This window comes from Miscanthus floridulus, chromosome 10 (genome assembly GCF_019320115.1).
Source record: "Miscanthus floridulus cultivar M001 chromosome 10, ASM1932011v1, whole genome shotgun sequence".
In the NCBI taxonomy this organism is placed as follows: domain Eukaryota; kingdom Viridiplantae; phylum Streptophyta; class Magnoliopsida; order Poales; family Poaceae; genus Miscanthus; species Miscanthus floridulus.
Genome location: NC_089589.1, coordinates 75,283,584 through 75,355,672, shown reverse-complemented (window position 1 = coordinate 75,355,672; position 72,089 = coordinate 75,283,584). Strand labels below are relative to the sequence as shown.

General features: G+C 43.6%; 1 protein-coding gene and 2 pseudogenes across 1 annotated transcript; 2 read left to right on the top strand and 1 right to left on the bottom strand.

Annotated features, from left to right (window-relative positions):
- Positions 1–27,366: 27,366 nt before the first annotated feature.
- Positions 27,367–31,508, bottom strand: LOC136488879 (probable 2-oxoglutarate-dependent dioxygenase SLC1). Its single transcript, XM_066485665.1, has 4 exons — positions 31,149–31,508; positions 30,813–31,060; positions 28,572–28,902; positions 27,367–27,739 (listed from the first exon to the last, which is right to left on the bottom strand). Exons 1-4 carry the CDS (start codon positions 31,506–31,508, stop codon positions 27,491–27,493), a joined length of 1,188 nt encoding a protein of 395 aa, XP_066341762.1. The 3' UTR covers positions 27,367–27,490.
- A 12,350-nt stretch (positions 31,509–43,858) lies between these two features.
- Positions 43,859–48,634, top strand: LOC136484904 (subtilisin-like protease SBT3.7; annotated as a pseudogene).
- Positions 48,635–63,379: 14,745 nt separating this feature from the next.
- Positions 63,380–65,553, top strand: LOC136488878 (cycloartenol-C-24-methyltransferase-like; annotated as a pseudogene).
- Positions 65,554–72,089: the final 6,536 nt, after the last annotated feature.

Genomic DNA, 72,089 nt, shown 5'->3' with positions numbered 1-72,089 from the left:
GACAAGGACACTTCTCTTGTAACCAACTAGGACTAGATACGTGCCCTTACTCTCTCCCCTGTATAAAGAGAGGTACGGTGCAACCCCTTGTAACCCTAACAATCATACAATCAATCCAACGCAAAAGGCTACACGTCAACTAGATGTAAATGCTATTACTCGACAAGAGGGCCCGAACTAGTATAAATCATTCATCTCTTTGCATTTACTGTCGAGTTCTGCATATGCCGAAGCCCTTCGAACATTGTCCCGGGTAACCCCGTGATGAGTTGTCGGACATTAGACACCAACATCTGCGAGCTATGTCACTTGAGATCCCACACTCACAGTGACCTTACCCCTCGCAAGAGTAGAGATTAACAAATTGATCATCATGTTCATGTATCAAATTAATTTGGGTCCTTAGTCATATTTATACAACTATAAATCATGTTAATACCCTCACAAGTTTTAAGTAGTCAATCATCCCGGTGATGCTCCTACACTTGCGAGAGTGAGTTCCCTTCTGACACTCGACTTCTAAATGCAACTAAGCAGATAAGCAATTAAAGCTCCCATCCCATTGGTTAAGTGAAGGCTCTAATTACTTAGTGAGTAGCTCTAAGTTAGTGAAGCAATATTAAGTTGTTAATCATATTCAAATGATATGCATTCTCATAATGAGACAAGTAATAGGTATCCAAAGTAGGGTTCATAGTAGTGGGGTGCCTACCTGTTGGAAGAGCGAGGTTCTCATAGTTTGGAACATCACTTGGCGTCTCTCCGATATTGAGTACCTATATGTATGCATGTCATCGTATGAATACAAAAAATATGGTGCTCATGTGTGCTATAATATGCTTAGACATGTGTATGATTAACTACTAAGTACATGGTACTAGGTGTGTGTAACATAGCATTACTATTCTATCGATATGCACTGACGGACACTCCGTCATGGCTCATGGATGCTCCGTCAGGTTTGGGACCTAGACATCTTTGGTGTTTAGTCCTCATCGGATGGTCCGTGACAGTCAATGGACACTCCGGTAAGAACTAGGAGCTCTCAGGTTTATTTAGAGACCAAGCTCTATAATTCGGCGGACACTCCGGTGGTGAGTGCGGACACTCCGCCAAAATTTATTATGTGAGACACAAAAGATAAACTTAGGTGTATGAATGTAATGAGATGGTACACAAAACATGTCTCACAAACATCACATGCTCAAAGCAAGCTAACAAAACAAGTTTCATGACTTTAGAAGACCTAGAGAATAAGTTGTCTATTTATTAGACTAAAAATGCATTATTCTAGCCAAAATTAAGATATTTATTTTGGTGCCAAACTCATGTCTAGATGATAGAGAATATTCTAAAGAACACAACAAAACTTGTTTCACAATTTTTGGAGTTCAACTGCATCTTCTATGAATTTTACAAGTTTGGGCTGTGCTGCTGTGATATAGCGGACATTCCACGAATGGTGGACAGTCCGCCAGGGATGAATGCGTGTGCTGCAGCATTTTGGTAGGACAAACACTAGCGTCGATGGATAGTCCACGAGAATGACGGACCATCCGGTAAAACGACGGATAGCTCGGGTGTAAAAACGTTAGAGATGATTCCCGGGACATCCGGGCTCTAAATCGAGTGCGGTTTGTTTCTATGGCTTTCTAGTGATGCAGGAAAGCTTCCTACAAGTGATGGATGTGCTATGCACGTGCTGTGGGGAGCTCGAGCTTGTCCATGGTCGTGATGGCGATGGATGGAGCAAGAACTTAATGGAAATGGTCAAGGGGCTTGGGGAAGATGAAGTTAGGCTTTGGGGACGTGCTCACCACATCAAAGGGGACCTCCATGCACAGCAGCTTGGCCTGGAGTTGCTCGAGGACAGAGATCAACCTTGGGGCTCCTCCATGGCTTGAGCTTGAAGAAGATGAATCTTGGGGCTGCTTCCTTCATCTCTGGCATGGTTGACGGCGTTGGGGAGCAGCAGCTCATCGCCAGCGTGCTCCAGCAGCAGGGGGGCATCCTCCTTCCTCCTCCTCCCTTCCTTCTTCTTCCTCTCCTTCTCCTCCTTTTTCTCCTCTCTCTCTTCTCTGTAAACTAAAGCGTGTGAATGAATGAGAGAGGGGGATGGTGCTGGTGGCATGGGGGTGTTTTGTGAGAGAGTGAGGGCTGTGTGGGCTCAAGTGGTGTGTGTGAGCGAGAACACAGCAGTTTGCATGGGACAGGTGTTGCCCGATTTTGACAAACAGTCCGCTACGAGTGACGGATGATCTGCTAGTGCCTGACTATGTCTGATAGACTGACTGGAGGTGCAAGGGTTTTGACGGACACTCCGCTGTGATGGCGGACACTCCATCAGCGCACGGGTTGTCCAATATTATCCTAAGACTATGAGATGTCTTGACGGATGGACCGGTGGTCATGTCGGACGATCCGCCAAAACACGCAATGCTCGGTTTTGGGTTGGCCTAGCGTTGATGGTAGTTGTCATACATCATAAACCGTCAATATAACATGCATAAGGGTATAAATATAATCACCAATATAGACTTAGGGGTTTAAACTAATAAATTCCATGAGTTTTGGTGAATCTGTGTTAGAAAACCACCAAGGGGGACCTAATCGTCAAAGAAAATCACGGAATCCCACCGTGGTACCTACGTGGGAAGACTCTAGAAGCGTTCATAAGGCGAACCACCAAAGCAGGTCATGACCCACTACTAGGTGGGGCCGCCTAGCCCCTATGGGCCCCACCTATCAGCCTCCTTCATATGTCGGTTGTCCACCGCCTTAGGGATTGCATCTCTGCCGTTGCTTAAGTCGGTTTGATCCAAGGGCTCACATTTGATACTCAGGGCTATATATATTAGCCTCACCCCCCTGGAGGCAAGCCCCATTTGATCCTAAGAGCTGAGAAGCTAGAAACACTAATTCTTATGTCCACTAGGATCAAGCCTAGCAACCAAGAGAAGATTAGTCCTCCATAGGATCTAGTCTTGCTCTAGAGATAGAGAGAGAGTGTGAAGGAAGAGTTTGGAGGAGTCCCATCCTGTCGGTGCTCTCTCTACGGCTTGTACCTGGCGGAATCAAGTTCTTCTTGAGCTTGCTTTAGAGATTTCTTTGGTAATCGACTTCTAATTCAAGTAAGCATCTTGTTCATATTGTTCTTCAGGTTTGCGACTCTCTTTTGAGTACTTTAATCCTTGTAGATCCTAGGTTAAAGTAGTATTCATAGTGTAAGCGTGGTGCTTAGACTCGGTTACTCGTAGATGTACCCTATTTTCTAGATTGGTGGTAGCTCGCGAGGGTGACTCTTAGAGCCTCGTTGAATCCTCTATAGTCCATCTCCTGTTAGTAGGACTAGCAGGACAGTATTGCTATAGAAAACATACTCTGCCTTTGTTTTCTCTAATATTTTCCCCAGAATTGAACAATAGAAGACAAATCTTGCTGAAGTTAGAACTAGAAGACCTTAGCAGTCTCCTCTACGCTCCTATTATCTAGCTTTGATTGTGAGTTTGGGATAAGTTAGATTTGGTTATTCTCACACACGTTTCCTCAAGTTTGATATAAAACTGGGTACTCCCGATTAAGTGCTACATCGAGTATAATATCTATGCGCTTGTGGATTATTCTGTGTGCATTAATTTATACCAACAAGCATTTCGGGCGCCATTGCCGGGGAAACGGTTGCTGAGTTAACTTTGAACCTAGCTTATCCTTGTATTATACTTTTATCTTTTCTTTTATCCTTTTTGCCATGGATCTAGAATCCACCCCTATTTACCAATATGGTGCACCCACAAGCGCAAGTCTATAGCCAAAAGAGTCTTTAAAGACCACCTAACCCCTGGCTATGAGCTGCACCGGCGTTTAGTTAATATGGTTCAGGATCAACCCTTTTCGAGCAAATATGATGAAAACCCCTATTCTCACCTAAATGAGTTTGAGCAGACCTATGCGTGCCTATGCATAGCAGGCATGTCAGACAAAACCTTACGATGGAAGCTTTTTCCCTTCTCTTTGACGGGAAAAGCTAAACGTTGGTACAATCTCACCATAGGGAGTAGACAAGGAGATTGGGAAGCCCTATGCTCTAGCTCTTGCTTGCAATTCTTTCCCATCTCTAGGGTAGTCAAACTTTGTTTAGGGGTTCTATCTTTTAAACAAAAGAAAAAAGAATCTCTAGGCACGGCATGGGAACGCTTTAATACTCTTATTAATACTGGCCCTAACCTTGCCATCTAAGACCCTATTCTTCTTCAACACTTTTATATGGGTCTTAATAGGGAAACCTCAACGCTTCTTAACATGGCCTCAGGAGGCTCGTTCTTGCATGTCTCCGCAAATGCCACGAGAAGCATTCTTACAAAAATCTTAGAGAACATCCCTGAGGAAGAAGAAGACAAACCATTAGAGGAAGAATCCCATATAGCTAAACCCAAATCTTTACCAGACCCATCACCATCTTCAGCTATCTCAAATCCTGAACCACCAGAAAAGGAGGGAACTCCAATTTCGGATTTTATGCTTGAATTCGAGGAGGAACTTTTTGATGAATATGGAAATACCTCAAATTACCACACCATGAGGAGACCCCAGAAGTCTAGGAAATGATCATCCAATAAAGAACCTATAGATCCTTTTGAGGAAGCTTTCCTTAAAAAGAATACGAAAGAGCTAGTGTCTATTATAAGCAATGAATGGTTAGAAGAATCAGAGCTTTCCTCTGATGTGATTCGTTTAGATTCACCTGCTATATCCATTTGTTGCCAACTTAATAAAGCTCCTTTCGATGCTCTTTACAATCCAGTTGTGGGTATTGACATCATGTCAACATCTTTTGCTCTTGAATTATTGGAACACATGCCATTAACCCCCACAACAAAGTTATTGAAAGGACTTTTAGGACACATTCTACCGAGTTTGGGAATTTTGTATGTCCTCCCTATCCATGTCAACAAAACTAGAGTTCATTTGAGCTTTTATATCTTTGATATTATGGAGTTCAACCTATTGATAGTGAAAGGTCCAAATGGTTAGAGGGGGGTGAATAGCTTATTAAAAATTTCTACAACAACACTTAGCAAATATGTTAGACAATTAAATGGCAAAGCTAGTGTTGCGCTAGCCCACTAAAAGAACAAGCCACCTACCACAATTCTAGTGACTATGATCACTAAGCACACAATTTGCTAAGTCACTATACTAAGTTAGTGAGCTCTCAAAGGATAACTAAAGAGCCTCACTAACCCCTAGATTTGACACAAGCTAGCTCTCAAAACTAGTTACACTAAAGAGCTTAGCTTACACACTAGGAATGTAAAACAAGAGAGGATGGCGATGATTATACCGACATGTCGAGGCATGAGCCAATCACAAGATGGAGCCAATCAATCATAAGATAACCAATGAAATCCTTGAGCAAGGTGACACAAGATTTTTCACCGAGGTTCACTTGCTTGCTAGCAAGCTAGTCCCCATTGTGGCAATACACTCACTTGGAGGTTCATGCGCTAATTGACATCACACGCCAAACCCTCAATCGGGTGCCGCACAACCAACACAAGATGAGGATCACACAAGCCACTAGCAACACGCTAGAGTACCTTTTAGCTCTCCACCGGGGAAAGGTCAAGAACCCCTCAAAATCACCATGATCGGAGCCAGAGCCAATCACCAACCTCCGCTCAATGATCCTCGCTGCTCCAAGCCATCTAGATGGCGGCAACCACCAAGAGTAACAAGCCAAACCCGCAGCAAAACACAAACACCAAGTGCCTCTAGATGCAAACACTCAAGCAATACACTTGGATTCACTCCCAATCTCACAAAGATGATGAATCAATGCACTTGAACATCTTCACCATCATTCACTTGCCTAGGCCTCAATTCACCAATATCCATATTCTTCATGGCATTTGAAAGTTGAATGCCTCTAACATCTTCCAAGTTCTCATTTTAATCTTATGAACCCTTGGTTTCATCAAATTCAACATCATGAACTTCCTCAAGAGTACCACTATCTAAATTCCAAAGTCTATATGCTTTGCTAGTGGTTGAGTATCCAAGCAAGAATCCTTCATCACATTTCTTGTCAAACTTGCCCAATCTAGTGCCTTTCTTCAAGATATAGCATTTGCAACAAAAGACCCGAAAATATGCAATGTTGGGCTTTCTACCATTCAAGAGCTCATATGGTGTCTTCTCTTTCAATGGGTGACAATATAAGCGGTTGCTACAATAGCAAGCCGTGTTGATAGCTTGGGCCCAAAAAGATTGACTCACATTGTAATAACTAAGCATAGACCTTACTATATCAATGAGTGTTCTATTCTTCCTCTCAACAAGGCCATTTGATTATGGTGTGGCCAAGAATTGATGTCTAATTCCAAACTCATCACACAACTCATCAATTCTATTGTTCTTGAACTCACTACCATTGTCACTTCTAACTCTCTTAATGGTTGTTTCAAACTCATTGTGTATGCCCTTGGCAAATAATTTGAATGTTGCAAACACATCACTCTTGTCCACTAGAATGAATGCCCATGTGTATCTAGTGTAATCATCCACTATCATAAAGCCATATTTGTTACCACCAATGCTAGTGTATTGTGTTGGCTCAAATAAGTCCACGCGCAATAACTCAAATGCTTTACTAGTGCTCATCAAGCTTTTCTTAGAATGGGTGTTTCCAACTTGTTTTTTGGCTTGACAAGAGCTACAAAGCTTATCCTTCTCAAATACAACATCTTTCAAGCCTCTAACTAAGTCATGCTTAACCAATCTATTCAATTGTTTCATTCCAACCTGACCAAGCCTTCTATGCCATAACCAACCCATACTAGACTTAGTGAATAAGCATGTTGACAATTGAGCTCCACAAGCATTGAAATCAACCAAGTATAGATTCTCATATCTATAACCTTTGAAGATCAAGTTAGAGCCATCTACACTTATGATCTCAACATCATCTGCTCCAAATATGCATTTAGTCCAAGATCACACAATTGAGTCACGGATAGCAAATTGAAGTTCAAGCTCTCTACTAGCAACACATTGGATATGCTCATGTCATTCTATATTGCAATCTTACCAAGCCCTTTGACTTTGCCTTTGCCATTGTCACCAAATATGGTACTATCATAACCATCATTGCCATTGGTGTTGATTGAGTTGAACATTCGTGCATCACCAGTCATGTGTTGAGTGCACCCACTATCAAGAGCCCAATGCCTCCCTCTAGCTTTGTAATTAACCTACAAAAGAAGATCAATTCTTTTTAGGTACCCAAACTTGCTAGGGTCCTTGAAGGTTAGTGACCAAGCTCTTTGGCACCCAAATGGCTTTCTTCTTTGAGCCCATCCATGGTGCACCAATGAACTTAGCCTTCACACCATTTGTACCCTTAGTAAGCACATAGAAAGAATTAATCTTGATTGAGGATACATTAGCATTCTTGCTCTTGTTTTTGCACTGATGCTCTTAGTGACCAACTTGCTTGCGACTAGTGCAAAACTGACCATTGTTCTTCACAAAACTAGTCTTGTGAGGAGCAAAGGTCACCTTGCCTTTCTTAGAGGTATAGCCCAATCCCTCTTTTTAGAGAGTTGCTCTTTGGCTACCCAAGCACATAAGCAAGCGGTCCATAGCACCATAGACCTTAGCCAAGGTGTGAGTGAGCTCATTGACCTCCTTCTTGAGGGTCTCATTCCCAACCATTAGTGAGGTATCACAAGTGAAACCATCACTACTAGATGAGGTGGGAGTGGAAGTGCTTCAAGAAGGGTTAGTGGAAGAAACAATGATAGGCTTATAGAATGATTGATCAATTATATCACAAGTTAAGCCTACATCACATGTTACAACATGCTCCTTCTCATTTTGCTCAGTAAGTAGAGAGGAATGATTTTTCTCAAGCTTCTTGTGGGCCTTGCAAAGCTTCTCATTGGCTTCCTCTAGCCTCTCATGAGATACATTGAGCTCATCAAAGGCTTGCTTAAGGGCTTTTAGTTCCTTACGCAAGCTTTTGCATTCCCTTCTTTTAATGTCAAAGTGTTCTTTAGCATCATCTAACATGTCAAGTAGTTCATCCTTAGTTGGTTCATTATCATCACTATCACTTTCATTTTCATTTTCATGATCATGTTTCTCATCACTTCCATCATCACAAGTTTGTACCTTAGTGGCCTTAGCCATGAAACATGATGGAGTGTCGAAGAGAGAAGGCTTCTCATTGACAGCAATGCTTGCAAGTGCCTTCTTCTTGGTGATCTTATCATCATCACTATCATCATCATCACTTGAGGAAGCATCACTATCCTAAGTGACCACATATGAACCACCCTTCTTCTTCTTCTTGAAGGTCATCTTGTCCTTCTTCTCTTTCTTTTCCTTCTTGTCCTTCTTATTGTTCTTCTTGTTGTCATCAACATTGTCGCTATTGTATGGACATTGAGCAACAAGATGATCCTTGCTTCCACAATTGAAGCACCTTCTTGACTCTTCCTTGTTCTTGGATGAAGACTTCTTTCTTCTAGCATGGTAGCCCTTCTTCACCATAAACTTGCCAAATCTCTTGACAAAGGGAGCCATCTTCTCATCATCATCATCATCATCCCATGAGCCATCATCTTCACTAGATGTATCTTGCTTTGCCTTGCCCTTGGATGATGTGGCCTTGAATGCCACACCCTTCTTCTTCTCATCTTTCTTCTCCTTCTTTTCTTCCTTCTCATCATCATCTCTATAAGCATCATCGGTCATGATATCTCCCAAGATTTGGTTTGGTGTCATGGTGTCCAAACCGGTCCTCACTAGCAAGGTGACCAAATGCCAAATCTTGTGGGTAAGCATCTCAAGAACTTATGAGAGAAGTCCTTGTCCTCCAACTTCTCACCAAGTGCTTTGAGATCATTTATAAGCACTTCTATCCTATGGAACATATCTAGCACATTTTCTTCTTCCTTCATCTTGAAGCTAGCAAACTTCTAAGATCTGGCAAAGTGGATTCTTTTGGTCAACCATGTATGAAGACACGAAGGATTTCATTAGGAGGTGGGGAGCATGTTAGAGGCATAGGAATATCAATTCAAGAGATGCCATGCCACTCACCACCAACCTCCAGATTTAGCTCTTTGATGTATGGGGAATTGATTACATGGGACCTATTCCAAAGTCAAAGCACTGTGAATACATCTTGGTGGTAGTTGACTATGTCTCCAAGTGGGTTGAGGCCATGCCATCCAGAACTGCTGATGCAAAACACTCCAAGAGGATGTTCAAACCGATAATATTTCCAAGATTTGGAGTTCCTAGGATGGTGATTAGTGATGGAGGAACTCACTTCACTGACAAGAATTTTCACAACTACTTGTCAAAGCATGGGATCCATCACAATGTTGCTACTCCATATCACCCTCAGACAAATGGCCAAGCAGAAACATCAAATAAACAAATCAAGAACATTCTACAGAAGATGGTCAACGAGATGGGGTTTGCATGGAAAGATCGATTACCTGATGCATTACGGGCTTATAGAACGGCCTATAAAACACCACTTGGAATGTCACCATACCAACTTGTCTATGGAAAGACTTGCCATCTACCTATTGAGCTAGAATTCAAAGCTCACTGGGTCATCAAGCGATGGAACATGGACATTGAAGCCGCAAGAACTAAGAGGAAGATGCAACTCTTAGAACTTGATGAATGGCATGAAAAAGCATATCACAACTCCAAGATTTACAAGGGGAGAACAAAAAGATGGCATGACAAGAGGATCAAGAGGAAGGTGTTCAGGCCTGGAGATAAGGTATTACTTTTAATTCTAGGGTCAAATTATTTGGGCACAGAAAACTTTGGAGTAAATGGGAAGGACCATTCAAGGTGATAAGCACTTCGTCGCATGGAGCGGTAACACTTCAAAATGATGAAGGTACGTTATTCAAGGTAAATGGCCACCGTCTTAAGATCTTTCTAGAACCTAAAAAACCACAGGACGATTTGGATGAGGTTGATTTTCTTATTTTACCATAATTTACACCACTGCCATCCTCCGTAATGTTTCGTAACGCAAAAATATACTTTTTGGGATTAGATAAGGGTAAGAAACCGTTGAGAGAAAGAATCTCGCGAGAGGGGACTAGGTGGGGCCTCCCGGCCCCACCACTAGGCCACCTAGCCCACATGTCGGTCTCCTCGCCCTCGGTCGACTCTCTCGTGCTTCCGTGATATTTCCTTACCACAATCCTATAGATTTTTGACGCAATATATTTTTCCTTGTTACGAGACCCCATATGGATAGATCTTGTCCCCTTCCGCAAGTTTCCCCCCTATATAAACGAGCCTCTACCTCCTCTAGAGCCATCCCATCAAAGCCTTCCCTCTTCTATAGCAGCGAAGCTCTCCTCCTCTCTAGTTCCCATGGCCGACAAGCAGATCAACCCTTCGGGACCAACCCAAGGAAGCCACCTCCTATAGATGAGTCTCTAGCCATTATTCCTATAGGAGAACCTCTTCCTCTAGCTACTGTTCCTCCCAAGCATGTAGCTCTGGTTCCTCCAAGAAGAAGCTATGAGCAGTCCTACTTCACCCAAGTTCGTCAACCTGCGCTCCCTCCGTTACAGGAGAGCCTGCTCCCAAAGGACAAGCCGCAGCAGATGAAGGGCCTGACGATCGAAGTACAGAAGGACATCAACCTCCTTCCCTCGAGGCCTAATGAGACTCTGATGAGTGTGAAGACCAACCTAATGAGACTCTGATGAGTGTGAAGACCAACAAGTTTAGGGAGGTCACATGTGCCAAGTACACTACGACCACACCATGAGTAGCTTTTGATGGCATTTGAGCAGCACCATGGCAAATCAAGATCATTCCACTGAAGGAGATGCCAAAGAGGTCTACTCTAGCTCCACTCGAGAGGGAAGAGAAGCATCAGAGGATGATAGTGGCAGCCTTGAAAAGAGAGTTGATCTCCTCACTCAAGCCATCACAACCCTCCAAGAAAAGACCCATCTCCTCACTAGGACTATCGAGGCTATGCATAATAGGATGGAACTAGAACATCTTCAGTGGAAGAATATAAAAAGCAAATCTCTATCCTTTCCCGCTATATTGGGGATAAGAAGCAAAATTGAGTGATAGGTCGATTAATAAGGCACAAGTGTTAGGTCAAGTGTGATTGTGTTTAATGTTTAGGTTTGTTGTTTAGCTTGGATGGGTAGAATATTGAAGTTTGTGTTAGGTCAGTTAAAGTGTGTGCTTAATATGTTCTTGTGTAATAAAGTGCCTTATATATATTAATAAAGTCTTCTTATTATTATACGCTCGCTATTTTTTGGATATGTGTTTGTCTCCATATGTTGTGCATAAAGGTATACAGGAAAACAAGTGTGGGGGAGACACACCCGACAACAAGACGAGATCCAATCACAAAAATCATGAAATTCAGGAAGCAATGGACCAAGAACAACGCTCACCAAAGTTGGACTGAGACGGGCCTGAGAGTGGGCCACCTGGCCAACCACAGTGTCACCTCGCCTTGCGCTTCATTCACGATCAGGTATGAGCCCAATACACCCTATTTTTATATGTTTCGCTTTCCATTTCAAGCCAAATTGAAAATCCTTTAATAAACAACTTTAAAACATGAGGAAAGATTATTTCAGTCATGACTTAAGGGGAGGCTCACATAATACTTTTCCTAGAAGTCATGTTACTATTGGGAACTTATTATTAGGGACCCCATGTTACTTAAGTTGTTGTGGAATAAGATATAGTAGAATAATGAGAGCTTGATTCTTGACGTCTCGTTATTTGAGAATTTTATTTCAAAAAGTTAAAATGAATAGCTACACCTCTCCTTTGTGTTAAGCAATGCCCTACTAGAGCCATATATAGACTAGAGAAACCTTCTACATATACGACTTGTCATTATATTGAGTATGGTCAAACTTTGTGACCCTTGTTGAGAAACTTATCATGCTCTCAAGATCAAGATCATGTACACTCCACATATATGTGCTGCTCATACACTAGGAGTACACAAAACATGTTTTCCATCCACCCAAAAATATTCTACTCCTACACTGGGAATAGACACAAAAATAAGTTTGATAGGATAAATGCTCCAAGTTCTTATAAATGTCTCTTTTGAAAAGTTTCAATTGTAGAAGAAAGGCATGTTTCTATGCAAAAGTTATTTAGAAAAAAAAAGTATTGGAAAAATTGGACAAGTGTCCAAGATATATAAAACATTGGGTACTCAGATGCCGGCCTAAAAAAAGAGAGAGAAAGAGAGATGAAGTCTTTTCCAAGTTTCAATCAAGAGAGATATATTTCAAGGAGCATAGTAGAATTACGTTAGCCACCATATATATCCACACACATGCACATCTTGGTCTAATAGTATGACATCTTTCACCTTGGATTCTTGTTTTAAATTTACAATATATGCAATGCGAGTATGTTTTCACATTCATCCCTACCTAAGCTCCACATAAGCTGTTAGAAGTAGGCAAAAAGAAGGCAATGTTATCAATGCCTTGGTGAGGATCCAAAAATACTACATATACAGAGTGATTTGAGAGTACTACAAAAGCATAAGGTAAGCTATGTTTTGTTTTCAAAAATCTTAAAATGTTTCTCCAATTGACTTGACTAAAGAAATATGGTGATCTGTTTCAAGTTGTTCCATTCTTCAACCGCCCAAAGTTTTATGGTAGACACTTCAAATCCTGCAGTACATACATGACTGGGAATGGTTTAATGTTGATGTCATGTCCTAAGGTTATGTCTTGAGTAATCCATCCTTTTATCGAGGATGAGTAAAAGCCTAAGTATGGGGGAGTTGTTGATGGTAGTTATTAAACATCATAAACCGTCAATATAACATGCATAAGGGTATAAATATAATCACCAATATAGACTTAGGGGTTTAAACTGACAAATTCCATGAGTTTTGGTGAATCTTTGTTTTCAGCAGATTTTATTAGAAAAATACCAAGGAGGACCTAATCGTCAAAGGAAATCACGGAATCCCGCCGTGATACCTACGTGGGAAGACTCTAGAAGGGTCCAGAAGGCGAACCACCGAAGCAGGGCATGACCCACTGCCAATTGGGGCCTCCTAGCCTATGGGTGGGGCCGCTAGGCCCCTATGGGCCCCACCTATCAGCCTCCTTCGTATATCGGTTGTCCACCACCTTAGGGATTGCATCTCCGCCATTGCTTAAGTCGGTTTGATCCAAAGTCTCACATTTGATGCTCAGGGCTGTATATATCAGCCTCACCCCCTAGAGGCAAGCGTCATTTGATCCTGAGAGCTGAGAAGCCAGAAACCCTAATTCTTAAGTCTACCAGATCAAGGCTAGCAATCAAGAGGAGATTAGTCCTTCATAGGATCTAGTCTTGTTCTAGAGATAGAGAGATAGAGTGTGAAGGAAGAGTTTGGAGGAGTCTTAGCCTATCGTTGCTCTCTCTATGGCTTGTACCTGGCGGAATCAAGTTCTTCTTGAGCTTGCTTTTGAGATTTCTCTGGTAATCGACTTCTAATTCAAGTAAGCATCTTGTTCATATTGTTCTTCAGGTTTGTGACTCTCTTTTGAGTACTTTAATCCTTATAGCTCCTGGGTTAAAGTAGTATTCGTAGTGTAAGCATGGTGCTTAGACTCGATTACTCGTAGATGTACCCTATTTTTTGGATCGGTGGTAGCTCACGAGGGTGACTTTTATAGCCTTGTTGAATCCTCTGTAGTCCACCTCCCATTAGTAGGACTAGCAGGACAATATTGCTATAGGAAACATACTCTGCCTGTGTTTTATCTAGTATTATCCCCAGAATTAAACAATAGAAAACAAAGCTTATCGAAGTTAGAATTAGAAGACCTTAGAAGTCTCTTCTATGCTCCTATTATCTAGCTTTGATTATGAGTTTAGGATAAGTTAGATTTGGTTATTCTCACACACGTTTTCTCTAGTTCGATATAAAATTGGGAACTCCCGGTGAAGTGCTACATCGGTATAATATCCATGCGCTTGTGGATTATTCTGTGTGCATTAATTTATACCAACACCTAGGCACAAGTTAGATTTTAATTTGGATTAAGGATGCACATTTGGATGGTCAAAATGGCTACCTATACTGTAATGATTTTTGGGCCGTTACAATAGTTGTCATTGTTGGAGGCTACATGATTGATGGCTGGATGTTTCGTATTTTTGTGAGAATTTCTAGGATTTTTAAATCATCTCATGTAGGATTAATGTGGAGCCTCTAATTAGTAATAATAAGATTTTTAGAAAATAGAATAGATCAAATGGCTGTCATTATTATAGGCTACATGATTGATGGCGGGATGTTTCTAATTTTTGTGAGAATTTCTTGGATTTATCTATTTTTCTAGATTATCTCATGCAGGATTAATGTGGAGCCTCCACTGGGGCTTCTAATTAGTAGTAGTAAGATTTAGAGGCTACAAAATTGATGGCCGAATGTTTCTAATTTTTGTGAGAATTTCTAGGATTTATCTATTTTTCTACATCATCTCATGTAGGACTAATGTGGAGCCACCATCTCATGTAGCATTAATGTGGAGTCTTCATTAGAGCCTCTAATTAGTAATAGTAAGATTTAGAGGCTATAGGATTGATGGCTGGATGTTTCTAATTTTTGTGAGAATTTCTAGGATTTATCTATTTTTCTAGATCCTCTCATGTAGGATTAACATGGAGCCTCCATTGGGGCCTCTAACTATTAATAGTAAGATAAGATGATTTGAAAAATAATGCTGTGATGCCGAGGTCTTGATTCCTCATCCCAACCGCTCGATCATCAGCAGTTCATCGTAATACTTCACTATATTATGGATTGAAAACTCGAAAAGTACAAATCCTGAAAGATGGAAAATTTGAGAAAGCTTAGCACACTCATTGTGGCGGCAATCATTACAATATATAATCGCAAACACTAGAGCGAAACTTCTTAACCAGCTGTATGGGAAGACCTTTAGTCATGATATATCCATGAGTTGATCTTATGAGTGGAGGTGACATAGAGAATGCGAACATGGCCAAGTGACACATTTTCCCGCATGAATAACACTACGCCAGATTTGCACATCACTGCCGGCATCATCACTGCCGGATTTATGAGAACCGGCAGTGATGTACCTTCACTGCCGGTTATGAGCTTGAAAATAAAAAAATGATTGGGGCTAGGCCAAAACTGGCAGTGAAGGACCACATCACTACCGGTTTGTGGCTTGAACCGGCAGTGTTTTGGCAGCCACTCATCACTGCTGGTTTAAGCCAAGAGCCAATATTGATTGGGCTCTATCACTATCGGTTCTAGCCAAGAACCGATGGCGATAAGCCTACGACACAAAAAGGCTGCAGCTGTCCTCTCCTTCCTCCTCTCTTCCATCCGAGAACAGAGGCGCGTGTTTGGACCCTTCCCTCCATTGTTGCGGCTGCTCTTCACCATGAAGCTAGTGCTTGGATTTTGAAGAATGGCTTGATCTTTTTGCTTTAAGGTTAGTAACAAACATCCACTCCTTTGATTTTGTTGCTTAATTAGCTTCATTTTGATGGCTACATTGCTTGATTCTCATTCTAGTTCTTTCTCCATTCTAGAGAGCACTTTTCCAATTGGACATTTGTGCAAGGCTCAAATTGTGGTGAATCTATCATCCAAAAGGTTGGTGTCTATGAACACATTTAAATTCCTAGCTAATTATTCCATGGTGGTTAAGATAATCATTGTTAGTATGTGATGCTATAATTAGTTCTTAGAAGTAGAGTAGAATTGTTGTTCTTAAATATTGTGCAATAATTGTTTTTACTACGATTTTCAATATACAGGGCCGGGGCTACCAATTTCATTTTTTCAATAATTAGTGTACAATAATGTTTTCCAAAAATGGTACTTTCGAGCTACAATTGTTGTTCATGAAGCTCGATTTCTTATTAATTCTTTGTAATCACTGTCTTAGTATTTTTTTGTGCAGAGATGGATCGAGAGTGGATGCATTTGTCCTGAATGGACAAGCGGTGCATGCATGGCGTCAGCTAGTTTATCACCGATGCCAAAGCCCATGCTGGGAATGGGAACCCTGTCTTCTGCCCATGCAAAGATTGCAAGAATCATAGGAACTTTCCTCAAATTGAGTCTATATGATCGCGCATGATTACCAGGGGGTTCATGCCAAACTATACGATATGGACTATGCATGGCGAGGTTGGTGTGAATGTTCTGCAGAGAAATGATGATGATGTGGACATGCCTGACGTAGCCATCCACGATGCTGACGAGGAATCCAGTGTCAACACGGAACCTATGGCCATAGTTAATAATGTGTTTAGGAACATGCTAGCAGACGACACCGAGGATAACGATGGCATTTCTCAGCTGCTACGTAATATAGAGACCAGATGTCTTAGTGAAAGATAGCTGAGTAAGCTAGAGAAAATGAGACAAGATGGCAAAACACCATTGTATAGGAATTGTCCAATGAGCAAACTAGAAGCCGACATCATGCTGTTAGAGTTCAAATCGACAAACGGATTGAGCGATAAAGGCTTCGATCAGTTGTTAGGTATAATAAGAAAAATGCTCCTAGAAAAAAATGAGTTGCCAGAAAAGACATACATGGCCAAGCAAATGATCTGCCCCATCGGCCTCGAGGTTGAAAAAATCCATGCGTGTTCCAATGATTGCATATTGTACCGTGGAGAAAAATACAAAGACTTGGACAAGTGCCCCAAGTGTGAAGCTCCATGGTACAAGGAAGGGCCATCAGATGAGGGTACCAAGACCAGAGGAGGTCACGTAAAGGTCATTTGGTATTTCCCTATAGCTCCCCGGGTGCATAGGTTGTTTGCATGTGCAAAGTCAGCCAAGCTGTTGCGCTAGCATGGCGAAGAGCGTAAGAAAGATACAATGATGAGACACCCCACCGATGGGCATGACTAGAGGACTGTCAATACTATGTTCTATAAGGACATTGGTGGAGAGGTAAGGCACCTTTGGTTTGCTTTGAGCACAGATGGGATGAATCCTTTCGACCAAGTTAGAAGCAATCATAGCACCTGGCCAGTGACGCTCTATATATACAACCTTCCACCTTGGGTCTATATGAAGCGGTCGTACATCTAGATGCCACTACTGATCCAAGGGCCAAGACAACCTAGGAATGACATCGATGTGTTTCTGGAACCAGTGATCGATGAACTAGTGGAGATGTTTGAAAAGGGTGTGCCGGATGTTTGGGACGAGTACAAAAAGGAACATGTCACGATCAAGGGCGTACTTATCGCTACAATCACCGACCAGCCAGGTCGAGGTTCGTTGTCCGAAGAGAAGACAAAAGGCCATACTAGATGTGTCGAGTGCTTGGATGACACTGATGCGGTAAATCTACCAAATAACTCAAAGATAGTTTATATGGGACACTGTAGGTTCCTACCTAAGGATCACCCTTACCGTAGGAACAAAAAAGATTTCAACGGTACTATTGAGAAATGCTTAGCTCCAAAATATTGAGACGGGCCTGCGATACTTGTCCTTGAGAAGGGGGACAATGTAGTAGTAGCGCCTAATGGGAGCATTTGGAAGAAAAAATCGGTTTTCTAGAAACTACCTTACTGGTCATTTCTGAGTGTACACCACTGTCTTGATCCCATGCACATCACTAAAAACGTGTGCGCTAACACTCTTAACACCTTGATGGACACCGGGGGGACATCAAAGGATTCACTAGCCACACGCCTGGACATGCAACACTTGGGAATCAGGAAGGAGCTGCATCCCATGGAGCTAGAGAATGGCCAGTTCAAACTTCTGGTTGCATCATGGACATTGAAGAAGGAAGAAAAGTGTGCGCTTATTTCTTTCTTCAATGAACTCAAAGTCTCGATGGGCTACTGTGCGAACCCGAAGAGGCTATTGAACATGAGAGAACTCAAGTTCAACTATGGCCCTATGAAGGCCCATGACTGTCATGTCATTATGACTCAGCTACTCCCTGTTGCCCTGCATGGTATCCTCCCCCCAAAGGTCCGTGCCCCAATCATAAAACTTTGCTCGTTCTTCAACGTGATCTCAAAAAAGGTCATTGATGTGTCCATGCTAGAGCAGCTACAGCGGGACATAGCCGAAACTCTCGTTAGGCTTGAGATGCATTTCTCGCCGACTTACTTTGATATCTCATTGCATCTGCTCATTCATCTTGTTGACCAAATTAGAGCCCTTGGCCCAATGTACCTGCATCAGATGTTCCCTTCCGAAAGATTGATGAAAGTTTTTAGGAGGTATGTTAGGAACAGATTCAGGCCAGAAGGGGGCATGGTTGAAGGATGGTCAATGGAGGAGGCCATTGAGTTCTGCACATATTATCTGGACATCAAAAGGGTCAGAGTTCTAGAATCTCATCACAAGGGAAGACTACGTGGCAAAGGAACGATTGGGGAGAAATTTGTTACAATAGACAACCCTGTAGAGGTAGAGGGCTTGGGCATTGTCCAGAGTAGAGGGCTCGAGCATTGTCCGGAGTAGCATCGCTACTGCCACGACATTTTGGCTAGCGCGATTGAAGATAGGGGGTTGCCCGCCCCCTTCGTCATTTTTGATGCGATGGTTGACGTCACGAGCCCTCCGCCAGGCTGCTCCGCCATCACCGTGACCCCGCTACTCTTGCTCGAGAGTGTCTCAGAGCTGCTGTAGAAGGAGTTGGTCTTGTTTGACCATGGCCTAAAGCTCACGGAGCTGCTCTAGGTCTAGGCATCGAAGTTCCTCGTGGGGCGGGGAGCGATTGCCTGCCCCTTCGTCCTCATCGCTCACGCTCGGCACCTCGAGCTCGACGTTGAAGCACTCACGAGTGGGATCGTAAGTGTCTTCATCATCGGAGTCGGAGTAGCCGAAGCAGTAGTCGCTTGCGGCCATGAAGTGGCGCATGGCTTTAGGGTTGCGAAGCCCGAAGAAGTCCGCTCCGACCCATGCCTCGTCCTCCTTCGAGGAGTCAGCATGGGTGTGGGTCGGGGTTGTGGCGATGAGGTCTAGGGCAAAACGTTGGTGGCGTCCTAGGGGCTCTGCATGAGCGGAAGCGTAGGCGGCGGTGGCATTGCCCAACCTGAAGGGGTACGAGGGTGGTGTCATCGCCGGGCTCCGCTCCGTCAGAGTCGACTCCTCAAGAGGTGGCGGGGCAGAGCTTGATGATGGGGCGTTGCTACGCGCCACCGGCGTCTTTCCCTTGCCCAGGCTTAAGCTAGACAGGTCCCTAGCTAGGGACTCTGTACCAACAACCAGGTATGGGATACTGGCGGAGTGCGGTGCATCGCCCTGAGCTCGCGTGGTGTTGGGGTGGTCCTACCCACGTCATGCCTGGCGAGCGTGACGAGAGCAGTGGCCTAGGCGCCGCCTGCGCCTGGGCTGCTGGTGCGAGATGTCGTCATCGGTCGATGGGGCTCTGGGTGGGAGGAGTACCATATCGTACTCATATCCTAGAGACATGAACTCTAGGCTCCCGAACCAGATCACCGTGCCGAGATGCAGTGGTCGCACGGGGTTTGCCATCCAAAACTTGTTGGGATGGCTAAGCTAACACGCAATATCTCCCCTACCTGGCACGCCAACTGTTGGTGTTTTGGTCCGGTGGGTCCTCAACCGACAAGTGAAAGTGTACTGCATGCCCCTAATCCCAGATGGTGATGCAAAGAGACACAAGTTTTATACTGGTTCAGGCAATAGGTGCCCTACATCTAGTCTGAGAGAGTGATCTTGTATTCCTTGCACCAAGGTGCTTGTAGTAGGGGCTTACGAGCTGAGCGAGAGAGGGAGCTAGTCCCAGGTCTCTGCGTAGAGTGGCGTGGGTTGCTCGAGATGTTGATCTCTTGCAGTGAGGGAGCGTGTGTGTTACAGAGCGTTGTGCATTGCTTGCACGTGTGTGTCTGATCCCCCTAGAAGTGACCCTGGTTACTCCCTTTTATAGTCGAAGGGAGGCATAGGGGTGGTACATGTATTTACTATGTGGCATTTTGTGAGCAGAGGCGGTATGTCCGAGCCCTGCAGCTCGTCGTTGTGGTGGCATGGTTGTTGGAGTGGCCTTGTCCTCGGTGCACTAGAGCAACGCGCTGGTCATGCCTGATCCTATGCGACGTGGGAGCTCCTATGGTGGCATGCGCGCCTTCTTCTATTGGAGGCATGCTGGTCACTATATGTTTGACCGGCGCGGAGAGCCGAGGCTGGGTAGATGCGACGGCTTGGGTGCGCTGATTCCGAGGCTACAGGAGCTTGGCGCAGGGCATGGTGCGTACTGCGGATGACGTGCCGGTCCTAGAGTGCTGGCAACATAGAGAGCCGAGGCCCAGTCGATGTAGAGGCTAAACCATTGTGGGGGGCTCGGCGGGCGCGAGTCCCGAGGCTACAGGAGCCCAGAAGCGGATAGCCAAGGCTCGGAGGGAGCAGTTGGTTTTGTACATCGATTCCGAGGCTACAGGGACCCAGACTTGACTTTCCATGTCGTGCTGTCCTTGGAGCAGGGGTTAGGCAGCACAGTGCAGCACGGGTGTCAGCCGTGGGCACAGTGCCGAGCATAGTGGCCGGTAACCCCTGCCCTGTCCTATCCTGGATGGCATGGCATCGATGTGACTCCCGTCTCATCGGCCACTCCGCTGTATCGTGCCACCGTTCGGCTGACGTCGCGGGAGTGGTTTGGTCATGTTAGTTGGATGTGACGTCCCGTCAGAGAAGTCAATCAAGGCGGTGGTGGTGGGGTTGATGCCGAGCTGGCCTCGAGCGAGTCAGTAACTGGGTGCTCATCCGAGGCCTCATGGCATGGGGCCTCGGGCGAGTCAGAGAATCGGTACCTCGTTCGAGGCCTTGCGGCGCGAGGCCTCGGGCAAGTCAGAGAACTAGTACCTCGTCCGAGGCCTTGTGGCGCGGGGCCTCGGGCGAGTCAGAAAACCGGTATCTCGTTCGAGGCCTCGTGGTTTCGTTCTAGGCCGACCCCGCTCCGGGTGAGCCCGGATATTGTTCGAGGTGGGCCAGGTGGTCCAGCCAGGCCTCAGATAAGGTGGGGGTTTGCCGGTGGTTGTCTTCTTAGCTTCAATATTTACAAGGTCTAAGCGATTTTTTTGGTTCTTGCTTAGGGGACCCCTTTTTATGGTACCCGACACTAATCAATTGAGAGGGTCATAGCTTACTTGGTGTCTCTAGCAGGAGCCTCCATCGGTCGAGGAGCCAGAGGGTTCAAGTAGCAGGAAGGCCAGATCCAAGCGAGGCGTGTCAAAGATTCCTATTGGTAGGAATGCACACTAACACATTACTGAGTTCGATGAATTTGGGGATCCACTCTCACCACCTATAGCTTTGACCAAATACAAGACTATCCTCAGGTTACTTGTTAGGGACTTCATCCCGATTAAGTATAGGAAGTGGATTGGGAAAGATGATGACCGGTGGAGGGTTCTCGAAAGTGAGAAGGATTACATATGGGATGTCAAGATCCCAGAGTATTTCACTTTCCTAGCCGAGTATGACAGGGAGTTAGTCAAGAAAAAGCAAAAGAAATCATGGGGACATGCTTCAAGAATTTCAAGGGTACATTGTACAAGAATTTTGTCCTCCAAAATAAAGAGCCAGATTTCGATGGTGGACATTTTAGCAAGCAGAAGGACTTCTGGTAGGATTTCAAGGAATACAGGTTATCCAAGGAGTACTAAGAACTGAGCAGGACGAATAAGGAGAATTCGCAGAAAGCGATGAATCCTCATCATCTCGGCTCTCGTGGCTATGCCAAAAAGATGCCAGAATTTGAAGCAGAACTTCAAAAGATGAATCGCCTTGCTGAGGAAGGCGTTTAGGTTGAGACCACCGATTGGGAGCCCAGATCGGTATTATACTATATGGGGAGAAATATACGGCATGCCGAGGATGGGAGCCTTAGCTCCTCAAATCAACCCATGAGTGAACTCATCCAGAGGATCTCCCAAGTAACTGAGGAGGTGAGCCAAGGGACTCGCACTTCTAATAGGGAGAAAGACGTGCTCACCCAAGCACTCGAAACCAAGGAGCACCCTAGTCACACTAGAGGAACTGGTGTTGTTCCTTGGAAACTAGTATTCCCCCAAGAATCTAACACTTACCAGAGCTGCTCGAGGGGTAGAGCGGAACATGAGGCAGAGTATTTGAGGAGACTAAAAGAGATGGAAGACAGAATGGAAGCACGGATTGAGGTGACCGTTGAAGAGCGAGTCGAGCAAATTTTGTTGTCCAAGGGGTCAGTAGTACCACAAAACCCTACTCTTACTGCCTTTGGCCCACAGTTTAGGGGTCGCAGCAGCTGTGGATCGACCCTACTCGACGAAGAAGAGGCGAATGTGCCTCATCCAGTGGACAACTTCACTGAACCCGTCAATGTCAGGTTGTACATCCGTCAGGAATGGACAAAGGACAAGGTGGCACACGGCCAGGCCTGGCCTTCGGGAGACAGGACAATTAATGGCTGCCCAATTCCACTGGGGTATGCTCGTGTCACCAGTGACAGAATACTTGATAAGAAGTATAACAAGATACCCATTGAGTACCCCGTAGCAGAAGACAGGCCGAAACTTGGTCAAAACAAGGGCTCTCAAGTGGCCTAGTGCAAGCACTTCATTAAGCTTGACCATCAATTGTCCTCTGATGATGAGGACGACTGCGAGTCTTCGCCCACCCGTGATGATCACTGACCATCTCCCAACAGAGATCACTCCCCTCCTCATCCGGAGCCATCACCCCTGAGAAGACAGAGGTCTCCTTCTATTCCTCCTTGTCCGACTCCATCTTCATCAGCCCCGAGAAAAGAGACTCCTCCTCCTCCATCTTCATCAACACCGGGAAAACAGAATTCTCGTCGTCATCCTCCTCCACCTCATCCCAAAACAAGATTAAGGACATCCTTGCAGTCATAGAAAAGGTCCTTGGATTCGGTCGCTAATGCTCCCAAAGTGGACCAATAGAAAATAAAAAGGCCATTCAGTGGCAGCGTTACCACCTTGATGAAAGAAAAATTTACAACACACATCTCGAAGGAAGATTGTGTTAGTTTCTTCAATCTCTGTGCCTCACTGCCTTTGTTTTTTTGAAGTCTGAATTCGAAAGGCAAACATAGAATAAATACACTACAACAAGAGACAAAGAAATACATAATAAAGATTTAAGGAACATACAGAAGTACATCGAAGACAACCCAGGATTAACATGGAAGAGGCCGTGACCATGTATTATGATGTACAAGGGACGACAACACCGGTAATGAAGTATGAAAGGGACAATCTTTGGTTCCCGATCATGAGTATAAAAATCTGACAACATATATGCGCCAGTTACATGAATATTATATGGCTCAAGCAACAGAGATGGACGACTTTGGTTTTGAGGTTATTATCCGTTCGCCACATGTTTTCCATTATCCTGAAGAAGAGAAGTTCAATGTCGAGTGGGAGTGCTTGTTCCAGCTATACCAGAAACGCTCTCTCGATGTTCAAATATTGACGCTGTGGACTATGTAAGTACCCTACATGCACGATGTTACAATTAACTACTCTCTTGAGACATAAATTGTTAACTTTTGAGCACTTCCCATGATTTTATGTAGGTGTATAGCAAAATTTTGCATTCTAAAAAGCAAATGGGATTACATAGGCTTCTTGGACCCCATGCGAGTCAATGAGAGGACATGTCTAGGCCTCTATGGATGTGATGTGGAAGACCTGAAACAGAGATTGATTGCTATTTTGGACGAATTCACGATGAAGAAGAAAACCCACATACTTCTAGCCTACAACTGCGAGTATGTGTTCTCGGCTTTTAATTTTATGCTTCTTTTTTTGTTAAGATTATTTGATAATTAGGATTCTGTGATTGTAGCAACCATTTCGTCTTCATTTGTGTTAATCTTGCTAAAAATCTGCTTAAGGTGTGGGACTCAAAGAAAAAACCATTTCATCATCTGGATGCACTGGTGGCAGTGCTGAATTAGTAAGCGATCCTAATAACATATTATTTTCTAATCATACATACCGCTTTCTAATGTTTCTCCCTTTAATGTTGCTCAGTGTCCGAAGAAGACATATCGGTGGGACGTCGGTCCCATTCAAGGTTATCGAAATGGAGGGGAAGTACCTATCACAGCCGGCGGGAAACAATGAATGCGGGTTTTATGTAATGTGGGCAATGGTTCGCTACATCGGCGGGAAATCGGAACAAGCCAATAAGTTGGTGTGTATAATCGCCATTTCATTTATGTCTGTTAATAATTCAACAAAATGATTTACTATTCCTCTTTGGATATCATCTTTTTTGAATGACAGCGCAAGAAATATAAGCACGAAAGGCTGCTAGACATGGAGATCGTCGCACTACAATCGGAGCTAGCAAAATTCATCTTAGCCGAGGTATTGGAAAAAGATGGAGTATTTTCCATTGCACAATCCGTGAAGTACAAGGACCAGTATGGCCTAGAGCGGCTCGCCAGATTATTGTAAGAAGTCCGAGAAGCATTGCACAATCTGTGAAGTCCGAGAACATTTCTTTTTTGTTTTGAGTTATCGAGATCTTGATAACAACATTTGAACTATAACAGTGACATTTGTAATGTTTAATATTAATGGACCTGTCCTCTATGTAGCGTATATAAAGCGAAACCCAATTCCACAAAAAAATATAAATTAAAATAAATTATAAAACAATAAAATACATGCCCGGTTAGCAACAAACTGGCAGTGTTGTCGTAACCATCACTGCCGGTTAGAAACAAACCGACAGTGTTGGCTTGCTCAACACTGCCGGCTTAAACTATGAACCGACACTGATGGTTATGACAACACTGCCGGTTTGATCCATGAACCGACACTGATATTTAAGACAACACTGTCGGTTTTATCTATGAACCGACAGTGTAGGCTTGTTCAACACTGCTGGCTTGAGCCAAGAACCGACACTCTTAAAGCAACTGTCACTGTCGGTTGGCACTACAAACCGGTAGTGTTGTTCAACTGGACACTGTCGGGTGGAGCCAGGAACCGACACTGTTTCCTGTGGATCAGTGTCGGTTTTTAAGGACCGGTAGTGATGTCAACCCCCCATCACTGCCGGTATGCCACCGTCGGTTCAAAATCCGGCAGTGAAGTGGGTTTTTGAACCGGCAGTGATATCCAGATCTAGGGTAGTGTAAGAAAAATAATCTAAGATTGATGGTACCTTATAGTGGTAGACAGGGTTGGATGCCATATAGAGTACGCTCGCATTGTGAGAGCAGACAACAGTGGCACAACGAAGACGCTAATGAAAAACTAGTGGCAGCTAGTTGTAACCAACATCACTCAAAGACCACAACCAACCATGATAATTGGACTGATAATCAAAGTGAATAATTCTAAGGATAACAAAAAGTCAACAAGGCATGTAAAGAGGCGGTTAAAATCTATCAGGTAACTGAGAAACTCCGGAGATACATCTAAAATCTAGCAGATCAATTCACTATGGGTCTGTCGCATAATATGGTAGATGATGCATTGATGGAGATGGGCTTGAGACACATATGAAGTCATTCCATAGTGGTAACTTGTCCTATGTGATCAGAGATCCCGTGAAGTATGATGGTGAAACAAGGCAGTGGTTGACTATGATGGAGAATAAGGTCCATATACCGTTTGAGATGCATGTCTCTCCTATGCTGAATGACAGTTGATATATACCTTAATGTGATTCAAGTGGCTTAGTTTAAAGAGAAGAGATGTCCTACAAAACATCTTCGAAGGAACACAACTATATGAGTTCGGTTGCTAGTCATAGTCTATGAGATGTGAGTAATCTCTAGATACTCATGAAAGACCTAAGAGTTTGACTTATATGCTTCAACCAGAGGGGATTCTTTTGGCAGTTTAACATCGGTAAAGAACCATAGGTTCAACTTATTTTGCATAAAACTGTAAATTTAAGGCATAGTCCATTGTTCAGTTGTGAAGAAATATAACCTTTGTTCTAGGTGGATATTCAACGTAACAGTCTCGACTGAAACACTGGTATATTAAACACAGGAGAAACTAAGTAGATTTCTTCTGTGTTTTGAAATTTGGTGGGGACTATTGGATTTAATTGGAATTCACAAATTTCATTTTGCAATTAAATCAAAAGAAATTTCAAGTCTAGGATTAATGTTAGGTGAAATTCATGATGTGTTAGTAGTCATTAGAGGGATGATTTATGGGGGGTTAGTGGTTGATTTTGATTTGTCATTACTAATAACAAATATGGGTTTCATGGTTATTACGAATCATGTTGATTATTGGGTTACTAGTAATTGAAAATTGATTTGTTAGTTACTTGTAACATAAAAAAAACTCCACCAACGGTGGCTAGATAGCCGCCGGGATTTTCGGCTTACGATAGAGACCTCTCACGCAGGTCGAGGAAACCCCCAAACTCCGTACCCCGCTCGCACACAGGGGCCCGTAGCCATGTGAGTGGGCCGATGCCTATAAACCTATGCTTTGGGAATGCGGGACAGGCGAGGGGTTTTTTTCAACTCTGGCGCTGCAAATTCGCCCCCGTGGGGGTTCGAACTCAGGCCATGAGGGTGCCAACCGGAGTGCTTGACCAGCCGGTCTTGTATCCTTTGGCTAGTTACTAGTAACATACATGGTGTTCATTACCATTATCAACTACTATGCATGTTTCTTGGTGTCCCTAGAAGGCTACTTAAGGCGGCGCTCTCCTCCTGTCCATGAGCGAATGACAAACAAACCATGCCTCACCACTTCGCTGCTATGTTGCTCTCTGCCAAATCTGTCCCAGTTCCTGTGCGCAAAGGAATAGGGAGGGCACGAGTTCACTTGCTGAGATGAAGACCGATAGTCAGGTTTTTGGTGAGTTTCTTCCATGCGACTGCTCATTCTTTGTTCTTCTTCCTACTACTTTCGACCAAGGTGGTGATCGGCACTGCAACCTTACTATACGGCATCGAGCGGAACGACTACATAGACAAACGCTTTGTCAACTAGCGTCGGCAGCTGGGTATGCTACTGTTGCAACCCATTGTGTATTTTCTATAATTGAAATTAAGATCAGTATCATGTTCGTTAATTTGGTTGCGCTTATATCACATGTGCACATATATGATGTCACCAATATGTTGTTAATATTATTGTGGATTAAACTGGTACTAAAATTGCCAAAATTCCTAACCATAGGCCTGTTGGGATATGATATATTTCTATCCCACCATTTGTATCCCACAAACCAAACACCACCGTAGTGTACTCTCACTTGTCAGTGTGCGCGCGCCCAGGCATTCTCAGTACTCACAATATAATATATATATATAATGCTAGAACACAGTTACCAAGTTTGGTGATTACTCACAGCTTACCTAGTAGTGCTTCTGGAATAATATATACTACTTCGTTTATTAATTAAGCAAGTTAACCAAGTTTGGGAGGTGCTTTTAGTTAACACCCAAGCTTAGCTTGCCAGCTTCCTTGACTGCAGGAAGGTCTTATGCTTGCCCTCGGCAGATGCTAGGAAGTTGAGGAATGTGGCGTAGTCGGTATCCATGTACCGCCGTGGGTTTCCTTCGTCGACCAGCTCCGGCGCTGGCCCAATCACCCGCTCCGCAGGGACGCTGTGGAAGGACGCCGCCGAGATGCGTGCCTGCGCCGAGTTCACCCGCACCCGGTGCAGCTTGCTCTTGTACAGTCCGTTGCTGTAGATCTGCGTGCATCCAATCAGGGCATCATCAGTCTCAGTAAAATTCGATGACAGGAAACTTTCGTGTTTCCTGAAAAAAACATAGAATAGATGCAAGTGTCTGTATTGCCTGCCTCTTCACCAACTTTTAACAATATAATACAAAGCTAGAGGATATCTTCTTCCGTTAGGTTTGCAATTTCTTATTATTATAGGTTCCATTTTACTATGATAGGCTTGATATAATACAAAGCTAGAGGATATCCAACAAGGCTGCCTTACTAAGTTACTATATTTGTTGGACAACTTGGGTCGGCCATGTAATGGGAGAAGATAACAATTTCTAGTGAATCTGCGCCGACAAGATTTTTCCGGACTGATGTATGCAGCACTGAGACCACTTACACATCCAAAGGTTAGCCTAAGCTTTTGACAATTGTGTGGTGTGCACACATTGAAAACTTTTTGTTATTGTTGTTAAACTGAACCTATTAGAAAATTGAAGTTGGAAGATGATGCGACCCACCTAATCCTTGGATAAGTTGAAGTGGATGATGCATACCTGCCGGACAGCTCACTGTTTCAACTTGTAATTTATGTACAAGTGCTCCATCAGCATTTTGTCTCAACACTAACTGAACAGTGTACTACGTAAAACATCTAGTTTAATTTTTTGACCACTTAGTACCTGACTTGCTCCACATATAATTTCTTATACTTCAGTTCTGCATTTGTCTAGATCGTATTAGATCTGAGAGTCCTGTTTATTATTCTAGCTTATATCGGTCTCTACTGGTGAAAATTCAAAGTTAATAAAGCAATGCAACCTAGGTAATAATACTATGCATATGCAAACCTCGAGGTGGTCGCCGACGTTGACGATGATGGACCCTGGGACGGCATCGACGGTGAGCCAGTGGCCGTGGTGCAAGATCTGGAGACCCTGGACTTGGTCCTGCAGCAGGAGCGTGAAGAGGCAGTAGTCAGAGTGCGGCGGCAGCCCGAGCGTGAGCTCTGGCTGCGGGCACGCCGGGTAGCAGTTGAGCATAATCTGCGAGTACCCCGCCTCCAACTCCTGTAGCAGACTCTGACTGTGACGGCAGGGGATGCCCAGAGCCTCTAGTGCTGCCTCCATGAGCTCCATGAACAACTGATGGTTCGCCATGGCGTACCTGGCTGCCACTTCCCTGCATGCACGCATGAGCATGATCCATCATTGCGTACAAATATATTAATCATCCACGAAATATCAATATCATGCACAAGATCTCCTTCATTGATACGATGAAGCCATGGAGTATTTGTTTATTAAGGAGAGTACGTAGATCATTGAAATAGGAGAAAAGACCTAAATCAAAGTTGTACTCCAACTTTGGTTTAGGTCTATTCTCCATTACTGCAGGTCCTTTGAAAAATAATTTTAAAACATGAAAACTCTAAATCAAAGATCCAGGCACTAAATAATTTCAAATGAAAAGATTGCCAACTATAATGAATCAGATCTTTTCGATTATTATAACTTTAGTTTAGGTTGTTTCACCATCCGAGATGGCGTTTGAAAAAAAATGTAAAAAAACAAATTTCAAATTATGATTGAAAACAAAATTTTCAGTCCCTAAATGATTTTAAATAAAAAAAATATGTCAACAACAAAACAGTAGATATCTTCGAGTACTACCATCTCTTGGGATCTCTTTTTAGTGCCTGTTTAGTTTCCAAAATTTTGCAAAATTTTTCAAAATTTCCTGTCACATCGAATCTTTGGACGCATGCATGAAGCATTAAATATAAATAAAAAATAAAACTAATTACACAGTTTAGACGAAATTCACGAGATTAATCTTTTAAGCCTAATTAGACTATGATTGGACACTAATTGCCAAATAACAACGAAAGTGCTACAGTACCATTTTCCAAAAAAATTCGCCAACTAAACAAGGCAGACCAAATTGTCAACCATCTCTTGGGATCTCTTTTTAGAGGCGTCTGGATAGCCCAATCGCTTCTAGAAATGCCTCCATTTATAGAGGCGGCTAAAAAATTTTAGGTTTTGTTTAGCTTTTCAACCGTCTTTTAATATACAGGACATTTCTAGAGGTAGCTGGGCTTTCTAACTGCCACCAAAAATTATTTTTTGGTGGTTTTTTATAGAGCCACCTATACAAACAAAAGAGAAAATATTTCTAAAAAAATATTTCTGTAGTAGTGACAGACTTAATTAATGATACTAGTGTGATAATCTAGGGTTTGTTTAGATTGGCTAGCCTAATTGTTAGCCGCAACTACAAGTCAAATTAGCTAGCTAAAACTAACTAACTAGCTAACTATTAGCTCTTGTGTGTATGTATCTTCTGCAAATATATGCGTACATCATTGTTTATTGCTTGTTGTTAGTTGGGCATGGTTGTGCCAACTAATGGGATAACAATTAGCAGTACTCGGCTAACATTTAGCATACCTGTGTAGCTTTTGGATAATTGGATCACGTAAGGCAAATTCTTGGTAATCAACAATATGCTCTCGTATGCAAAGATCCCATTAGAATAGAAATAGTGGCCGATAAAAAATTGTACTGTAAATCTTTTTTTATATATCAGAGATTGCATTAAACAAGGTGGTCCTGTAACTGTAAATAGTAGTTGAAGTATGGACATACTAGGTACCATCAAATTCCTATATATAGCATTCGTGATGCATGGCTGAACATTTCTACGATTTTATTTGTTTCCATGAGACTGACCCGACATCTGGCATATTTATTTGTAACTGTATAGATGTGTCAATATATATTTTTTTGTAATTTTAGTAAGGTTATACACGTTAATAAATCTACTTACATTATAAAATGGATTGCTGGAACTATCATAGATTAATATGTGGCGCTGTGCTCTTGGATGTTTTTTGTAAACTTAATAGTAAGGTTACAAATGTTACCAAAAGGGCTTACACTATAAAATGGATTACCGGAACTATGACAGATTAATTTGTGGTGCTGTGCTCTTGGATGTGCTGAAGTCATGATTGACGTGTAGATCATTAACCTTATTAATAAGTAAACCAAAATACTTAATAATCTATCTTCATATTAGGAATATACCTGAGATCTGCGGGCTCGTCAGGCCACGAAGCCACGACGGCGTGTAGCGGCTGGCAGCCTAGCTTCAGGAAGTCGCGCCAGAAGAGCACGGCATCTTTGGCCTGGTTGAAGCTGGTGCCGTACCTCACCGGCGCCCGCACGTCCGGCGACATGTACCGCGCCCGCCGCGCCAACGGAAGCTCGAAGAACCGCCGCGCCACGTCCAGCAACCCGTCGATCAGCTCGCGCGCCACGCCATGGTTCACCACCTGTACACGCGCGCGCATGCATGCGCTTAGGTACAGTCTGCATGCATGGAAACAAACAAGATGGCAGGCCTGTGCAGTGTGTACTGACGTGAAAGAATCCAGAGTCGCGGCACGCGGCGTCGAGCGTCTCCAGCTCGGAAGCATGGTGGGCAGGATCGCGCAAGCGCGCCAGGTCGACGACGGGGAGTTTCACCGTGCCGAGCCCGTCGCCGGGGCGGTCGGGGTCCGGCAGGACGTACCTGGCTGGTAGCTTGGTAAAGCCACGGTTTCTGAGGTGCCCCACGCTTTTAATCAGACAGTACGAGCCTTCCTCTTCAGTCCCGCGGTTAACGGCACCACCTGTGTCTCCATGCGCCAACTCCAACTTCGTCGGTAACGCTGCTACCGCCTTCGCAGCTTCTCTCTCGGCGGCATGCTGCAATTGACGATCTTCAACTATAGCTGCCATGGTGAGGAGACGAGAGGAGAAAACAGAGTGGACTCCGGATTGGTGTCTACTCTAAAGCTTTACATATGGTGTCTTATTGTCACTCATCAATATGAAAGTGCTTTGTAGCACAGGGACAACTACTGTATTATATATTGCTGACTTAAACGACCCAGAGGTCCATTAACTCACTCAGAGTTTTAGTTAGGTCCATCAACTCCAAAAGTTGATTTCCAGGTCCATAAAAGTCTATACCCCTCACTACGGGAGACGCGCTCTTTGCCGAGTGCTCGGAGCTTTGCCGAGTGTCGAAACACGGACACTCGGCAAAGAGATAGTTTGCCGAGTGCCGCACTCGGCAAAGCCGGCACTCGGCAAACGCCGTCTTTGCCGAGTGTCAAACACTCGGCAAACGTCCTCTTTGCTGAGTGTCAGGCACTCGGCAAAGAACAACCCTCAGCAAAATACTGCAGGCGACGCCGGTGGCCCCTCCGTCATCCTTTGCCGAGTGCTGGCCGTTAGCACTCGGCAAACGTGCTGTCTTTGCCAAGTGCTGCAAGCCTGGCACTCGGCAAAGAGGTTCATTTGCCGAGTGCCAATTGCGACACTCGGCAAAGTATTTTTTTTATTATTTTTGTTTTTAAATTTTTTCTGTGGCATTTATACAGTACCTAGAAGCACATGTTCCAATTTGGAACTTTTCTATGACTTTTTGGTATATTTTTTTAATTTTTTATGTTTACTTGAATTTTTCTCGAAAAAGTAAATTTGAACTGCAGGTGCATGAAATATTAGAATTTAGCGATTCAAAAAATGGTATTCATGTTTTTTAGTGTATTTTGAGGCCGTGTGCAGGGACATTCGTGAAATTTTGAACATCTGTTTCACGAAATATGACCACCAACTTGTTAAAAAAGTGTTTTTTAATTATATAAAATGCAAACGAAGTCCGAAAATCACGAAACTTGTCGAGGTGTCGTGTCGTCGCATGTAGAGGTTGTGGTAAAAAATTTAGAAGTTTCCGAGCAAGTTGTGACATACGATGTCTAAAACCCAGACATCTCCACATGTCGCACGTACGATGCCTTCGTGTCGTATGTGGATGTGTGGGCCTTCGTGCCGTACGTGGATGTGTGGGCCTTCGTGCGGTATATATGTTGTCGGCCATCGTGCCGGCTTTTTTCTTGTAGGTTTTGGAAACCTCCCTGTATAGGGGAGGTTCTGCCGAAATTTTTAATTTATAGTATTATAATTCTTCTTTTGCAGAGCAGGACCCGTCGGAGGGGACCCGGAGTACGTAGGCGACCCCAATCGTCTTCATCGGCGCTACGATCCTGCCTGCATAGCGTCGCTTCGCCACTGCCCCACTAGCCTGACTCCACCGCCACCCTAGGTATGAATAACCTCTCGTCCTTATCGTTGTCGTAGATCGGTGTAACCTAGTTAGGCGTCTCCCGTTCGAAACAGATACGGTTGGAGGTATACAGATCTTCGCATATCTAAGACCCTATCTGTTTCAGATTGTCCACTTTTTTGGACAGCCCGCGGATGCGTAGATGGGGTAGTTTTCATGTTTTGCTTCGATCCGAGACAGTTTCGGCACCACCTTCCTGTTGTTCTTCGGATACACACTCTCCCTTCCAGGACGTGTATCGGGAGAACAATGGGGAGGTGCTGCCGAAATTATGTCTCAGATCGGAGTAGAGCATGTAAACTAACCTCATCTACACATTCACGGGTGAGATTAGGACCTATCCTCACCCATTAGACAGTAGGCACGTCGTTCAGATGCAATTGGTGGTTATATTACTCGCTCATGTATATGCTAGAGGATGGATAACCATGAGTGGATGTACACGGGCCGCCTAAGTCAGGCTGAAATCACCCCTGAATGGATGGACAAGACCGAGGGTTTCTTGAACCAAGCATTTGGCAAGGCAGCTAATGGAGCGAGAGACACATTCTGTCCCTGTAGTGAATGCGGAAACAGGAAAAGAAAAACAAGGAAGATCATGGAGGAACATCTTTGCAAGTATGGATTTACGCCAAACTATATCCGGTGGGTGTTCCATGGTGAAGCCCATCGTACTAGAGAGGAGGTGGTGAGACCACGCTTGGAGGCGTTTGATGCTGATGGCGGGGTAGCAGGATGGTTAGGTGACTTTCACGAAGCAACGTTCGCTGAAAGACCTACGGAGGAGGAGGAGGAGAAGGAGGATGAGGAGGAGGAGCCAGAGCCAACCGGAAAGGCGTTCTACCAAATGTTGTCTTCGGCACAGAAGCTCCTACACGAGAAGGCAACGATTTGTCAACTGGATGCCATTGGACGCCTAATGGGGTTGAAGTCCCAGTACAACATTAGTCGAGGCTGCTTCGATGGTATGTTGGCAGTTATTGGTGGGCTGCTTCCGGAGGGTCATATTCTGCCGAGCAGCTTCTATGAGTCACACAGACTCCTTCGTGCACTTAAGATGCCGTATGAGCAGATACATTGTTGTCCGAAGGGGTGCGTCCTATTTAGAAAAGATCACAAGGATGCAAAGTACTGTCCAAAGTATAAATCCTCTAGGTATGTGGAGGTAGACAAAGGTGATGGCCAGAAGGAGCAGCTTGAGATCCCCATAAAAGTCCTACGGCACCTTCCGATCATACCGAGGCTCCAACGGCTATTCATGATCGAGGAGTCTGCGAAACAGATGACATGGCACAAGAATGGCATTCGATACAATCCTGACAAGATAGTACATCCAGCTGATGGTGAAGCATGGAAAAACTTTAATCGCAAGTATCGTGACAAAGATCTTGAGGCCCGTAATGTACGTGTTGCGCTGGCAATGGATGGGTTCAATCCTTATGGAATGATGTCGGCCCCATACACTTGTTGGCCCGTGTTCGCTATCCCCCTCAATCTCCCCCCCCCCCCCCCCCTGGGTCCTCCTTCAATGGCAAAACATATTCTTGGCGTTGATAATTCCTGGACACTCGGGAAACAAAATGGGTGTATACATGGAGCCTGTTTATGATGAATTGATCAGTGCTTGGAATGAAGGGGTATGGACTTACGACCGAGCTACAAAGAAAAACTTCAAAATGTATGTTTGGTACCAGTACTCCATGCATGGCTTCCTGGCGTATGGGATATTCAGCGCCTGGTGTGTCCACGGGAAGTTCCCATGCCCGGTATGCAAGACAACACTGGAGTTCATTTGGTTGAAGAAGGGTGGCAAGTTTTCGTTGTTCGACAAGCATCGACAGTTCCTCCCTCTTAACCATACATTCAGACAAGACACCAAGAACTTCACGAAAGGTGTCAAGGTGACCGACCCTGAACCTCAGAAGATGACTGGTGCCCAGGTTCATGCTCAGATAGATGCACGCGTCTGCTGTAGTGCCTTCGTTTGGTCCTTAATTTGAACTTTCAGATTCGTAAACTTTTTAAATGGTTTACTGCAGGTTACCTCTCCGTTTGGCCCTTAGAGACTTGCTATTCCCTGTTCTATAATCTGATTTAGAGAATTTGGTGCAAAACAGATCTCCAACGGTATCTATCTCATTGTCCAAAGATAGCCACTGACTATTACTCAATTTTTGCTGGTGCGTGACGGCACTCAAGTGCGGGGCGTCTGGCGTACCACTTGTCAGCCTCGCCGAGTTAACACTTGAATCTGACCGAGACTTCTACGAGACGTCAGCCTGGTGGATGGCTTCAACAGTCGGCTGGTTTATTTGCAGTGTTCCAGCCAACGATGTGTTTCACAACGTTCATGGTGCGCGTTCACGACGCACTGCAGGTTGTTGGAGCCCTATCACGGGCTTGCTACAAAACTTGTGTCAACGACTGTGGCGAGGACCAAGGCCGCGATGTCGAGCAAAATGATGGCCATGGAGGCGATGGTAGGCTTTGGTGTGTCCGAGTGGACCGAGTGTCTTGCCTAGGGGCCTTCTGCTGGCCAAGGGTGGCGAGCTCTATTTTGTCACCGAATCCGTTCGCCAGAGACCGGCGGCTGCTCTCCCTCCGTGTGTGCCCGTGAGCAGGCGACGGACGAAGGACTGCCGATCGGATCTTTGATGAAAAAAACGTGATGATATGGTACTTTCAAAAATATAGACAGGAGAATTTAGATAAGCTGTTGTGGTACTGGTACCTACTTTTTAAGTGGCTTTTCTATTTTAGATAATAGATAAATCATGTAATTTGGAATATCTTTTTACATAAGCTCTTGGAGTTGCTCTTATTAGATCTAACGTTGCATGCAGAGTCCGCAGCCAACATTGCATGAAATTTGCCAAGCTCATGCTTATCCACTGACCACATTGCCCTCTCCTTTCCAATCCCTCAAGCCTGGTATCTATGGATCTGCTCTATCTCGGCTCCAGTGGTCTCCACCACCATTTACTGGTCACCGAGCTCCTACTCTCACTGTCAATCCTCGCCTTGTGCCTCAACTCTGTCCTAGAAATGAGTTCTACCGAGTATGACTCTACATCCACTGCTTTTGCACTAGTTGGACACAGAAACCATGTCAGAGCTCCCAGTCCGTCATACTACAGCTGTCATCGTCGAGCTTTGAGCTCACGTGGGCCGTCATTACCACCTTTGTGCCATCATGCTCGAATGAGTGCGCGGTTAAGTCTGCCACGGTCCCCTCATTGTCCCCATGCGCACGCATTCGGGGCAAGCCTATGCCGAACCCACAATTTTTTTGCCACTATCTTCTACCTTCTGCCACTATCAACCACCAAATAGCACGCTCATGGTCGTCTCGTTGTTGGCTTCCATCGGACAGATTAAAACCACCCTTGGGTGCATGGGTGAGTGGCGAAGCTCTCACGGTCCCATTCATTGTAGCCGACTAGTGCTCCTATGTCATGCAGGTTGTTGGCTCCACATGCCATCTTAAATCCGTAGGCCAAACTAAAGGGTATTGGATCCGCTGTGAAGTACTTCAAAAGCTTAACAACCCGGAATGAGGACCATACGAAGGGCTATGGACTTGCATTGAATCACTTAAAAAGTTTATGGACTCAGAAATCACCTTTTAGAGTTGATGCACCTAACTGAAATCCGGTATAAGTTAATGGACCTATAGTGCATTTAACTCTATATTGACACTAGGCGTGGGGACAGAATAGAAGTTATCTTGAACTACAAAATCTTTATATTGTTCTTATTAACTTACCAAACAATTTATACATACTTTCATCTATTACGTTATATTACCACTACCACAAAACACACAATCCTTAATTATGGCTCCATCACTGCCAGCCGTGTAGGAGGCAGAGTGATCTTGCTCCACTGTTGAAGGGTAAATCTAAGATCCAACAATGGTTAGAGATCTAGTAGACCCAACAGTGGTTAGTCACAAAGGAATGCAATTGGTTTTGCATAAAGGCATTTTATACAAGAATGTAAATATGAACCCTACACTAAGCATTGACAAGCATACCATGGTTTAAAGTAAATGTAAACAACTTGCGATTGGATCTCGAACTTCCACGAGTCCTTGTTTCAAATCTAGTCTGTATCAAGAAGCACAAAAATTATAGCATTCGATAAAAGAAACTCTGTGGAGGGCTAAATATTAACTCCACCAAATACAAGGGATATCGCCCATACGACATGTCGGTACATAAGGGATACCTCAATGTCTCAACCTTTCTGAAGTTCTGCTAAGGATGCCCACGAATGGTTGAAAGGAACCAAGGTGCTAACTTCTCAGCTACATCGTGTCACCTCACGCCGAATCCACGGGAAAATCATTCACAACTAAGTACTTGGCTTGCCACACCCATATATGACATGTGTTTTGTACAATTATGTTCATATCATGCTACAATGGATACACGGTCTTTAACTGGTTAGCAAGCTACACCATTCTGGATCTTACCCATCTTGCCATGGTCCTGCCCCTCGCCGACCATTCACATCATGTTCACCATCTTGATTAGATTTTATATCATAACTTCATATATGTTGCTTTAGTGGACAAGCATGCCCTATGTCGCGCAAGAAATGAGAAACCCATCACCATCTCGACTTCTACCGTCTGCCAAACAGCATTAATTATTCGAATAACAAAACTAAACAACCATTGTTTGAGTGGTGCGGGTATATCATTCAAGGAATGAAAGCTCAAATACGTAAACATAGGATTCCTAGTCATGATGTAATGTAGCAATGCATATCTTAACCGTAAGCATATTATGCAATCTACAAAAGGTTAGAAATGCTTAGGTGCCTGCCTTGGGACTGTTCTGGTTGCTACTCGTCCGGCACTTCTACGGCAGAGGCCTCCTCTGTCGCGACCTCCTCAATTGCTTCATCACGTATTGGATGCATGGTGTGACATGAGCACAATGCATCGAATTAAATGACATGATATGCTTGCAATGATATATAACATATGGGCTATAATAAAATATGACATGTGTGTATAGTGTAAGAACAATGGTTTTATTGTTGTGTTGGCAGACAGTCCGGGAGAACACTGGTAGGTCCATGGTGGTAATGGCTTGCTAGAGCATCTCTTAAAATTCTAAGTCTATGATCTTGCGGATGGTCCATGGTTCTGGCGAAGGGTTGTCAGGCCCAGTTTTCCAAAGAAGACCAAGTACTCATCATATGTGTGCCCAAGAAATCCACATGTACAACAATGCTATTAAATATTGTATACATAGCTATATTAACACTTACATCATAGTATCGCGAAACGGTAGCTAATCTTCACTTCAGGCTCCATTCTTCACAGGGACGGTTGACTGGGGCCTCCATATGCCAAGCACTCCTGATGGTATTCTAGAAACTCCTCAGGATCTTTATTAATCTTCTGAGCAACTGCTTCTAAAGTCTAGGGGTTTGAGGGGAATAGCAAGGGTGAGCACATGTCGCACTCAGCAAGTACAGGCGGAAATAAATGACATGAAAGGCTTTGAACAAAGGATAAGCTGACTTGGTTGAGCTACGGTAAGCATTTTTTGTTGGTCAAATTTTATTAGCACCTGATTACTACAAATGAGTAAATGATCCCATACCATTAATTAAGAGTGAGGAACATCATAATATAAACATCATCCGAGGTAGCCACCTCGATCTGAGAAACCATTATCTTTTGTCCAGCTAATCCATTTCTAATCATGTGAGGGTCCAGGTCGCTCGTATCCGTGAGCACGGTTGATATATCAGTTCTACACTTTGCAGAGGTTGCACACTTTACCCATCGAGACGTGTTCCCCATATGCCTGAGGTGACCAACCTCATAACACTTCCAAGGTGAGCAGGCAGAGTTTCACTATGAGGCCTTTACAAAGAATCACCTAACGAGTGATAATCACCTAAGGTTCCACTGGAGCCGAAGCAACCAGAGGACCCCCTAGGACCATGCCACATCTCGGAACATCCCTCAGTGGAGCTACTTGATTAACACTGCACTAGAATCCTCTAATTACTCAGCGAAGACTAGAGCCATATAGCTCTCGAGGTTGCACTGTTATCCTGGGTGTTCGCTCCACGAACCGGTCCTTAAAATACCCGGGCATAAAACACAAGCCACCAACCAAACTTACCATAAGAGTCATCACCTGCATAACCACCAAGACATTGCCATGTGGTCGAGTCCCTAAGTTCCACGTTGCAAAAAATCCAACATTTTACCATAGTTCCATATCAATTAAGTGTCATCATTAACATTTCATCATCAGGTGACATTGATATAAAAGTGAAGCTGCTAAGCAATTGCAACGCATTATACAACCCAGGTAACAAGGAAGATATGGAATTCTAGGATATCCTTAGGGTACTCATATTTAGAGACATGCATGCATAAGGTATGATTAAATGTGAATAGGTAAAGAACATGGTCAAAGGAGCCTGCACTTGCCTTTTTCACCTAGACTCTAGCTGCTCAGAAGTCTTCGGCTTCTATCTTCTGGTCTTCAGCTTTTCCTTCACTTGTTTGTTCTCAGCGCTCACGAACCGCTTCTCTTCTACTCGTAGCAAGCAAGCAACGCAAACAGACATGACTAAGAACAACACAACAATCAAAGGAGAAGCTTTGAACAGATCGTACTTAATAACGCGGCTCGTTGCTATGAACACGAAAGCGCAAGAATGACGGAGAACGGAGCTATCGTTGTAACGAAAAGATCATCAAAGACATACTATATGCTTGATTCATTTTATTTATCCAAAAGAAGGTGAAGGATATCCCAGAGGAACATCCTATAATTGAATTAATCCACTTATACTTTAATTAGAAAAGATGAGATTAAATCTTAGTCATATTTTATATATAAATGTTTCATACAGATTATCTCATTTAAACTTTTATAATTTAGAAAACAAAGAACATGTGAGAGCACTAATCGAATCGTTATATGTTTTGAGGTTGATCTAAGCCGGTCATAATTGAAAATGCATTAATGTTGATATTAATCATATTAACATTGATTTATGAAACATGGAATTATAAACCTAAGTTGTTTTTAATTCAAAAAGGCATTGAATAAACATTAATCAAATTAATAGGATTAATTTGATAAACAGGTGACATGGTAAACGTTGCCGCTAGCATATAGCTTACATCGGCACGATCACAATGCAACAAGAACGGAGCTACAACCCTAGGTTGCTTTTAATTAAAAAAGCATTAAATAAACATTAATCAAATTAATATTTAAATTGATAAATTCGTGACATGATAAACGGTAGCACTACTGTGTAGAGCGCAACGGTATGAAACTAACCCAACAAGAACTACTCTAATCGGAGATTAAACGATCGATGGCAAAACCGTAATTAACTGCATCTTCTACCTTGGTCTTCTTCCACCTCAGGAACGGAGCCATGGGGGGACCAGACATCACGCAGGAGGGAGGGCCTGGCCTGGGCTCGGTAGGCCGGCCAGGCGGCGGGGCGTGCCAGGCCGTGGCGGCATGGGACCCACGCGGGGCCGGGCTGAGCCTGCACGTGCACAGGAGCCAGTGCACAGGCGGCCACGAGCACCTATGGTGCATCGCACGACACGCGCAGCAGGGCCATGGGACGGGCGGCGGGTGGGTCCGCAGGGCTGGGCTGCAGGTCCCTGGCGACTGCAGTGGCGCTCGAGGCACGGTAGGGGATGGTGAATGGCCGGAGAACACGAAGAAGAGGGTTGGCCATGGAGCTGCTCACCGGAAAAGAGAAAGAAGGTTAGGAAAACGGGTCAAACGTTGATGGATTTACGCAACCAAGTATACCACGGCGTAGAGAATGATGAGGGCTACCTCGTGGTGGGGGTGGTTGATGGCGGAACCTGACGGTTTGGCCAGAAGAGCTCGCCGGAGAGTTCGTTGGTGTGGCGGCTCGGGATAGGGTTTTGATCTAGAACGAGCACGTCGAGGAGAACACCGGCATGTATATAGCTGTAGGGTTTGAGGTCAGGATAAACAAGATATTTATTAATTTCAGGATTTTTAGAAAATCATTTTCAGTTAAAAAACAATTCTAGAAAAAGCTGAAATCGTTTTAAATCCCTAAAAAATATTTCTAAAACTCCAAAAATTGAAGGAAAACTCGTAGAGATAGATTGGAGAGGTGATGAATCCAAATAAAATATTTGGAGCCTATGAGAAAGGATTTTAGAGCATCCAGAAATTGGATTTTGCTCTTGGGAAAATGAGAAAAAGGTTTCGGGAAAGTTCAGCAGGAAGGATCAAATGACGACTAAACGTATTTTGAAAACTTACCATACACAAAATCATCGAAACCAAGCAATAGACAAGCACCACATCAATAAAAACCCATCAAATTAATTCAGAAATATTTTTAAAAACACCATTTTCTTTAATAAAGATATACAAAAACTTAAACTAATGTTGACAATTTTATCCAAATACTATAATCCTTTGTTTTATTTAGTGTTTTCTATTCACAACCCAAAATTAAATTTTTGGGGTGTGATAAAGGTCCACCAATACACCGGTTGGTCCAAGAAATTCTACCCGAACATGGTGTTGTCAGAAGTGAATATTTGAATTTTTACCAGTCAATCCGGTGTTCTCACGGATGGTCCACAGGAACATCGACCGTAGAGGCAAAGTGTTTGAACACTGTGACTGTTCTTGCAGAGGGTTCGGCATGCAGGCCGAACGTCCACGGGAACAAACTCTATGCAGTTTAAGATCTCGAAGTTGAAATCTTTACGTATGGTTTGTGCATGCATGGCTAACCTAATTTTGTGGGATGTTTCTAGCTAGGGTTCTATGGTCACTATCTAGCTAGTTGAATCTATCTACATTGCATCAAAACATCAAAATGTGCATAGGGGATGTTTTCTAGGTGAAGAACACTAGTTCTTGGTTTCTGATGAAAATGATGATTGAGTTTGAATCCAACATACCAAGGGAGTCAGGGGGGTGTTATTGAGCTCCTCAACAAGATGGAGAAGCTGGTTCACCTCCCTACTTCCCTTGCTCCACGTTTTCTTGATTTCTCCTCCTTGCTCCTAAGTTCTAGGGAGAGAGAACTCTTTTCTCTTTAGTCCCCAACCCTTGTGGCCATCATCTTCACTTAATCTCCGTGGTCTTCTTGTTGGTGATGATCTTCTCCTTTCCCTTGCTCCTTCTACCTTGCCCGTCCTTGCTCTAGGTGTAATAGAGAGAGTGGAAAGAACTAGAGAGAGAGAGAGAGAGAGAGAGAGTGGAGTGTGCTGGTGTTTGCCCTCTCCACGAAATGGAGACAACCGTTATGACAGGTTGGGCCATAAGAGCTGTTGTGGTGACAACTCAACTCTGTGCATGAAGTGTTCTGGTGAACGGTCCAGGTGATCACCGAAAGGTCCGAGTGAAAAACTCTAAGTCTGCGTTATTGCTCTCAAGGATCCTGCGGTGGTGCGGTGGAAGGTCCGCGGGAACAAACAGTGCCCAAAAAATGCAGTTTTATGCACAACTTGTTTTCTAAATACAGATTGAAATGCATGAATGACGATGTCACGATCGGGCCGTGACACAATCATCACAGGATGATCCAGTGGGCCCAATATTGCTCATCACAGATTACCGAGGCATCTGACAGTTGCCAACCATTGTCATTTGAGCCACAGCGACTGGTTCTCACTACTCTAGACATCCTAGTGAGTGCACACTTTCATTATCCATTGGCTGAAACTTCTTTGTGGCACGGCACCGTTTTCACATGATAATTCAGTGGCTTCGTCTACGCATCGACAGACGATCTGGTAATATTGTGCTTCCTTGACTTTTTCACTTGTGGATGATCCGGTACCCTTTGACTCTCTTCTTGTTTCTGCCCGTTACTTTGCTGTTTCTTCTCAGGACTTTGGACCTGTTAAATACTGACATCCCTAGGAGCTAAATGCTAGGGCAGAGATGGGATGATGAAACCAATAGATCTGCCAAAATCCATTGGTGGCACAGGACATCACCAAAAGGTCTGGATCGGTCCAATTGCTTTTCTAAATGAACATGTCTAATACATGTTTGCATACATGTTAGTCCAATTAATCATGTACGTCGAATAATAATCAAAAGCACAGATGACATGCATTGGAGCCCCGTTGGCTACTGATATGTGCACAAGATCGCAGTTTACGCTTTTTTCATTCCTAGCATGGATGTAATCAAATATTATTAGAAAAGCAACGAGAGCATGCATTTTTTTATCCCTTGATGAATTAGCCATGTTTCCTCTCCGAAAACAAGAAATTGAACTCGTCTTGATACTTTGAATGATTCATCGTGGTGACCAATGATGATTGTCGTCATTAGGAAGCAAAGAAAAAGTCTAACCGCAATCTAATAAAAGAAAAACGTCAAATAATCAGTAGAAGTAGAACTTCGGCGGAAAAAGAAGGAAAGGCAAATAAAGTGGTTGGTACGTAGCCTCGTAGTAGGGGATATAAAAATCCTAAATGCTCTTGCACCTGCAGAATAAGATAGCAGTCATTGGCAAGTTGGTGGATGGTCGTCCTAGCACGTAACTTGTCAATTATATAGGAAGTAATATATGTTATGTTATGCAGCCGCGGTCTGTAGTCTTTGCTAGTGGAAAAACAAATCTACTAATCAAAAACTAATTAAGGAAACTGTGATGCAGAAGCAGTGTCTGAAACCGTCTCCAATGGCAACCGATGGCTCAAACATGAGAAGCGCACATGGGTAATTAGGACTAGGAAATGGTGAAGATGCCTAATTCGGATTACGCTTGTTGCCTGCGTCAACACGGACGAGAGAATGAATCATCGTGGAAGCCCATTCATGTCTTTTTGGACTCTTGATAACAGAGACTTCATGCATGCACATCGTTTATCGATCTATAAATACCGGATCACTAATGGGTAAGCTAGGGCACATCTGAGACAACATAGCAAAACATGGCATCATTCTCTAGTTCATCACGTGTCTCTGTAGCTTCGGCCCTCGTACTTACCTTTTGCCTTCTGTTCTTGGGAGCACACGCAGGCTCTCGCACGGTAAGCATATATACCTGCTGACAGTTTTATCAGTGATTTAGATCAAAGGCATTTCACCCGGCTTTATTGAAAGCTTAACGAAAGCCCAAGATCCTGCTGGGGCTACCAGCTTACAGTTTGAGCACTAAACCGTTCATAGAACTCCACTAACTGCATAACAAAGGTTCTAAACTCAGACCTCTAAACCAAAGCATCAAGTTTGAACCAAACAACATTCGGACGAACAGTAGAAGGCAACTAGACAAACACGCCCAGAGTTACATTGCCACCGTGGCATTAGAAGCAACTAGGTTTATCATTTCGTCCGCCACAGGCTTTAGTTTAGGCTTCAAGAGCGGACGCCAAGATTTCACCAACATCAATGTCTTGTAGATGATTGCCACCGGGGAAGTCATCGTCTTGTTGTTGAACACCGCATCATTGCGCGCCTTCCAGATAGTCCATAATGCACTTGCACATAGGAACAACGTTACCTGCTGTCTTTTTCCTCTATACTTGATCAAGATCTCTAAAAATAGCAAAGAACAACTTGTTGGCGACAGCAGCCAACTGAGACATTCACGAAAGAAGGACCACAAGAATACTGCAATGGGGCATTGGAACAGGATATGGTCCGACGTTTCAAGTTTATCGCAGCTGAAACATGCTTCCAGTCCAGACAACTTCTTTTTCAATTGGACACCACACTGAATTCTATCGTGTGTGGCCATCCATAAGAAAATTTTAACCTTCAGAGGAATGTTACATTTCCAGATGAGCATCATCTGTACATCTTGAACCCCTCCAGAGGTCATCAGATTATAAAGTGAATTTACCGAATATTTATGAGATCTCTCTGAAGCCCAAAACACCTCATCTCTAAAATCTGACAAAGAAACTTCATCTAACAACATCATAAGATTTCTCCATTCCTCCCACAGGATTCCATTCAACTGCCTTCTAAACTCTAAAAACCACTGTCCTTCAACACATGCCTCTACCACCTCTAAATCTTGGCGAACAGCAATATGGAAAAGATTAGGGAAAGTTACTTTCAATGCACAGTCTCCTAACCAACAGTCATGCTAGAACCTTATTTGCAACCCTGATTTTATCTTAATGCACCTTCCCATTTGAAACCAATTTCTTATAGAGTGGTATATATATATACACACACACTATACACACACACACACACACACACCGGTAGATTTGATATCTTGCTAATCTAGAATAATGTTATTAGGAAAGTATGATTTGTAACCTGTAATGTTTGCAGCTCTATATCGTGTACCTAGGAGATGTGAAACATGGGCATCCCGACGATGTGGTCGCTTCGCACCATGATCTACTCGGCAGTGTTCTTGGAAGGCACGTGCTCGTATATATAATAGCCTCTTTAATTTCAGCCAGTTCATTTGCTTCCTCTGCTGGGTTTATATTTGTTCTGCCCACTGAAGACGATATATATTTATGCGTGTGTGAAATCATATATATGAACTTTCAGCATGGAAGATTCTGTGGCCTCCATGCTCCACAACTACAAGCATGGCTTCTCAGGCTTCGCGGCGATGCTCACTGAAGACGAAGCTAAACAGCTCGCAGGTGAGGAGTTTTGTGATCGCTTTACTCGATCCACAGTGCAGTCTATGAGAAAGGCAAACTGTAATAACTAACCACGCCCCGCCCACTGCCTCCCCTTGTGGCGTTGTTAACTCTATGGGTGTGTTTAGTTGTAGGAATTTAGATTTTGGGGCTACTGTAGCATGTTCGTTTTTATTTGGCAAATAGTGTTCAAACATGGACTAATTAGGCTCAAAACGTTCGTCTCGCAATTTTCCACCAAACTGTGCAATTAGTTTTTTTTTTCGTCTACATTTAATGCTCCATGCACGAGCCGCAAACATTCGATGTGACAGGTACTGTAGCAACTTTTTGGAATTTAAGGTCCAACTAAACAAGGGCTATCTATCTATCTACACAGATTCCAAAAGTCATCAGTGTGGAACCTAGCAGAACCTACACGACGGCAACCACCCACAGCTGGGACTTCCTTGGTCTGAGCTACCAAATGCCCAGCAACCTGCTCCACAAAGGCAGATACGGAGAGCACGTTATCATCGGGGTCGTCGACACTGGTCCGTACACACTCTTACATGCATTTCTTCACTAGCCCCTTCTTGACGCACATCCGGCCTCATGCCCATCTCTAACTTGCTTCGATCAGGTATCTGGCCGGAGTCGACAAGCTTCAGCGACGAAGGTTACCCGCCGGTGCCATCGCGGTGGAGAGGCGTGTGCCAGGTCGGACAGGGATGGAACACCACCCACTGCAGCCGCAAGATCATCAGGGCTCGCTTCTACGATGCTGGGCTCGACACGGAGGCCCTCCCCCTCCACAGGCGGAGCGAGTACCTCTCGGCCCGGGACGCGAACGGCCACGGCACGCACACGGCGTCCACCGCGGCGGGCTCCGCCGTGGACGCAGCCAGCTTCCACAGCCTCGCGGCGGGCGCTGCGCGCGCCGTCTACAAATCACTCTGGCTCACAGAGGACGGCAATGGCCGCGGCAGCGAGGCGATGGTGCTCGCGCGGCCATCGATGACGCCATACACGACGGGGTGGACGTGCTGTCACTGTCCCTTGGTGCCATCGCCGGTTCCCAGGACTCGTTCGCCGCCCTGCATGCGGTTCAAAAGGGGATCACCGTCGTGTTCGCCGACGGGAACGAAGGTCTGAGGCCTCAGACCGTTGCGAATAATGCTCCGTGGGTCATCACCGTGGCCGCGAGTACGATGCATGGATCGCTCGTTTCCAACCGTCATCACGCTGGGAGACAAGCAGCGGATAGTGGTGGGTAGTCTACTATACAACGGAATACAAATACACTCCTTGAAAACTTAATCCCACTAGTCTTGCTTGCATGACTTTGACTTGTATAGAATTATTAAGTGATTATTACTCAATTTTGCAGGGACAATCTCTCTACTACCAAGAGATCGAAGAACTCAACCGGGAGCAGTTTCAGAGGCATTGCCGTTGGAGGCCTGTACGTTCAGCAACCCACAAATTTCACTTTATTTAATTTCACCCTGCTATAAGTTTTGCTACACCCTACATCTACATCACACGCGTCTTGAGGCTGCTGAGCAGTTAATTTTTGCCTTGTTTGATTAGCTGCACGGCGGAAGCTCTGAATGGCACGGATTTGAAAGGCAAGACTGCATTATGCTTTCAAACACAAATCCAAAACGCGATGCGAAACGTCCTTGCTGCCGGGGGCTCGGGTCTTATCTTCGCTCAATATATATGCCGCCAATTCTCTAGATGTCACAGCTAACTGTGGAGGAATTGCTTGTGTTCTTGTGGACATTGACACTGGGTACAGGATTCTAAAATACATGAGAGCCGCGAGGTACACTATGCATCTTGTTGATTATTACTAGCTTCTTATTTTTAAAATGGATCACAGCCTCTTCCTCTCTCGCATGATTTCATGATTAATCGTTTTAACTTAATTTTAACAAGCAGCTCTCCGGTGGCAAAGATTGGACCGGCACGTAGCGTTACAGGTAAAGAGTTACTGGCTCCCAAAGTGGCAGCCTTCTCCTCGAGAGGTCCATCCATCGACTACGCTGATGTTATCAAGGTATACCAAGGCAGCATGCACGACTACAAGCCATGACAAACCATGCATGTATCTAACTCCACTACTGTTTCTTCCTCAACAGCCGGACATCAATGGCTGCTCCACACGTATCAGCCATAGTTGCACTGCTGAAATCTCTGCACCCAGACTGGTCTACTGCTGCACTGAAATCTGCCATTGTCACCACTGGTAAATATGTTAGCACAACAATTAATCTACCATTAATTTACGCAGATTATGAACACATGAATAGTTTACTATAGGCAGCAACACTACAATTGCCTTACCTCTGTTTCTTTTTGCATTGTGAAGCATCTGTGACTGATGAGAACACGGCATGCCCATACATGCTGAAGGGTTGCCTAGGAAGATTGCTGACCCATTTGACTATGGAGGTGGCCACATCAACCCTAACAGAGCCACGTATCCTGGTTTGATATATGACATCGATCCGGTCGATTACAACCAATTCTTTGCCTGCAGTTTCGACGCATCCGTTAGCTGCAATGCAACATCGGTGCCAGGGTATCTCTTGAACCTGCCATCCGTCTTGGTTCCAAATCTGAGGTATCCAGTTACCGTGCCGAGAACTGTCACAAATGTCGGTGAGGTCGATGCAGTTTACCACGTTGCGGTTGAGAGCCCTGCTGGAGTCAAGAAGGAAGTTCAGTCATCGATTCTTGTGTTCAATGCTGCAAACAAGGTTCATACATTTCAGATCAAGTTATCACCTATGTGGAGGTTACAAGGGGACTACAAGCCTTATGTGGTGCAATGATCATAGGAAAGTGCGCATTCCAGTTGCAGCCCGGATCACGATTCATGATTTCTTTGCAGATGCTTGATAAAATATCTAGGTGAAATATGCAGGCAAAATAAATCTAATGGCCTTTATTCTATGGAGGCAACAACATGGTGTTCCTTGCACTGTTCATGGGGGAGAAAAAGAGATGCCATGTTCTACCATGCATGGCTTTAATTACTTGTATGGCTGTAAATAGCAGCTAGCATATATATTATTCCGCATCCTAATAAAGTTGAATAAATTTGTTGTTTAGTTGCTGTACAAATGCTTATACATGTATTGCGTAATCAATTTTAATAATATAAGAACTTCTATAAGTCTCCTTTAGATCATCCACTACTGGAGACGGCCTCTTTGCCGAGGGCCTGAGGCCCTCGGCAAAGGCCCATTAATCCTCGGCAAAGGCTTTGCCGAGGGCGGCCCTCGACAAAGAGCTCTCGGGGAATTTTGAGTCGGCGAAGAGGGTCTTTGCCGAGGGCCTTTTATCGGGCACTCGGCAAAGCCTTTGTCGAGGGCTGGAGCGGCACTCGGCAAAGAAAAGCAGCCGTCACGGCGACGGCGCCTGGGACGGAGTCTTTGCCGAGGGCCGTCTCCGAGGGCCCTCGGCAAAGAATTATTCTTTTTTTTTGAAAAATCTTTGCCGAGGGCCTCCAACCATGGCCCTCGGCAAAGAAATATGCAGAATTTTTCCAAAAAATCTTTGCCGAGGACAATGGGACGGCCCTCGGCAAAGAATTATTCTTTTTTTTGAAAAATCTTTGCCGAGGTCCTCCAACCATGGCCATTGGCAAAGAAATGTTGTAGAAATTTTATTTTTTTTTTTGCCGAGACCCTTCTTTGCCGAGGGCCTTGGTCATTGCCCTCGGCAAAGAGGCAGAAATTTTTTTTTTTTTTTTTTTGCATTACATCGACACAAGCATTTCATATATATACATATACATATCAACCATCACATATATATATCACACAGAACCTATTTTCTCACAATATATCACAACCATAATTGTGAACCACAAATCACAATATATTACAACGACAAGTCACATGTTCATCATCATTCACATGTTTATTACGACAAGTTCATGAAATCCAAGCACAAGTCAGAACCATAAACCACAAATATTACAATAAAGTCCAACCACATCACCTAGCACTAGTCCTGATCAAGGTAGCCTATGAGACGGTGGTGAAGGAAAGGCGGGATCACCCAGTGACGCACTACCAAATTGATTGGAACCCGCGGACGGAGGCTGCACAAAGGAGCAGAGATTGCATGTGTGAGTAATCTGGAAAAACAGTTTTGGAACTTAGAGATTGTATCTAGTAATCTAGGAATACAAAAAGATTAGACTCAATTAAAAATTTCGGCAGCACCTCCCCTGCACGGGGAGGTTTTCAAAACCTGCAAGAAACAACGGCATGAACGCCGACATCCACAACGGCACGAACGCCGACATCCACAACGACACGAACGCCGACATCCACAACGGCACGAAGGCCGACATACATGCAAAACACAAAGCGAAAAGTGAACTTTCATACTTACAGGAGTAGCTGCAGGAGTAGGAGGAGGAGCTGAAAACTGCACAGGTACACCCGATGCTTGCCCAAGACTTTGCATGATCACCATCATCTCCGCCATCTGCTTCTGCGTGGCCTCGAACGCGACCTGCTAGGCCTGCAGCTGTGCGGTCAGTTCCGCGTTCTGCTCTTGACTTTGCCTTTTTGTTTCTTGCAGCTCGACCTGCAATATTTCACTCCAATGTATCAGTAATGCAAATCTAATTTAGGTGTGTAAATATCAACGTACGACGAGTAAAAGAGGAATTACCTGGAGTGCCTGGACCTGCTGCAGTGCTGGAGAAGGCCGTGAGCGTATGGGCTGGCTGGAGCTCGTGCTCCGTGCTCGGATAGCGTCGAGGGAGGGAACGGTGGTGGAGTCGATGGCGCCGTCTGCAATCCACAGCCGCCCATGCTTCTTGCCTCCTCCGAGCCTCATGATCGTCTCTGCATCAATGGGCTCAGTGCACACATTGTAATCTTCCCCATAGATCTCCCTTACCGAGGACGTGTACTCTTGGACTTTAGTGTATACGTTCGGGTTGGAGTACACCTGGGGCGGGGCAGCCGGGTCGAAGGAGACAGAGGACGACGCCCTGCCCATGTGGGACATAGCCCACGCAGAGAACTCCAAGACCTCCTCGCCCGGGTGCGCAGCCTCCTGCGAGAAAGACGGGAAGATTGTGAGAAATCAAGCAGAATTGAGCATCAAAATAAATGAAAGAAATCACTTACATATGCTTGTTTGTATCCGGGGAGGCTGCGGCTGCCTTGATGGTGAGTTGGACCTTGCCTCATCAGACGCTGTTCCCGCAGCCTCTCGTGCGTGCCAACAAAGTCCTGTGATAACCACTTGTCCACGATCATGGCCCAGCACTCGGGATACGATCGGCACCACCAAGGAATCACCTACAAGTCATCGAGTATTTGACATATAAGAAGATGAAATTGAACCTACTTAATATCAAAACGAATCATTATGAATGTTATTCACCTACCTCAAGGTACTGATCCCGGGTCAGCATAATCACTCTTGCTTGAGGCTTGGGGAGGGACTGCTTAAGTACCGACCTGTAGTAGTCTATGTGGGCTTGGACGCGCCCATGTTGGTGCATCTCGGTGACATACTTCCTACAAGCTGCGGCAGCCGCCTGATCCGCCTGGGCCTCAAGTCCTTCTTCGGCCTTGAAAAATTTCTACATACAAAACCGATGTATCCATTCATTATTTCAATAAAACATTTAACCAATGAATGAGATGTATTAAGCAATGTTGTGCGAGAGAAACTTACCTAAAACTCCGCCAATACCCTCTCCTGCTTGTTGCAATAAGTGTCATCCGTGACCAGCACGTACCTGTCCCAGTTGGAGGCCGACTCCCGCACCACCGACTCTTCGGACAGTTGCACAATGCCGGGGTATCATTTCCTGCACAAAACACCAAGGATGCTCGCGGGGGTGATCACATGTGGAGATGTCTGGGTTTTAGGCATCCGACATCACAACTTGCTCGAAACCTTCTCAAATTTTTACCACATTCTACACATGCGATAACATGACACCTCGACAAGTTTCATGATTTTCGGACTTTGTATGAATTTTATATAATTTAAAAACACTTTTCCGACAAGTTCCTCGTCATGTTACGTGAAGAAGATGCCCAAAATTTGATGTGAGATCGTGGATAGGGACTCAACATACACCAAATACCATGAATAACATTTTTTGAATCACTAAATTGCATTATTCCATCCACCTGCAGTTCAAATTTGAAATATTCGAAAAAAATCAACGAAAAGAAATAAATTAGGGAAATATATCAAAAAAAGTCAAATTTGGCCCAAATTTTAAAATTGAGATTTAAATAATGTATTATAGCACCACAAAAAAATAGGGTTCAAAAAACCAAAAAAAAACTCTTTGCCGAGGGTCTAGCCTAGCCCTCGGTAAAGGGGTCTTTGCCGAGGGCCTGGCCAATGGCTCTCGACAAAGAATATTTAAAAAAAATAAAAATCTTTGCCGAGTGCCTGACGGCAGGCACTCGGCAAAGACTAACGCTAGTGGCCGTCGTGACCCATCCGGCCATATTTGCCGAGGGCTAGGCCCTCGGCAAAGATTTATTTTGCCGAGGGCCGTTTGTTTGTCGAGGGCCTATCTTTGCTGAGGGCTCCTGGGGCTGGCCCTCGACAAAGACCCCCTTTGCCGAGTGCTCGAGATCTAGCCCTCGGCAAACCCACAAGCCCTCGGCAAAGAGGACGTCTCCGGTAGTGATCGCAGCTAGAAATATATGTCACTACAATTTATGGTGTACATGCATCTTTCACATTTCTTTAGTTCTCCCAAATATCTAATGAGAGAATATCTAGGACTATTTTTTCACATCGAGTGTTGTCTGTAAAATGCAGGGTCCTATTTGGACTATGCCTCATATATAGATATTTGTAAGGAAAATGGACCATTGCTCCATTTAGTTTGGATTTTGGTGTTTGATGATCAACAAGATCATTTGGACTAACTTCATTTGCTAGTTTCTTTGGTTATAGTTCAAAGGCTGCAAAAGCGGCTTGGACATAGGCAATGGTATGATCCGGAAGATCAACACCTCAAGCAAGACATTAGAAGCTGAGTAGAAGACCTACAAGACACGCATAAGTCCAGGGCACGAAGTTGGAAACAAGCTGGACACAAGGATCACGAAAGAAACGAAGTGAAGAAGGGCTCCACAGGTCTGCCTCACCCGTGCCTCCACTGACCGCCGCACTGGCACATCTGACATTCGCCTTCTTCACCCTGTCGTGGGGAGCTTTGGACCAATAGTCAGCGCGAACCTGGCCAAAGATGAGCGCGACATAAAGATCACCAAGCAAGACGAAAAGACCAAGGAATTGACGTGTTAAGTTCGGCAGCTTACCATGCTTTTGCAGGGCCCTTCCCTGTGCAAAGGGGTCGATCAGCCAATCTTTACCCTTGATGATGGATTTCGGGCCCAGCACCCATGTCACGACGATAATAGCATCCTCGAGGCTCATCATCTCAAGGTCCTCACTAGAAGGACTAGATGCATTGGCGAATTCATACATAGGGCTGTCACGCTGCTGCAAAGGTTGAATCCACCTCTGGAAGGAGGCCACCAGGCAAGCCTCCTAGGTAAAAGCCTACCGTCAGTGGTACTCCCGCATATCATCAACAAGCTAGTCCGCCTCGTGATGCTCGAGCTTGCTCAGATCCTCCTTCAACCTCACTGGTAGCGGCTGGGGAACTGGTGGGAAAATGCTAAAGCGTTGCAGTCATACACATAGAGCATCTTCTTCGCCCAGTTAACTACATTGGAAGGAAGACTGATGTGGAAAAAGCAAGACTTGTAGGCCACCTTGATCCAGAGGTTGCCAGCGATCTTCCTGCCCAATTGGGGGAGAACCTTGAAATAGCGGCAGAAGAGCCCCCAATGCGGCTGAATCCCCGCATACCCTTGGGAGTAAGATGATGCACCTAGGAATCGTAGTAGCGGAGGAGATCGCGGACGAACCAATGCGTTGGGAGATTGAATCCACGAAAGAAGAAGTCAACGAAGACTACAATATCGCCGGTGTTTTTAGCGGCAACATCTTGGCCCAGGGCACAACGTTACCCCAAGAGCACCTCCAGTGCCAGAAAACCTTCTTGGACAAGAGCATCTATGTCCGCCATGGTGGCAGTGACACCTCTCGCGGCAACTAGAGGTGGAACACTTACCACCATTGCCGCACTTGTTGCCAGGACCATATTCGGTCAGTGAACTAATCATCTTGGTTTTGTTTGGTAGGATTTTCTTCGGTGCCATTACTATGGGAGTTTGAGGAAAGATCTAGAAATGGTGGAGTCTGCTAGATCAAAGTGAGAGAGGAGTGAGAACGATTGCTACTAGTGGTGGTGGTGAAAATGTCGAACCGTCTTCAACCTTGATTGCTTATAAATAGACTAGGGTGACTGAACCTTTGGCGGACTCAAGCCCATTGGCCGAAAAACTTGCAGGTGAAAACTGGGTGATCCAGCACTTGGGCCGCAAGCCCGGCCTAGCCCATTATTCAATTAGCACGATCAGTGGATCCAATACTTGGACCATTAAGCCGAACATACCATCATAGAGTGAGGGAGAGTTGAAAGGTCCTAATATGGCTAGAGGGAGGGTGAATAGCCTATTTAAAAATCTACAAGATCACTAGATCATTTTGATTAGTATGACAAATAGTGAAATGCAAACTTGCTCTAGCTCTACAAGGGTTGCAAGCTACCTATCCAACAATTCTAGTTACTACAATCACTAGGCACACAATTTAATAAGTCACTACTCACTAAGAGCTCTCACACTTGTTACACTAAAGAGCTTGCTAAAACTAATTTGTGGGAATGTAAATAAGTGAGTAGGGTGATTATACCACCGCATAGAGGAGTGAACCAATCACAAGATGAATACCAATTCAATCACTGGGAGAATACCAAGGGGCAAGAGACAATCATTTTTTCTCCCAAGGTTCACGTGATTGCCAGCATTAGTCCCCATTGTGTCGACCAAAACTTGGTGGTTTGGTGGCTAATAGGTATCACACACCTAGCCCACCACAAGAGGCGTCGCAAGAACCTACCCACAAGTGAGGTAACTCAATGACATGAGCAATCCACTAGAGTTACCTTTCGGCTCTCTGCCGGGGAAGGTACAAGACCCCTCACAATCACCGGAGCTGGTCACGAACAATCACCAACTCATGCCGATGCTCCTCTGCTGCTCCAAGCTGTCTAGGGGGTGGCAACCACCAAGAGAAACAAGCAAATGCACTTGGAATCACTCCAACACTCACTATGATGATGAATCAATGATGGAGATGAGTGGGAGGTGTTTGCTTAGGCTCATAAGGATATCAAGTATGTCAAAGTGCCAAGAGAGTGAGCCCCAAACCGGCCAAACACTTAAAAAGGCGGTCCCTCGAAATAGAGCCGATGGTCTACCGCGGGCTGACCGGATGCTGCCCTGTGTCTGGTCACCCGATGGCTGCCACGCGTCCCCCATTCAAATCTCGCGCATCGATCGCTAACGTTCAAGTGAACAGGTGCCCCAGGGTTAAAGAATGACCGGACTCATCCCCAAAACGACCGGACTCACGTTCATAGTGCCTCCAATCACGTCTAGTAAGGTTCCAGAGCACAGAAATCATGATTGGACGGATCCGGTCGATGGTGACTCGACTCGCCACGGTGTCCGGTCATCACTGGCCTTCTCTATGCGCCTGCCAACTTGTGACCGGATGCGCCAGTCGGTCCCAAGCCAGCGTTCGGTCCTTCCACCTCGCTCTCCGCCAGAGCAGCACCATCGCTTATAATTGATTGGACACGCCTAGGGTGAGTCCGGTCAGCCCGCGGCCAGCATCCGGTCATGAACTTCTTCCTCTTTTTCTTTTTCTATGTCAACCGCTTCACCCTTGCTTCCAACTTGCAAACCACAAAGTGTAGAACTTGTGTGCACATGTGTTAGCATTTTTCAAAGCATTTTATAAGGGTTAAGGTTAGCACACTAGATTTCTAAATGCATGTGCAAGAATTATGTCACCTAGTGGCACTCGATAAGCCGTTTAGCCAAAGATTTCTCCTCTTTATAGTACAGCTATCGATCCTATGTCACTCACACCTCTATGGTGTCTTGAGTGCAAAACAAAAATCTATCTTATACTTTTACCTTGTTCTTCTCGGTTTTTGTTTTTCTATTTCTTCTTTTCTAAGTTGAGCTTGATCATCTTCAACATATGTCCATCTCCATCTCCATGGACTTCATCAGCATGCTCCACACTTGGATTGCACCAACCTAGCTCATCTCACAAATCATGACAAAGGTTAGTGCTCGGTTTTATCGATTATCCAAAACCAAACTAGGGCTTTCAATCTCCCCCTTTTTGGTAATTGATGACAACCTATTTACAAACATATTCAATGAAATCTTTTTGGATTCATGTTGCTTGCCCAAGCATATTACCATGTGTAAAGATTATGGACAAGTTTCATCAACCCAAATTGGTAGTATTAGCTCCCCCTACATATGTGCTAAGAGTTTGGATTTGAAAGCTCGCACATATGCATGGATTAGAAGTTTGGGAGAGTAATAGCTACCAAATGATGCTAAGGTGTAAAGAATGGACCTTTGAAGCGTGATACCAAACAGAGTTGCCATTTGAACACCATCCTTGGCACCATGATTTGCTAGATATCACTTGAAGAGAAAGGACAAACTAGATACCTTGTGAGATCAACATTAGAAGCAAGGCTCTAGCACCACTTGTTTGTAAAGTATCAAGGTATATCTAGCTATCCTATGCATGCTAGTTTTCATATCATCAATCATTTTCTATGATCTAGCATACACCACACAAGCATGGGTAGGGAATTTTAGAACTTGTACCACGCAAGCAAATATATGTAATGCACATTCAAATGCAACAAACAAGTTTATGAGCTTGCTTCCCCTACTTGTTTGCTTTAAAATTATAATTGATCCCCTTCCTTTCACCTATCTTACAATCTTTGGTTTCTCTACCCCTTTTGCTTATCTTTGGAATTACTTCTCCCCCTTTGTCATCAATAACCACAAAAGGTGAGCTTAAATTTTAGATAGGTTGTGTGAAACCATGATAAGTGAGGACCATTTTCCCAATTTGGTTCAATCTAGATCATTTGCAAAAGATATTTAACTCGGTTTGATCCAAGAACAAGCTTCTTCACACCTCCAAATAAGGGTTATCTTGTACCATGTTGAGTTAAACACTTATAGCTCATTTTCTAGATTAAACACTTGGTTCACAAGCCCACAAACATTTCATATGCTACCACTAGATCATTTCAAGCATACAAGCAATAGTGGTACCATACAAGCATAAAATTCTTTTGATTTTCATGAATGAGCCTAAGACATGATAGGAATGACTAGATGAACTAGACAAGTCCTTAGCAATGGATGAATAACATATCAATCAACTTTACCTTGCTTTACTCGAAGGAGAGGCATGTCATATAATGGGGGTGCATCAACACATATTTGAGAAGTCAAGTATGTTTAATTCATTCCTTAGCTTGCAAAACCTCTTCTCATCAAAGTGGCTTGGTGAAGATATCGGCAAGTTGATCCTCGGTGCCCACACTCTCAATACAAATGTCCCCTTTTTGTTGGTGATCTCTTATGAAATAATGGCGGACATCAATGTGCTTTGTTCTTGAATGTTGAACCGGATTGTTGGTGAGCTTCACGGTACTCTCATTGTCACATAGCAATGGCACTTGTTTGAACTTGATTCCAAAATCGCTCAAAGTAGCCTTCATCCAAAGTAATTGAGCACAACAACAACCGGCCAAAATGTACTCTGCTACACTTTTTTTCTTTTTTGACTATGTTGACGATAGTTATAATACATATTTTAATCGTCAATTAAACATGCATAAGGGTATAAACGAATCACCAAAGTAGACTTAGGGGTTGAAACTAATAAATTCCACAAGTTTTGGTGAATCTGTGTTTCCAGCGGGGTTTAATCAGAAAACCGCCAAGGAGGGCCTAATCGTCAAAGGAAAATACGAAATCCCGCCGTGGTACCTATGTGGGAAGACTCTAGAAGGATCCAGAAGCCATGTCACCGAAGTAGAAGGCCAGAGGATGACATGTGGGGCCACCCAGCCCCACTATCAGGCCGCCTAGCCCCTGGTGGGCCCACCTATCAGCCAGCTACCTATGTCGGTTTTCCACCGCCTTTGAGGATGCATCTAGGCCATTGCTTAAGTCGGTTTGATCTAAGGGCTCACGTTGGACCCCCAGGGCTATATAATCTAGCCTGCACCACCTAGAGGCAATGCTCATTTGATACTGAGAGCTGAGAAGCCAGGAAGCCTAATTCATATGTCCACCAGGATCAGAGCCAGCAATCAAGAGAATATTAGTCCTCCATAGAATCTAGTCTAGTTCTAGAAATAGAGAGATAGAGTGTGAGAGAAGAGTTCTGGAGGAGTCCTAGCCTGTCGGTGCTCTCTCTATGGCTTGTACCTGGTGGAATCAAGTTCTTCTTGAGCTTGCTTCTGAGATTTCTCTGGTAATCGACTTCTAATTTAAGTAAGCATCTTGTTCATATTGTTCTTTAGGTTTGTGACTCTCTTTTGAGTACTTTAATCCATGTAGCTCCTAGGTTAAAGTAGTATTTGTAGTGTAAGCGTGGTGCTTAGACTCAGTTACTCGTAGATGTACTCCATTTTCTGGATTGGTGGTAGCTCGCGAGGGTGACTTTTATAGTCTCGTTGAATCCTCTGTAGTCCACCTCCCATTAATAGTACTAGCAGGACAGCATTGCTATAGGAAACATACTATGCCTATGTTTTCTCTAGTATTATCTCCTTGATTGAACAATAGAAGACAAAGCTTACCGAAGTTAGAACTATAAGACCTTAGTAGTCTCCTCTACGCTCCTATTATCTAGCCTAGATTGTGAAGCTAGGATAAGTTAGATTTGGTTATTCTCACACATATTTCCTTGGGTTTGATATAAAACTGGGTACTCCCGGTGAAGTGCTACATTGGTATAATATCCGTGCACTTGTGGATTATTCTATGTGCATTAATTTATACCAACAGACGACCAAGACACAAGTGATCTCCCCAACAATTGACATATTCCCGATGTGCTCTTTCTCTCAACCTCGCATCCCGCATAATCGGAATCCAAATATCCAATGAACTCAAATCTTACTCCTTTGGGATACCAAAATCTCATATTTTGTGTATGCTTCAATTTCTTTGTTGCCTTCAAATGACTTTCTCTAGGTGAGGCTTAAAATCTAGCACACATGTATACACTAAACATCACATCCGGCCTTGATGCGGTTACATAGAGTAGGCTTCCGATCATAGACCGATACATCTTTTGATCCACCATGTTGCCACTAGCATCACTATCCAAGCTTTCATTTGTCCCCATTGGTATACTAATAGCTTTAGCATCATCTATTCTAAACTTCTTGAGCATGTCTTTGATGTACTTGCCTTGACTCATGAATGTGTTACTCTTCAATTGCTTGATTTAAAGACCAAGGAAGTAACTAAGCTCTCCAATCATGGACATCTTAAACTCACTTGCCATCATGTTTTCAAACTCCTCACACAAATCTTGACTGGTTGATCCAAAAATAATATCATCAACATAGATTTGCAATACAAACAAGTCATTGCCTAGCTTCTTAGTGAAGAGAGTGGTGTCAACCTTGCCTATCTTGAATCCCTTAGAGAGTAGGAAATCCCTCAATCTCTCATACCATGCTCTTGGTGCTTGCTTCAAACCATACAAAGCCTTTCTCAACTTGTATGCATGGTTCGGTTTCTTCTCATCCTCAAAACTAGGAGGTTGCTCAACATACACAAGCTCATTGATGTACACATTTAGAAATGCACTTTTCACATCAATTTGGTACAACTTGATGTTGTGGGCACAAACATAGGCTAACAAGATCCTAATTGCTTCCAATCTTACAACTGGGGCTTAAGTTTCTCCAAAGTCAAGACCTTCAACTTGAGTGTATCCTTGAGCCACTAATCTTGCTTTGTTTCTCACAACTATCCCATCGTGATCTTGCTTGTTCTGAAAGACCCACTTAGTTTCAATCACATTATGATCCTTAGGTCCCTCAACTAACTCCCATACTTGGTTTCTTGTAAAGTTGTTTAGCTCTCCATGCATAGCATTCACCCAATCAACATCCAACAAAGCTTTATCTATCTTCTTAGGTTCAATGGAAGGCACAACTGAGAAGTGTTCACAAAATGATGCCAATCTTGATCTTGTTTGTACACCTCTTGAGATATCACCAATGATAGAATCCAATGGATGGTCTCTTGCAACATTGGTTGGTTGGAGAACTTGCACTTGATTGATTGCATTTGATTGATCACTTGGTTGAGATGATGAATTAGCCACTTGTTGTTGATCTTGCACTTTGTCATCACTAGCACTTGCTTGAACTTGATCATGAGAACCACTAGTTTGCACATTTGAGTTAGAGAGCACTTGATTCTTATCATCTTCAACATCAATCGCCTCTCTAGGCCTTATGTTACCTATATCCATGTTCTTCATTGCATTGACCAATTGAGTGCCTCTTACATCATCTAGATTCTCATGTTCCTCTTGGGAACCATTGATTTCATCAAATTCCACATTATGAATCTCCTCAAGAGTACCACTAGCCAAATTCCAAACTCTATAAGCCTTGCTAGTAGTTGAGTAACCAGGCAAGAAACCTTCATCACATTTCTTCTCAAACTTACTCAATCTTGTGCCTTTCTTCAATATGTAGCATTTGCAACCAAAAACCCAAAAGTATGCAATATTGGGCTTTCTTCCATTTAAGAGCTCATAAGGTGTCTTCTCTATCATAGGGTGACAATAGAGTCGGTTGCTATAGTAGCAAGCCATGTTGTTTGCTTTGGCCTAAAATGAATGACTCACATTGTACTCACTCAACATTTATCTTGCCATGTCAATCAAAGTTCTATTCTTCCTCTCAACTAGGTCATTTGATTGAGGAGTGTACTTGGCCAAAAATTAATGCCTAATCCCAAATTCATCACACAAATCATCAACTCTTGTATTCTTGAACTCACTTCCATTGTCACTTCTTACTTTCTTTATGGTTGTTTCAAACTCATTGTGAATTCTCTTGATGAATGTCTTAAAGGTTGCAAACATATCACTCTTGTCAATAAGAAAGAAGACCCAAGTGTATCTAGTGAAACCATCCATAATTACAAATCCATATTTGTTTCCACCAATGCTAGTGTATGTGGTTGGTCCAAACAAGTCCATGTGCAACTACTCAAATGCCTTAGATGTACTCATCATACTCTTCTTACGATGTGTGTTATCAACTTGCTTTCTGGCTTGACATGCACTACATAGCTTATCCTTCTCAAATGTGACATCTTTCAAGCCTCTAACTAGATCATGCTTAATCAATTTGTTCAATTATTTCATTCCAACATGACCAAGCCTTCTATGCCATAACCAACCCATGCTAGACTTAGTGAGCAAACATGTTGATAATTGAGCTTCTCTAGCATTGAAATCAACCAAGTATAGATTCTCATATCTAAATCATTTGAATATCAAGTTAGATCCATCTACACTTATTATCTCTACATCATCCACACCAAATATGCACTTGAAACCAAGATCACAAAGTTGAGCTACCGACAATAAGTTGAAGTTCAAGCTCTCTACTAGTAGCACATTGGAAATGCTTAAGTCGTTGGATATTGCAATCTTACCACGACCCTTGACCTTGCCTTTGCCATTGTCACCAAATATGATACTATCAATCATATTGCTATAATTTTCATTGATTGAATTGAACATTCTTGAGTCATCGGTCATGTGTTGTGTGCACCCTCTATCAAACACCCAATGCCTTCCTCCGGTTTTACATTTGACCTACAAAAGAAGATCAATTCTTTTTGGGTACCCAAACTTGCTTGGGTCCTTGAAGGTTAGTTACCAAGGTCTTTGGTACCCTCATGGCCTTCTTCTTTGGGCCACGATTGGTGTACCAATGAACTTAGCCTTTACACCATTGACACCCTTAACAAGCATGTAATAAGAATCATATCTAATTGAGGATACATTAGGTTGTTTGTTCTTGTTAGTCTTGCAATATTGCTCTATATGTCCAACTTGCTTGCATCTATTGCAAAACTGACCATTGCCCTTCACAAAGCTAGATTTGGGAGTGACAAAGGCCACCTTGCCTTTCTTGGGGGTATAGCCTAATCCCTCTTTGTTGAGAGAAAACCTTTAGCTACCCAAGCACTTTAGCAAGCGGGCATCTCCACTATATGCATTGCCTAAGGCATGAGTGAGCTCATTTACTTCCTTCTTGAGGGTCTCATTTTCCACCATTAGTGAGGCATCACAAGTGAAACCATCACTCAAAGGTGATATGGAAGTAGTAGTGCTACAAGAAGGGTTAGTGGGAGCAACAACAATGGGTCATGGGCAACGCACAGGCTGGCTGGCTGGAGACCTGGCCATGGCTTGCTGCGGCGTGGAGGAGGCGGTCAGGAGGCTTGTAGGACGCAGCTGCGGCGAGGAAGGCAGCGATAGCGATGCTGATCGTCAGGAATGAGCTGGCACGGCGTCGGTACTCACGAATTGTGACTTGACTGAGCAGGGAAGTGGCCGGACGTCGGGCTCCTCACTTGTATCGGGCGTATAGTTGCAAACGGCGATGGGCACCCCACCAGCCCGCTGGGCTGCCAGCGCCGCAAGCCTGCCTTAGCCCGTGCCGCAAGCCCGCATCGTCCGGCGGGCGCCGCGAACCCGTCTCGACTCGATGCAGCGAGGTGCGAACCTCCCTCCCCCTCCGCCGCCGCCGCCTCTGCTTCCACGGCTGGCTAATACGTACTCTTCCAGCATTGCGCTGCTGGACCGCTTCGGGCGCCTGCTATGGTTTGGAGGGGGTTGTCGGGCTGGGTCTGAAGACCAGCTCCATGTTTTTTTTTGGCTGAGGATAGGGGCTGCAGGACAACTCTAGGAAAAAGATTGATTTACAACAACTCCAATACACACCAGTTGTTTTCCTTTTTATAAAATTCCATCAGACTTAAATAAAAAGATTGACTTAGGAAATCTTTAGAAATTGATTTATTTGTGGATTGAGAGTGGTTTGTTAATCTGTTTACCCAAATGATTTGACTTAGGACATCAGACTTAAACCTTTTTGTCATAATCTGTTCTATATCCGTTCTGTGATAATTTGTTTACCTAAAATTGTTTTTTTTTATGCAGAATAATACCATGAAGTAATGTCACAGTCCGGGGCCTCAAATGTTTCTAGGGCCTTTCAAAGGCAAAACATCGCCAGGAATCAATTTGAATCAGCCGTTGAACAGTACTGTCTCTGTCTTATCTTCAAATGCCAAACATTGAAATCAGTCCCTTGCTAATGTGTGGTGATATGTGACTTAGATGCTACTCCATCTATTCTAAATTATAAGTTGTTTTGACTTTTCTAGAAATATAGTTTTTATATGCATCTAGATACGTGGTCTACATATACAGTAAAGACGACTATGTATATTAAAAAGCTAAAATGACAAAATTTGTAACAAAGGGAGTAGTAAATGTCTATGTATTATCTTTAAATTAAATGCCAAACCGTAAGCCCTGTCACTGGAGCAAGGGTGTGAAATTAAAACGTTCTACGGGAAATATAACTAAACAAGGGCTGGACCTCACTGCTCCATCAATGTGGCAGGACGTGCTACACTTCCAGGGTGTGCATCGTGGCAGGTTGGCGATTAAGTGAAAAAGGACGAGACATGAGACAGTTAGGAAGTAGTTTACAGTTGAAGGAAGGAGCAGATATGGATGGATGGATGGATGGACATTCAGTGGTTAAAAGTACTGCAGGTCTTGGATCATGTCTTCCTTGTTAATCTGCAGGTCTTGGATGTAGGATGTGGAATTGGGGGGGCCCTTAAGGGAAATAGCCAGATTCAGGTAATGAGTTAAAAAAATAAACTGCCATATTATACAGATGTCTCAATGCTATTTGTTATTCTAGCTCAACAGATATAACTGGACTGAACAACAACGCTTACCAGATATCAAGGGGCAAGGTTTGGTTATTCTGACTTATTCTTCAAGAAGTACAATATTAAACTTGTTAGCATATATACTTTTGCGTCAGATGCAATATAGGCTATTTGCATTTCAGGAGCTCAATTTTTCGGCCGGTCTGAGTGAGCAGTGCAACTTCATTAAGGTGAAGTTGCATCCGCTATCAGTAAATTATAATGGTTTTCGTCGGGTCATGACCTTTCTTTATACTAAAATCTAATGTGCCTTACTATCTTTTTTGGCAATTGTAGGGAGACTTCATGAACATACCATTTCCTGACAACACCTTTGATGCAGCCTACGCAATAGAGGCCACAATTTATGCTCCTGATGTAGTAGACTCACAAAATAAACTGCAAACTAGAGTTATGTTTTTGAGTGAACACACAGTCCAGTGTTGCTGAGGTTGTTTTTGGTATCTGGCTATTACAGATAGGTGCCTACAGGGAGATATACCGGGTGCTGAAACCTGGTCAATATTTCGCACTAGATGAACTGTGCTTGACTGATAAATTTGATCCAAACAACGCTAAGCATAGGGACCTCAAGGCCAAAATTGAGCTCGGCTGTGCCTTGCCTGACGTCCGTACCACTCGTCAGTGCATCCAGGCTATGAAAGAAGCTGGATTCGAGGTGCTGTACTAAAACCATCAGGCTATGGTTTCAATGAGACAGATCTAGGTCAAATTACTTTGGGATATATAGCGAAATGACTCTTCTGTTTCATTTTAGATTGTCTTGGCGAGGGATCTTGCTGAGGACTCTCCATGCCCATGGTACTGGGACATAGATGCCCACCTTTTCTCATGGAGCAGCTTCAGTTACTCTGGTGTCGCAAAGTTCCTCATGCGTGCAATTGTAAGCCCTTGTTTAGTTTCACCCCAAAATCCAAAAAGTTGCTACAGTACCTGTCATATCGAATGTTTGCGGCTCGTGCATGGAGCATTAAATGTAGACGAAAAGAAAAACTAATTGCACAGTTTGGTGGGAAATTGCGAGACGAACGTTTTAAGCCTAATTAGTCAATGTTTGGACACTATTTGCCAAATAAAAACGAAGGTGCTACAGTAGCCCCAAAATCCAAAATTCGCGAACTAAACAAGGGCTTAAGTTACAGGACTGTACTGAGACATGTTTTTAGGTAGTCGTATGATCTGCAGGCTTTTGTGGGTAAGAATGTCTCAAGCTACTGCTTTATCGTTGATTTTATTGCAGGCTGGTACACTGGAGTTCCTCCGGATTGCTCCGAAAGGCAGCAGTAAGCTTGTTAGCATGCTGCATACTGCATCCAATGACCTCATCATAAGCTGTCGGTAAGTCTTGAAAGGAAGGCCATGTTTAGATTGCAAAAAATTTCAATCCGATAAATAGTAATACTTTCGTCTTATTTGGTAAATATTGTCTAATCGTGGACCAACTAAGTTCAAAAAATTTATCTCGTGATTTCGAACTAAACTGTGCAATTAGTTATTTTTTACCTATATTTAATGCTCTATGCAAGCGGCTAAAAATTGATATGATGGAGAGAGAGTGAAAAAATTTGGAATTTAAAGGTGATCTAAACAAGGCCGAAACTACAATGTCCTTATCAGAATCATAGAGTTGAGCAACCAAAATAAAATTTGAAAGAAATAATGGACGATGCATGATCACAGGGAACAGATCTTTACAATGACCTTCTTTGTCCTTGGCCGGAAACCTCTCAAGGAAAGTGATGTTTAAAGCAACCTACAATATATATAATGTCTAATGGAGAAAAGAATAAAGTTTCGTCGGATCCTTCTCCATTAAGCCTTATAAGATATATATATATACTACGGAAGATGCTTGCTTGCATATGTAATCATATACAGTACTAGATTACTGATTGTGATGTATTTGAAATAATCATATTTGCCTTCAAATGTTATAGAAGATGTTTGTTTGCACATACACTATACCAGATTACTAATTGGGATCGTCTATGTGGAATAAGTATATTGTAATGTTGAATTGTGACTCAAATACTACTTAGATTAGGATCTGCCATAATGCAACTATCAGAACGGTCCGTGACTTTATGTCCGGACGTGGCTCCCCAGGAGAAATCCCCATTCGAACGGAAGACGACCCATGATCGATGAATCTGATACCAAGATTATATAGGGATAAATAAATAAGAGGAATAGTTCAGAGAAAAGCAAGGGCAACTTTGAGGAGTTCGAGTTGAGTTGAGATTGAGTTCTCTGTTACACTTATACCTTGTTTGTTCACCTGGAGCTTTCTCATCAACTAAACAGCTACAGCTAGTTGCTCCATTCTGGGCTGCTGACCCATAGCTTGGGGGGTGCTGAACGCTTGGTCACCACTGATCTGATCATCATATGACCTGCTGACACACAGTTTCGTCATCATGTCAGAAGGCTCTCTACCAGTGCACAATTCCTATTTTAGAGCATGTTTAGTTCCCACCCCAAAATCCAAAAAAGTGCTACAGTACCCCTCACATCGAATCTTGCGATACATGCATGGAGCATTAAATGTAGACGAAAAAAAACTAATTGCATAGTTTGGTTGAAAATTGCGAGACGAACGTTTTGAGCCTAATTAGTCTATGATTAAACACTATTTGCCAAATAAAAACGAAAATGCTACAGTAGCCTAAATTTTCAAATTCAGGCAACTAAACACGCGCTTATGCTGGAAGATTGCAAATTGTGAACTCAGTGCTTTCATCCCTACCAGCCTACTATATGTGCTCCCTAAAACTACCGGTATCTGTCATTGAAGCAATTGACAAATATATGAAAAGCTGTCTTTAGAGGCAATGATTTCAGAAGGAAAGGGTACAACCTTGCAGCATGGAAATTGGTTATGAAGCCCAAGGAGAAGGAGGCTTTGTGGGGGCTATATCAGAATAGGTTGTTTTCAGTAAACTCAGTGTACAAAGCTTTGTTAGGAGTAGAAGCTATACCATATAACATTTTAATCTAGAAACTTAAATTACCTCTCAAAATCAAGGTCTTTATGCGGTACATGTACAAGGGAGTAATTCCCCAATTTTTTATAATTTGACTCTATTTTTGAACAAAAGTTACATTTGGCCTCTGAGAGACTTAAAATCATCTTTGGATGCTGGGGTCGGCGCCAGCGCCAGGACTCATGGCATCAAGGTAACACGTCTCGGCATCACAGATCTTGACGCCGAGGTGCCTGGCCGAGCACAGTAATGCATCCTAGGTGATGTTGACGTGACCGATACCTCTGCAATAGAATACATAGCGCAGAGCATGGATAACCACGTGTGGCCACCACAGCTCCACGTGTGGCCGCCGTAGCTTTCTCTAGGGCTCTATCTCACTCTCTCACGCTCTACGACGTGAAGGCTGAAGGATATTAATACTCGTCTGCTCACTGCCGGGCGATGCCATCCGCGTCGCACATGGCTCTACTGCCCACTGTCCATGCTGCCGTGACCGGTCAACAAATAATAAAAAGAAAGCCATCTTCCACCGCTCCCCAACGCCTTTCAATACAAACCAAACGCTGACCGCTATACAGTGCCGCTGCACCGCGCACAACTTCCGCCTCACTGCATACGGGTACACTAATGTAGCCCTACACCGAAATTAATGCGACTCGACATGATGTATCACACATCACACATAATAATAATAATGTTAAAAATACTCATATAGTACTACTAGTAGCGTATCGATCTGCACTTGCACTGCACGCGTCCCTATCATGCAGGTTGAGACGTGACGTGGCACCATCGTCTTCACAGCTTCACGTAGCACAGTACGAGCGGTGCAGCACTGTGCAGCAGCCAGTGAAAGGCGCTGGGAGCCGTGGAAGATGGCTTTCTCTTTATTATTTGTTGACCGGTGACAGCAGCACGGGCAGTGGACAGCAGAGTCGTGCGCGATGCGGACAGCATCTCTTTGCAGTGAGCAGAGAAGTATTAAGGGGGTGTTTAGTTCCTCAAACTCTTGAATTTGGCACTATATAAAAAAAAAGATTTTCAGTCATATCAAACTTACGGTACATGTATGAAGTACTAAATGTAGACAAAATCAAAAACTAATTGCACAGTTTGATTATACTTTACGAGACGAACGTTTTGAACCTAATTAGTCAATGGTTGGACAAGTATTACCAAATAATTTGTCAGCGCCAATTCTAAACAACTAAACAAGGGCTAATATCCATCAACCTTCACGTCACAGAGCATGAGAGAGGAAAAGATAGAAAAATAGACCAACATTTACAAAGTCAAGTTAGTTCCATTAAACAATTCACGAAATAGATTAGCAAAAAAAAATACTCCACAAAATATGTTTCAATTATAGATGCCTATATATATTTTAACCAAAGAATTCATAAAAGTAAATTTTTTTATTAACTACTAGGGCGGCATGGAGACGGAAGAACAGCACGCAGCGAAGGTTGAAAGGCGCCACACCACACATAATCAAAACTCATTATTTATTTACTATTTTGGATAAGGGTCAGGCTGAAGATCGATATATGTATATCTACTCCGGATGATATGATCATGTACGCATGCATTAAATCGAGTTCTTCGTCTGATCTCCTGCACGTCGCCTTGTCTGCTCTCTCTTCATCTGCTAGGTACTGTGCACGCTTTGAATGCACACTCGGCGCTACGCACTTAGGCCATGTTTAGTTTCAAAAACTTTTTCTAAAAAATGCTATATAGTTATTACATCGAATTTTGCGATACGTGTATGGAGCATTAAATGTAGGCGAAAAAAACAAATTGCACAGTTTGGTTGGAAATCGCGAGACGAACGTTTTGAGCCTAATTAGTCCATAATTGAATACTAATTGCTAAATAAAAACGAAAGTGCTACAGTAGCCAAAATCTCAAACTTCACCCAACTAAACCAGGCCTTACTTTTTCCGATATATTTACGTTGTTTTATTACTATATTTAAAATAATTTTTTTAGTGTAATTTATTGAACAGAGTGATATAATTTAAGGATAATTGTAGATCTCAGATAAATATATGCTAAATTTTTCAGAAAAAATTATAAATTATTTCTATGAATGTATTGCATATATCTGAAAATACTAGTTAAATATGTCAAATTCTTCGCAAATTTCGGAAATTATCCAGAGGTCCTGCTTCCTGACTTCGCAGGCGCATGGCCTCCCGTGCGCAGGTTCGCAGGCACGTGACCTCCTAGGTGTGCAGGCAGGATTGGCGTTGTGGCTGCGATCCGTGTGGCCATGTGTGTGGCTGCCTGGGGTTTGGCCACTGGATACTCGCCACGTGGCGGTGGTTTCGCAAGACGGTGGGATGCAGCCGGTGGTTTTTGCAAACCGACGTGGGAAACGGAGTAAAGAGAACCGGCGCTGCAGGCTGCTGGATGGCTCGGGCGCCGGGCTCTAAGTGATGAGGCGCGCCGCACGTGTCTGATCTAGGCTGTGCGCGCATGTGGCGCGCCAGGTCTTCCGCCTGAGAACGTCGCCTTTGTCCAGGGCCCCACCTCTCTCTCTTCACTTGGGCGCACGCTTTGAAGCCGGTACCTCGGTGCCAGAATAGATGGCGCCGAGGTACCGGCCACGTGAACGCCATCTTAGATGCTCTACTGTGCACGGCTAGACATCTTGGTGTCAAGATCTGTGGCGCCGAGATGTGTTACCTCGGCGCCATGAGTCCTTGAGCCGACCCCAGAGTCCAAAGATGAGTTTAAGTCTCCCAGGGGGCCAAACGTAAATTTTCTTTAAAAAAAGGCTAAATTATAAAAAATTAGGGGAGTAATTCTAACAAAAGATAATTTAGTGAGGTGATAGTGGCAAGGAGATAGGAAGTGTTGTTTCTGCTCTTCAAACAAGTCCATCCAATATTTAATCTTTGACTGCCATTATGCTAAATTCATGTAGAGAATTGTTCATGTTTCCTTTTATTTCATACCTCAAACTAGTGTACACCATTTGTTTATAGGTTGGTTGGAAGGGATAAATAGGAAACTGAAATCTCAAATTCTTATGGGTGCAAGTGCCATTTGTTGGGTGATTTGGTTAACTCGGAATGGCATTGTTTTTGACAAGGCCATAGCGCCATCTTAATTATTTGCATGTTATCTTCAGGGGGACTTATTGGACTAGGTCCTGGTTGTAAGGTCGAGATGGCGGACTAGAGGGGGGTGAATAGGCCTTTCTAAAATTAATCACGTCGGCTAACCGAAACAAGTGCAGAATTAAAACTATCGGTCTAGCCAAGACTATACCCCTCTGTCTATGTTCTCAAGCACCTTCCAAAGATACTAATTAAGCAACAAAGGTGCCGGGATAGCTAGAGCTCACCTAACCAATTCTAAAATTAAGGTCACACAAACCTATGCTACTAGTACTCTAAGAAACAAGTGAGCTCCTACACATGCTAGTAAGTAAAAGCACAAAGCCACCTAATGCTCACTAACAATGCTCAATAACAAGGCAACCAATGCCAAATTAGAGAGCATAATTTCTTAGCTACACAAACTAAGCAATGTGACTAACAAGGTCACACAAACCAAATTAGTCACACAAGGGAGCTACTTCTTTGCAACACAAGCAAGAAGGTAACTAGTAAGCTATACAAGCTAACTAATTACAAGAGCAACTACACAAGCACAATATATGCAAAAGTGATTACAAGCTTATATAACGAGGATGCAAACCAATGGGAAGAATGAGATCAACATTAAAAGCAAGGTACTAGCATTACTTGAAAAACATACCAAGTGTCTAGCTATCATCCTATGCATGCTAGCTATCAAATCATCATTCAAGTTCTACAACTAGCATACACCACACAAGCATGCATATTGAATTTGAAAGCTTATGCAATGCAAGCAAGCACATGAATATGCACATATCAAATGCAATCAATCAAAGTTCATGAGCTTGCTCCCCCTACTTGTGTGCTTCTCTTGTCCAAGAATTGATCCATCTCTTTTCTTCAATGTTGCTCCCTCGTTGTCTATGTCCATGTCCAACCTCTACTTCTTTGAGCTTTTATATCTTATCTCTCCCCATTATACAATCTCAATCTCAAAGCTTTCATATCTTTGTGCAATCTCTCCCTTTTTGTCATCAATTTCTATAAAAGGTGTGCTTCTCATTGATGCAAATGTATGCATTTGGGGTAGATGGTTGATGCTTGAATCTTGCAATTTTTATGGACATCACTTGATTGTTGGAATGACACCATTTGTAAATACCACTTGTAACTTGTACCACTTGTATCTTGTATAGGGCTTCTTGAGATACCACACATAAGATTTTTTATCTTGAGATCAATTTGTGGGACACCTCTCCTTATGTGATAGCATGGGTCATCCATTTGATACACTTGCGCTCTTATAGGTGAAGAATGTATTCTTCATTTGATGATCACTAAAAGTTGATGATCACTTGTGGAGCCATCATCTTGCATGATTGATACCATGTGTAGATATAATATCACTTGAAAGAATCTTCTAGTATAGAACCACTTGTTGGATTTATCAATAAAAACTATTTCTTGAACATTTGTTATCTTCATGAGTACCACTTATAGGATATCACTTGTGAGTTGATCTAGACATCATTTGTAGATTCTTGATAAAATACTTGAGTCTAGATACCACTTGAAACAAATAAACTAGATATCCATTTGCATTGTTGTCTTGTGCTTGTACTCTTATCACTATCCTGAGCTTCTGTAGTTGACTTGAATTAAATTGATTTGCCTAAGCTTTCAAGTCCGGTTTGAACTAATGACAAGCTTCTTCACACCTCTTGCAAGGGTTATCTTACCAATATTGTACTTATCACTTGTTAGCAATCCAAATTAAGTCAAGTAATTAGGTTCACTAGCTCATGAACAAATTCATATACTAACCACTAGATCAAGTAATCATTCAAGCAATAGTGGTAGGCTATGAATTTAAATATTTCATTTGTTATGCATGATCCTATGAAGCATGTACTATATGCACTAACCGCATACTAGTAAGGGATGAAATAATCATACACATTACAATGATACCTTTGCTATGTTGGAGTAGAGGATAATCACATAGATTCCAATTCACTACTCCAATAGCAATGTGAAGTCCAATTATAAGCTTGGCGAATACCAATAGACACCATTTTAAATTCTACTCTTCACCGATATGAAATGAATACCACTTATGATCAAGTATACTTTTTTGTTGTGGTTGGCTTGCTTCATCTTTTGATCTTTGCTTGCATGAGAGAACTATTTGGAATACCACTTGAAATATCATGACTAGCTTTCTTTTGGGTGTTGCTTGCTTTTCTTGACCAATTCTTTTGATTGCTTCAACTAAGCATCTCAAATGTGCGTCGAATCACCACTTCCATGTTAGCCTTCCAAGTACCACACTTAGTTTAACTACTCATCGGCGGCAAGCCCCTACACTTAACCTCTCTCCAAGAACCATCCTTGACACTCACTTGAAATGACTTGA

What these genes read in the sequence shown, in the direction of transcription:
- LOC136488879 (XM_066485665.1), bottom strand. Translation starts at nt 31,508, where the DNA reads ATGGCAGCTATAGTTGAAGATCGTCAATTGCAGCATGCCGCCGAGAGA. An exon ending in GCGACTCTGGATTCTTTCAC is followed by an intron (nt 31,061 to 31,148) that starts GTCAGTACACAC and finishes GCGCGTGTACAG; the next exon opens with GTGGTGAACCATGGCGTGGC. An exon ending in GACGAGCCCGCAGATCTCAG is followed by an intron (nt 28,903 to 30,812) that starts GTATATTCCTAA and finishes GCGTGCATGCAG; the next exon opens with GGAAGTGGCAGCCAGGTACG.